Source organism: Amblyomma americanum, chromosome 5 (genome assembly GCF_052857255.1).
Source record: "Amblyomma americanum isolate KBUSLIRL-KWMA chromosome 5, ASM5285725v1, whole genome shotgun sequence".
In the NCBI taxonomy this organism is placed as follows: Eukaryota; Metazoa; Arthropoda; class Arachnida; order Ixodida; family Ixodidae; genus Amblyomma; species Amblyomma americanum.
In genome coordinates, this window is record NC_135501.1 from 84,181,850 (window position 1) to 84,253,938 (window position 72,089).

Sequence of the window (72,089 nt, forward strand, 5' to 3'; positions counted from 1 at the left end):
AACACCGTACCATCCGGCTTGCAACGGCGCGGTGGAGCGACTGAACCAAACCGTGGCCGGGTTCCTGTCGCATTTTGTTTCGCGCGACCAGCGGGACTGGGACTTGTGGCTCCCGTATGCAATGTTTGCCTACAATTCCGCAGCACACGAGAGCACGGGCGAATCGCCATTCTTTCTTCTCTACGGCCGAGACCCGGACCAGCCTAGTGAAGTGCCAGAGGGCCCCCGTCGTGTCCCATACGCTTCACTGGACGACTATAAGGTTGAGCTAGAATCGCGCTTGCAAGTGGCGAGGGACATCGCAAAGGAGTCCTTAAAGAAAGCGGCGAAGCGCAGGAAGGAGGTGCACGATCGCAGTGCTAGAGACGCGCCGTTTGATGTGGGGGACAGCGTGTACATTGAAAACTGCCAAAGGCAGATTGGGCTAGCTCGTAAGTTCCAGACGAAGTGGAGAGGACCGTGCGAGGTTGTCGAGAAGCTTTCTCCGGTAAACTTCAGAGTCCGAGACGTGAACCGGCGTTTGATAAGGATACACGCAAATCGCCTCAAGTCGGCACCGGTTCAGTATTCACGAAATGAGGAAAGGGAAAGCGCGGATTTTGATGGGGACAGAAGTGAAGCGGAGCACGCAGATAGTTCGCAAGAAACGCCCTCTCCTGCATTTGTTCGGCAGGCGCCCGAGGTGACGGCCGGAATGCCACCGGATTTACTTCATGCATTGCTAGAAGAAGAAGCGCGCGAGGTTGCCGCGCAGATAACGCCAGGAGAGGCTCCTGCCACGAGCCCTCGCGAGTCCCAAAGCAGACAAAGGGGCACAGACTTACTTAGTATGACTCATGAAGGCCGATATCCGCTGCGAAATCGGAAAGCTAAGTCGGACTAATGGCGTAAACAGAGCGGAGTTGTGAACTGGTTAGAATTGTGTAATGCCGCAGCTCATAACATTGCTATATGCGTATGTGTTAAGTTATCGGAGTTAATAGTTAAACCTTTCTGTCATTAAGTAACACCTTCACAGGAGAGCATGCGGAGCACATGCAGAACCTGCCCTACTTCCTTTCGTTATCTATATTTTTGTCTGTGCCGTGATCGTGCTAGAAGTGGGAGCTCCTTTGTAACTGTGGTAAATTTATTTCGTCCAGTTTGGACTAGAAAGGAGAGGCTTGGGTGCTGAGTTTCATGTTTATCTGTAAAAGAAGATCAGTGCTGCCCCTGGAGACGCCAGTATTGACAGCGGAGGCATATGGTGTTGTGCAGTGGTGTTGAGTGCAGCGAAAAGTGTTTTGTCGGACGCACTGTGCGAGGCGATTCAGAAAGACAAGGGGAGCTGCGTGGACTCAAATGTTCGGAGAACATTCTTCTGGAGGGTGAGCGAGTGTGACATTCCGTGTGTGCGACGAGGATCCACGTTCGACGGCGCGGCGTAGACGGAGACCCGTGACAGCGGCATCATCAATTACCCAGCCATGCTCTTTGAGTGACGACCAGAACAACCGGACCCGCCGCCGCCCCGGGGAAACAGGCTTTATCCTCCCCAATTTCCGGGCACATTCCAGGACAAGGGAGCTGTCAGCGGGCCAGAGCGCGCCGTACCACAGCCGACGCTATGCGCTACCGCGAAGACAACATTCTTTCCCTCCTTCCCCTTTCGACGTGGGCTATCGCCGGGAAGGCACCCACAGCTTCCCGCCGTGCCTCGTGAACAAAAGCGCATTCCCAGAAGGGCCGTGACGGACACCTGTCATGGCGGACAGGCAGTACTCGCCAAGAATGTGGAAAGACAGGCGCTAGTGAATTAGCTCCGAAGAGAGAGCCTGTGTATACTCTCACTTGAGAGAGAGTGGTGGCGTTTTTGTTGTTTATTTAGTTTGTATTGTTAACAGACTCTGGGTTCAAGGCTAAGCCCAACCCAAGGGGTGGTCCCCATCTCGCATGTTATTTTGGATTGGAGAATTGATGCTTTGGGCGGGCCACTGGAAATGACCGCCCTTAGTCCTTTGTTAATCAAGTGCTTAAAAGCACATGTAAACGGATGCAGTGGAGTCTGAGCTGAGGACGACATCGTTCGCCAAGAGGGCCTTCAGCGCCGAAGCCCGACGGCGTGCAGCTTCTGCCAGCAACCGCTCGAGCCCAACTCCGGAGCCACTCCATCGCCCCCATGAAGTCGTCGGCACGTAAGCTCGGACGCCCCAGCCTCTGATGTATAATCTTAATCATGTGTAATTATTGAATATACCTGTTTGTTTAAACTGAGCCATACGGTGTCTCTTTGCCTCTCCGTCCCGTGTGGACCTGCGCATTATGGGGGTCATCACAATTACATACTTGCGTGGATATCTGTGTTCCTTGAAACAGGCATTTTTTGTATTATAAATGGAGTGAATTCTGGCATATATAATCAATCCAGAGGTGTTCCACAAGAAGCAGTCTTGTCGCCTGTGCTCTTAAATATTCTAATGATCTCTATTCCCATCCATCAAAACATTCGCACGTACGTCTATGCGGACGACATTGCATTTTCACATCTGCATCTGACATTCACCCTCTATGTGCGCCTGCAATCGTACATGAATTTGCTTGGAAGTTGGTTGTGCGACTTACGTCTCGCCTTAAATGTAAACAAGTGCGCTGTACTTATTTTTCAAATGAAAGATCATTTTCACCTGTCTCTCAGTTACCAGCGACAAAATATTCCTCAAGTTAAGTCACTAAAACATCTTGGTGTCACTTATGATGACAGCCTCGCATGGCGCCCTCGCATTGACCATGCCGCAGCGAAAGGGGCTCGTGCTGTGGGCAAGTTGCGTAGATTAAGTAATCCCCGGTCTGGAATGAGGAGAGAAGCACTTTTGCTGATATTAATAGGAGTCGGTTAGTTCAGCAGCAGGAACGGTAGGCCGTACACAGAAGACACGCCAGGAAACGGGTCACTCATACACTAGAGGCAGCGTCCTCGTCTTCGTCGACTGCCCAGCGACACAACAACGTCGTCTTCACTTCGCGACTGCGTACCGTAACACTACCCCCCCCCCCCCCACCGCCTCCGCCGCGCGGGAGAAGACACAGACCAGCGGAGGCCTAGGGGGTGGGTGAGAGTGGTAGCGTTTAAGACGGGCCACGTGCACAAGCTGTGTGGAGGGGGCCACGGAAGGAGAGTGGGGGTACAGCGGCGTGATTTCATAGGTGACATCGCTCAGTTGCCTAGAGACGCGGTAAGGAGCGACGTAACGAGGCAGGAGCTTCTCACACAGTCCCACACGGCGTGCAGGCAGTCAGAGGAGTACCAGGGAGCCGGGAAGGTAATGGACGTTACGATGATGAAGGTCGTAACGAAATTTTGGGTGGTCTGAGAAGCGTGGAGACGAGCCCTAGCGATTTGGCGGGCGCCGTCCACACGGGCAATGGCGTCACAAGCACAACTGCTCGTAGAAGGGTCAGAAGGCAGTACGCTCTCAAAGGGTAGCAACGGGTCGCGGCCAAAAAGCAGGTGGAAGGGGGAGTAGTCGGTGGTATTATGGCGTGACGAATTGTAGGCGAACTTCACGAAGGGTCAACTGACGCCCCAGTCACGATGGTGGTGGGAGACATACATGGACAGCATTTCCGCCAGGGTGCGGACGCTCAGTAAGGCTGTTAGTTTGGGGATGGTAGGCCGTGGTAAACTTGTGACGGGTGGAGCACGAGCGGAGAAGGTCGTGGACCACTTTAGAAACAAAGCAGGGGCCTCGGTCTGTAAGCAGATGACGAGGAGCGCCATGAAGCAAGACGACGTCATGGAGGAGAAAGTCGGAGACATCGGAGGCACAGCTGGTCGGGATAGCGCGCGTGATAGCGCACCGGGTAGTGCAATCGGTCACAACGGCAATGCACTTGTTCCCGGAAGTTCCCGGAAGTCCTCCGGGTCCTCGCCTGGAAAACGTTGAAAGGAGGGTGGCTCGCATGGCTGCTGCAGCACGACGGACGGCAAAGAGATGGCATCAGGCATGCTGATAGGGGTCTGTGTGGACACTGATGGTCGCGCTGAATTGGAAGTCCGTGTTCTCACGGTCGGACGAGACTGCAGAGGCCCGAACTCTGGTTGCAGTCCTTGCAGCCGTCGGCTACCTTGGTGGGTGGGCGTAACTTCGACTCTCGAAGATTCAGGCGGGCTGGAGTCCCGGCTTCCTGGAGGGGTCCTGGGCATGGGGTGCGCTAACCAACAAACCTCCAGCAAGATGTCACGCGTGAATGCGGGAGATCACCGATCACAAGAGACAGCGGCGGGCTTCGACGAAGGTCTTGACCACAGCTCCAGATCGCTTCTTCTTCTTCTTTTTGAGGCGGCGCGTGCTTCAGGTAAGCGCTAAGCGAACATGCTAAATGCACCGTGTCAATATCCAACGAAAACTTATTTACAGGATAAATGCACGCTCGCAGCTTCATACAACTCGCTCGACCTTGCTCGCGCATCCGCACAGTCGAGCCACCGCACACACACTGCTCGCCGCTCGTCGCTCTCTCGTCCGCTGTCTTCGTTGTTCTCAGCTCCGTTGACAACCGGCCGCTTAAAAACACCGAAGCACAAACAAACACAGAGGAGCGCAGACGGGCAAGGGCTTACTTGTGGCAATGTCCCCAAGTGCCCACTTTGGGGCTGAAACGAACGCCGCGTGACTTCCTAGGGGAAGGGACACTCGCCACTCCAGTCGTAAAATCTGCTTTGTGTGTTTTTATGGGTTTTAGAGTCCCAAAACGACTCAGACTATGAGGGACGCAGTAGTAGAGAGCTCCGGATCATGTCGATTACCTGGTTCTCTTTACCGTGCACGGACATCGCACTGTACCTTCGCGCCTTCTGCATTTCGCCTCCATCGAAACGCGGCCGCATCGGCCGGGATCGAGCCCGCGTACTCGGACTCAGCAGTAGTGACCGCTACGAACTGTACCACCGCGCCGAGGCACCGATCGCAAAAAGTAAAGGAGGCACTCACAGAAACAAACATATACGCACGGAAAGGACGCCATGTAAAGGGCGCTCGATTACAACAGCGTTGATACGAGGTGGATATGTCGCGGGTCGCACCGAACATTAGAATAACGTCAGTATCGTTAAATGCCGCATTGGAATGTTATATTAATGGTGAACATTGTTGAATAACATTATGTGTTATGAAGAAAATATTAGTTCAACATGGAGAGTAAACATTATTTTGATGTGGTGACTTTTAATATGAATATATTGTTAAAATGACCATACAATGTTATATGTTGTGCCAAAACATTAGGTTAATGTTCCGAATGAACATTGTTTTAATATAGTTCTCTAACCTTTATTACAATGTTGGAATCATAAATATAAACAAAATTGCAAAATGCTTGTCCCATACTTTTTATCACAGTTCCTACAGTAAATATAATAATCGACTAGCTGTGCGTTGCAATTAAATCTCTTATATTGAGCCTGTCATACATTCTATGCACCGCTCCAATATTTTGTTAGGAAGTTTTCTTTATTACCCACCCGTCACTATTACTCACCAGCCACCCGTTGGTAAAGGGTGTATAGGCACGACACGATAGTAACCGTTCGGAGGCGAATATATGATCTGCATGCTGTGCTGTGTGTGGAGCTCAAGTGCCGCCCCCTAGTTCGTCTTTGAAAAATGTAAACTTGTGTACCGTCAACCCAAATGGACCCTCATGCTCGTGAGAGGTTTTTTTTTATCATTTTCGAGAATGTTGCATTTATTTTTTATTGCTTTTATATGGTGCTATAAAAAACATTAATATATAACATTGCGAGAACGGTAGAAAATTACATCAAGAACTTAAAATTAACTCTCGACTAAAGCAAAAAAAAAGTAACAGTGTTATGATGTTTCGGTCCTACATGGGATCAATATCAGTGGATATGGTACAAAGATGTGGCGGGCAGTGGAATACGATTTTTTAGTGCGCGGTAGCAATTGCCTCGTCTAGCTTGGAATATGTCCTTGCTTTCCAGGTTTTCCCCTATCATTATTCTCGTGCCCTGACTTTGTTGATGACCATTTATGAACTTCCAAGGTAGCACCAAAACCTTATAGCAATGTTACTTTTTGCTTGGTCGAACATTAAATCAATGATCCTAATGTATTTGTAAGCTCGATGCTTGTTTGGGCTACATTCATTTTTATTAGGGAATGACGCCTCTTCCACAGAAGATAGTTAGAGCGGTGCCACTCTGCCGGAGACGAGCCTGCCAAGGATCCACCCAAAGGGTTCCCCATTGTACAAATATGCACGTGCTGGGAAACACGTGGCCGCGTCGGTTCCACTTGTGGGAAGATGATCAGAATCATTTACTCGCTGCCGTCGCTGTGGCAAGGCACATCACGCCGGAGGGCCACTCAGCCAAATGCACATTCAGAATGGTTGCCGATTCGGTGACCGGCGGCCGAACGTATCCTGGTTATAGCGAGCGACGAAGGCGAAAACAAGATGCTCTGTGCACTGTCTGCATCCGTGTCGCTATCTCTCTAGAGATCACAGAAACAGACACCCATCTCAAGAGGTCTCGAAACACATGCTCGCCTGTGGCGCTGTATGTCTGCAACAGGTCGCCCTTCAGCAGAGCTAACGATGGCGTCGTTTGAAAACGGCGGAACGACGCGTGCCTGGACGCGGCACTTCGCAGGTGTGACCCAAAGCGTGGAAGCGGGGCTGCTTTTGCCCTTTTGTCTGAGCGCACCGCCGTCCCTGGCGTGCGGTGCTTTCCCCTACGTTTTCGCCATTGATGCAGCCAGCACTCACGGTTCGAGTGAGGAGGCGCCGATGATGACGGGGAAGATGGGCGGGGGGGGGGGGGGGGGGGGGGAGAGAGAAGGCTCCCGACAGAAGAGAACTCGGATGCCTTTTCAGGAAAGAGGATCTTGTGTTTGATCACGGTGGAGGAACATACTGCACCGTGTTGGTTTTACTTCGCTTTGTGTTATTGGCTGGGCGCTGAGTTTGAGGCTATACTGTGGCGGCCGCTTCGAAAACAGGATCTGCTCGTTGTCGGTCCCCTCGGCTCCCTGTTGAGTCGTTGACTCGCTAGTCATTAAGACCGTCCTGGCGTTTGCCAGCGCCCGTTCTCGAAGAGTGTCGGCTTTGTTTTATGGCCGTCATTTCCCCTCTTTTGCAGTTTCATATGCTTTTACCCGTTCTCTCCGAAGCCTAGCTGCGCCGTTCTTCTATATCTGTTTTCATTACAGTACAAAAAAATTGCTTGGCCCTCCATTTTTGGTGTTTCTCTCAAACACTTTTTTATATATCAGAAAAAAACATTGCCTCGTTCCCTTTTCTCCACTAAATCATACAGCAGACCCACTGCAGCCATTTTCATAGCAGTGTGTCTCTCTTGGTGTTTACACTGTATAATTCCGTCGGAAGCGCTTGACAATCCTTTTCATAACTAGAAAATAAAGCAAAGAATAGACTCCTACGAATTACACCCTTTCATCAAGAAAAAAGCTTATTTAACTGACTATTCTATTTTTATAGGTAGCCATACACAAAATTTAGTTGTGCTTGCTTTTATCTGGGACAAAAATAATTATGTGGCACTTTCTTAATTCGTAGAATGGATCGCATAATGACACTACTGGCCTCGGTTTTCAATACAATACAAGCGTACAAGCTTTTTGAGGAGCGAATATATACAGGCTTGGTTTCGGTGGCGGGGTGGTCGAAATTTCGTCATTTCGGCAAGGAGTGTCTACAAGCAAACGTGACGCCACGGGAAGGTGTCACTTTCCTTACTAAGTGTGGCAGTCTAGACTTTTTCCGAAATGTAGGCGGCAATTTATGTGAAAGCGGAAGTTCTAGCGATAACACTGCGTAGATCTCGAAGTTCAAGAAAGAAAACCTCAAGAGCTGCTGTCAGAATTGTTCCCTATCTTCACCCTGTCACTCTTTCACTGCCGTGCCATCACCAGCAAGATTACGTCACAGTGTTCAGAGTGCAAAGTCTGCTCGAAATCCTTAAAGGCGCTTCCACGGATATCAGGAATATGAGTGTGCTAAACAATTTTTTTAGCTCGAGCGTAAATATTTACTGTCCAAATTTCCATAGCAGTGTAGCCGCCACCTTTTGTCCCCCCCCCCCCGCCCCCCCCCCCGCCCCATCCGGACGCCCATACTTCTTAGTCTTTAAGAGGCTGGGTGCACTGCCGTTAGTATTTCTAGGTGTCATTTAAACTCCATGGCGCTAAATCCGGACCTCTTATATTTCAACTGAGAACCCTCCACTACCTTTAAGACAAAAACTTCTAGTTCAACATGCGTTAAATATAAAAAAAGACATAACACATGCGTAGTAAGAAATCGTACTAGAGGGCTACGGTGTAGTTAGAAAAAGTTTGCTGCATGTATATATGTGCGCTTTAAGCGGATACAGTCAATATGCACGATGCATTGTCTTGTCCTTTTTCTTCTTTCACGATTTCTTTAAGGCGTGAGAATGTGATATTCAACCAGAATAGGTGTGATTGGCACCGGTCTGCCACAAGGTCACGGCAAGAGACCGAAATCTAGTTCACTGTATATAGCAGGATACAAATTAAAAAAACAGTAGTTGCTAACACTGGGCCACACTGTACTCTATTACTCCGATCGCCCATCTTAATAGTAAAGAAATCAACTTTTTAACGTTTGACTACATTCAACAAGCCATGTATCGAAATTTTAGCACCTATACTTTTTTCTCGTGATTAGTTTATTTTTATTTAGGCAAAAAGTACAAGTACATTTAAGAGTGGTTTACTTTTTGTCGTGGAGGAAATCTGTGAGGCGGTCGTGAATGTGGGCGGAGCTTCACTGCAGACTTAATTTGTATCCGACTATAGCAAAGAAAACGAAGCTGCAATCTCTGTTAGGACACATGTTGCCATCTAGCGATAGGACAGAAAACTACCTCCGAAGTAGATTGGCCGCGCGGGAAGTGTCCTTATGGTTACATGATATGAAGGAACGTAAGAATGAATAAAAACGCATGCCGAGTTTTAGAAAGTCCCTCTTTTATCCCTTCCCTTACGGCGCGGTTCAGGTGTCCAACGATATATGAGACAGATACTGCGCCATTTCCTTTCCTCCCAAAACCAATTATTATTATTATTTTTTTTAGAAAGTTCAGCGCGAAGCACGTCTGCAGCTGTCGCACAACGCCCCATTGATAATAACCCAGCTTCATTGAAGTTGAATTACCATGGGAAGCGCGTGGGGCATTCACCGCAGTTGTGGTCTAGGGGCTTGGGCGTCCGCCTCAGCTGCGGAAGGTGGTTGGTTCGAAACCCACCGCCGGCAACCCACCGGTAAAAATGGGCACAAGCGTCCCCCGGCCCGGCGCCCGGCTTCCTCAGGGGTGTACGCTTGGAAGAAGCTCCACAAACCCCGCTGCGCCCTCCGGGGCAAAACCAGTTTCGAACGCAATCAGCCTGCAAAGGTGGTTCGTAATGCACTTGAGGGTTGACAGGCTCAACACAGTGTCGATAGTTCGCTGCGCTCTGCGAAAGTACAGCAGATGAGTATGTCTCCGAAGAGAGTTCGGCACTGCGCGAACAGAAAAGGAAACCCTAGGTGTGGCCGTGACAACGGCAGGGGCTGATGATGATGATGATAACGATGTCCTCAGGCTTAATAATGGCACATACCCACAGCGGGGGATTGCGGTCAGGAAGCCGCGGAGCTTCTTTTTTTTTCGAAGCGTTTTGTTCTATTATGCTCCTTTGGCAAGCATCGCACAGGCGCCGTTCATTGCAACCCAACCCATCTTGTTGAGCACTGAAAATTGCTTATACTGTATGCAGGTCCCTACAACACAGAGATAATATGAGCTTCAGGAGGGAAAGCAAATTTCTATGGCTTACTATGCGAAGTGGTATCGCCGCAACTGCACCAGGCTTTGGAGAGATAGATGAGATTTAAAACAAAGGAGTGAAAGCGCTTGATTGGATTTGAATGAATTTCAACGCCTTCGCGGGAAACAGGCGGGAAAGCGCGTTGCATGCAGCATGATCTACCTTAGGACGTGACTCTAGCCATGGACCTACAGCGGCGTCCGCCGTAGCGTTAATGATGACCAACTGGGTACGTAGGGCGTTTCTTTACACACTTCGATTTAAGAGCAAAACGAAAATGGTACGAAATTGAACTTTCAATGAAGCCGTGGGCGAAAGACCGCGCACTGCTTGAAATTTCGACCGCCAGTGTGATACACGGCACTTTTCTTATAGCACCATGACCGTAGTAGAGCGAAACTTACCCCAAATTTTCGTACGTGTAAAAACAATGTTGTGTTACGCGTAACAGCACGCCAGAAAGCTCAAAATTCACGCAACGCCCATCTTTATCGCGATGAGTTTTAAAAATCATCGCGCCTCAGCCGCTGGCTCGTTTCCAGCGAAACTGCGCGCATGACTTTGCTATTGAGGCAACTTTTGTCTCGTACTAAGTTCGGCAACGGTATACTTCCTTTTTTTAGGCGCGCAAGATGCAACTGAGACCATTAGGCGCCGGGGTTGAGGAACCAAAAGCCGCCAACGAAAGATTTTCGCAAAGTGGAGCGCGTGGCGGCATCTGTTGTCTGCAGCGGAAAGCGCTACCACGTGAAAGACGTCGATTCGAGCGCTGCAAGGTGCGCGGGTCCTTCGATGGCGCCACCGCTGCTCTTCAGCGGCAACCTGGCGCTGGCGGCCTTCAGTGCGTTGATACCGGCGCAGACGGTTTTCATCATGCGCGGCTGAATCAGGTAAGTGTCGTTGTTAGACTTAATACGGGGCAAATTTTACAGAAATACACAGGCTCTGTGTTCAGTTTCACTACAAATAAGTCAGCGGTCGAGCCAGCAGAAAATTGTGTCTTCATGATAAAGATGTACAATGCTATATACTGAGGGTTCCGCATTGATCTGTATGGGTTGAAAAAATTCTCCTGCGCAAACTACTGGTCTAATTGGGCTCAACCACCAACAACAAGGTATCTTGTGATATTCTGTTTTTTTTCGGTAAATAATTTAACGAAGAACTTGCCTGGATTTTTTTAATTCGGCGAAAAACCAGTTCGCTGCAGCAGAATTTTTGCCGCCGCGAGCGGAGCAGCCGATTGAGAGCCTGCGCCATCTGCGGAATTGCGAGACACATGGCTGGGGTAAATCTCGCCATGGTGTTAGGGTTCGATTCCCGCGGCCGCCTGTCTACCCAGCCAAACAATCCAATGGGAACGGGCGGTCCCGCCGGCCTAGCGCTCGGCTCTCCAGGGGTGCACAGCGTGGGAAGCACAGCCTGCGCCTCAAAATTCCCATGAAATGTGGGCAAAACAAAGACTCCATGCGGTGATAAACCGCACTCAAAATTCCCGCCTTGTGCCAGTTACAAAACCTACTGAACGCGACGTTCGGGAAACGTTCAACTTCACAAGCCTCAAGAAAGATGTGCCGTACCACTCTCCTCTCATTAAACCCCGTGTATGGATAGATGGAAACACCAAACCCCCCGGTTTGATTGGATGGATGGATGGATGGATGGATGGATGGATGGATGGATGGATGGATGGATGGATGGATGGATGGATGGATGGATGGATGGATGGATGGATGGATGGATGGATGGATGGATGGATGGATGGATGGATGGATGGATGGATGGATGGATGGATGGATGGATGGATGGATGGATGGATGGATGGATGGATGGATGGATGGATGGATGGATGGATGGATGGATGGATGGATGGATGGATGGATGGATGGATGGATGGATGGATGGATGGATGGATGGATGGATGGATGGATGGATGGATGGATGGATGGATGGATGGATGGATGGATGGATGGATGGATGGATGGATGGATGGATGGATGGATGGATGGATGGATGGATGGATGGATGGATGGATGGATGGATGGATGGATGGATGGATGGATGGATGGATGGATGGATGGATGGATGGATGGATGGATGGATGGATGGATGGATGGATGGATGGATGGATGGATGGATGGATGGATGGATGGATGGATGGATGGATGGATGGATGGATGGATGGATGGATGGATGGATGGATGGATGGATGGATGGATGGATGGATGGCTGGCTGGCTGGCTGGCTGGCTGGCTGGCTGGCTGGCTGGATGGATGGATGGATGGATGGATGGATGGATGGATGGATGGATGGATGGATGGATGGATGGATGGATGGATGGATGGATGGATGGATGGATGGATGGATGGCGATAGCGGCCGTTGGGGGCCGCGGAAACAGGATTGAAGATAAAGGCCAGGACTACGAAGTTATTTTGCCTACGTTGCCTACCGGTCGTGTTGTGTTCAACACCGTTTTGCACGACGACGTGCAAGTTAGGCCCTACAGGGTCGAGGATTTCCGCGACGCTCTAGCCAACGCCGGTGCGCTCCCCGACGTTGTGGCGGCGGGGGCGTATCAGGTCAATTATGTTTGGGCGGTCACGCTCAACAGTATCGAAGCAACGAAGCTGGCAGCGTTCAAGGAACTTGAAGTTAAAGGACGGCGCTGCATTAGCATCGGTGTTGCCGACCAACAGGTGAAAATACGGCTGCACTGGATGCTGCACGGTGTAGCCGACGACGACATTCGGACGGCACTTGCGGCATTTGGGAACGTAACGGAGATGACCCGGGAGCGCTGGCGTGTTTCAGGCGTCAAGGAGAAGGGGCCTACAACCAGGACCGTTCTCCTGAAACTGAATCCCGGCATGAAGGTTGACGACCCGCCACACCAGTTACGCGTCGCCGGGGAGCTCGTCCTTGTTGTGGTGCCTGGGCGGCCTATGCAGTGCCTACGGTGCCGTGGAACGGGTCACATTCGACGTCAATGCAAGGTACCCCGGTGCTCTAAATGCAGGCGTTACGGCCACGGCGATAGTGAGTGTGTTCCCACATACGCGGTGGCTACCGGTGAGGTATCGAGAGACGATAGGCCAGAGCTTCTGATGGATGTCATCGAGGCGGCAAAACGAGCCGAGGAATTTGGCAAGGCCGCAGGGACGACCGATATTTCGGGGCCTCCCAGCGGAGACACTAGTGAAGAGGGCAGCGAGGGGAAGCAAGGTGAAGAGCAAGAATTACTCGTGAGTCAGGCGAACACGTCGACAAACGGGGAGAGCGTCCCGGCAACGAAGGACACCGAGCCAATGAACAGCGAGAAACAGCAGGACCAGAGCTGCGCCCATTTAGTGAGTGGCACCGCCTCAGCCAAGCGCCCTCATGCCCTGACCGGCAACCAATGTGACAAGGCGGCTGCTTCCAGTGGTGAGGAGCCGCCAGCGAAAACTGCTCAGTCCCGACGGTCTTCCCTCAGACCTGCACAAAACTTTTTGGCGGACAAGTGTGCCGGCGATAAGGCCGCCCCGCGGCAATCTCAGGGTCCTGCACCGGATGGCTCCGGTGGCAACGACCGCGTCTAGCCATGTGCTAGACGGGAAGGGTAAGCACCATGCTCTTGGCCTCTTCACTCTGTGCGAAAATGGCTTCTGTAAACCCGTTGAAAGTAGCCACACTAAATGTTAGGGGCTTGGCAGGAAATAAAAAGCAAAGCCAAGTGTACCTGCTTTTAACGGAGCACGATATCGACCCACTGGCCGTGAGGAGACAAAAGTAGACTGGGAAGAAGAGACCGGGAGCATGATGCGACGTTTCACGCCTAGATTCTACGCTGTTGTAAGCCATGCGATTGGTACATCTGCTGGTAGCGTCCTTTTTGTAAAGAAGTTGCCGGGTCTTGTCGTGCACGATCATTTCTCGTGCCCTTCAGGTCGATGCGTTTTTTCAAAGTGTTGAACAGCGTCTTTGTTAAGTGAAACACCTTATCATAGGCGACTTCAACTGAGTCCTGAACGGCTGCGATAAGACCAGTGCAAGGATGTTCAGGAACGCAAGTACGAAGATATTGTCGCAAATCATAGACAAATTGAACCTTGAGGATGTGGCGTAGTGTGCTAGGCGCGAACGGTGTGAAGTACACACACTTTAAAGACAAGCCATGCTCGACTTGGCCGCATTTATGCATCGCTTGACGTGATTTCAATATGCAACAGTTGCTAAGTAGTGCCGGTGTCTTTTTCGGACAGTGCACTGTTTAGTAGAATGTGGGATAGGAATGAAAAAACGGGGCAGTGCTTTTAGTTGGGATCTGTGGATAATAAATAACAAGCAAATTAAGGACAATGACTTTAACCGCGCCGTAATTGAAGAAATCAGCAAAATAGAGCCAAGTAGTGCACTGAAAATATGGCAACAGCGGGAACTTTGCAAAGAACAGGTTAAAATTAAAGCAATCGAAAGTTCTAGTGACATTGCGTACGAAGAGAAGCTAAACGAACGCAATCTAAGGTGTATGCTTGCAAAACTGCTAGAAAATGAATGTGAAGCGCCTAGTAAATGGATCGATGACATCAGGATAAGAAAACAAAAAATTCAGCTAATAGAAGAGGACCGATATCGCGGGGCGTTGGTGCGGGTCAGAGCGGAAGATGTTGCTGCAGGGGAGAAGCGACGAAACGAGCCTTTGACATTGAAAAGGCCCATGCGCGGCGAAATCACATTGACAGCATAGAATCGGGTGGCATCTTATCAGACAAAAAAACATATACAGCGTGCGTTTTTGAGTACTATCAGGCGCTCTTCGCATTAACATGACTCAGACACGAACGCGTTTAAGGACAGGTTTCTGGGGGAAATGCCGCGACTTAATGACGTGCAGAAAGACGGGTTAGAGCTCGCAATAACTGAATCAGAGGTTGAAACGGCAATAGACAATTTAAATTCAGGAAAATCGCCAGGACCAGACGGGTTAAGTGCGGCGTTTTTCAAAGCACTTAAGAGCAGAATCGCGCCTGTGTTGACAACGGTCTTTAATGAAGCTTACAACGTAGATGAATTGCCTCCGTCTTTTGTTAAATCACGCACTGTCCTAATCCCAAAAACTGATGAAGCTGACAAGATACGACACGTATCAGGGTACAGGCCAATTGCACTCACAAACGTGGATTACAAAATTTACATGAAGGTGTTGGCGCAAAGGTTAGCGTGTAATCCAGCGAATTGTTGGCCCCCATCAATCTTGTGGGATAAAGGGCTGGTCTATTATTACTATCGTACACAAGGCAAGATGTGTGCTCGAGTTTTGTGACCTTAAGAAAAGTCGCGTTGCCATCTTGCAGCTTGACCTCTAAAAGACGTTCGACTGTGTAGCTCATAAAATTTTGCTGTGCATTCTGGATTACGTGGATGTTGGTTCTGTTATCCAGGAGGGAGTAGCCTTGGCGTATCGGAACATCACGACGAGATTGATTGTTAACCAGAGTCTGGGGGCCCCCATTTTCGTGCAGCGTTCGGTGCGTTAAGGTTGCCCCCTCAGACCTCTTCTGTTTGCCATTTACATTGAGACACTGTGTTTAAACATCACTGGAAACGAGATGATCACTGGTTTTCGGCAGCAAGCGGCAGAAGTCAAGCTGCTGGCATATGCGGATGATTTGGCGGTTTTTTTGCGTTATTCGAGAAAGTGTAACTGAGACCGTTGAATGCGTCGCAGAATTCTGCAAAACCTGAGGCAGCAGAGTGAACTGGTTTAAGTCAGTGGGGCTCTGGCACGGAGCATGGCACCCGATGGCTGACCACTTTGCAAATGTACGTACATACCCTGGGTGAAGACCCCACGAAGTACCTGGGACTAGCGCTAGAAAGCTATCGCGATAGCGAGACATATTGGAAAGCGCAGACCCAGGATGTGCGTGACAAGGCGGAAAGATGGAAAGGAACAGGCTTATCAATTTTCCCCAGAGCCACCGTGTGCAATCTTTATGAGCAGGGTGTGGTATGTAATATAAGCTTTGCATTGCGGAAGAATAAACGTACAGAAGCTACATCGAATTTTTGCTGTTTTTGTGTGGGCTGCGCAATGGGAAAGGTGCAGCCGGACGAACTTATTTAGAAGAGTTAAGGATGGTGGAGGGGGCCTGGGACAGCTTTTCTTGAGGTCGATTGTTAATAGATTAATATTTCTGCGTGATGTCAGTGATCCGTTTTTGCGCACCGCGTGCCAAGTAAGGCTCGGGCGGGCGCTGCCTGACTTTGTTGTTGCAACCGAAACCATGTTGGGCGGGAATTTTGGGTACATTAGACAAGTTGTCGCAAGTGTGCGGTTTCTCTCAACTAGGTTTTCCAACGAATATTTAGCTACAGTGAACAAGAGGAGCTGTATAAAGATTTATATGAAGTTTTTCTGCCGGAACCCATGTGCAGGGCCTTGTACAGTGGAGGCCCTGGAAGGAATGTGCTAAAGAGGGTGAAGAGAATGCACGTCGAGCCAGGGGTTAAAACTTTCTTTTTCAAGTTGCACACTAAAACGTTATCAGTCAAAATGTTTTTACAGGATAAGGGCTTATTTGTTCGGTGGGGTCCTAAATGTCTTATCTGCAAGCAACCAGAAACGATTGACCGCGTTTTTCTACATTGTTGGGAAGGGGTTTACGTTTGGGACGTACTCCAAAGGAAGATAAAGAAACAATTTCCTCTTCACGCCCATGGAATACGGTATCTGTCCATTGATAACGAAGATGAAGTACCATTTGATTTGATAATGCTAATTGGCCTCCACAGTATTTGGCGCTCGCGTATGGCAGGATATTACTGTTGTGATGACCCCCATAATGCGCAGGTCCACACGGGACGGAGAGGCAAAGAGACACCGTATGGCTCAGTTTAAACAAACAGGTATATTCAATAATTACACATGATTAAGGTTATACATCAGAGGCTGGGGCGTCCGAGCTTACGTGCCGACGACTTCATGGGGGCGATGGAGTGGCTCCGGAGTTGGGCTCGAGCGGTTGCTGGCAGAAGCTGCACGCCGACGGGCTTCGGCGCTGAAGGCCCTCTTGGCGAACGATGTCGTCCGGAGCGTGCTTGCAGTAGAATTTCAATAGTCGTTCGTTTCTTCGAGGATGGTTCACAAACCCTTCCTCTAGTGTCGTTCGGCTTGGAAGGTGAACAGGAGGCGAGCTTGTAGATGATGACAGCAGAGCATAATTTTACAACATACATATACAGAGAGTTAAACTGGAAAAAAGCAGAACTGAATTTACAAAAGAACAAACTTTGCACTACTTTACTCATCGACCGGGCAGGTTAGTGCTTAAGTAGCATCACATTACATGCTAAGCATGGAGCCCCAGCTCAGACTGGACTGCATCCGTTTACATGTGTTTTTATGCACTTGATTAACAAAGGACTAAGGGCGGTCATTTCCAGTGGCCCGCCCAAAGCATCAATTCTCCAATCCAAAATAACATGCGAGATGGGGACCACCCCTTTGGGTTGGGCTTAGCCTCGAACCCAGAGTCTGTTAACAATACAAACTAAATAAACAACAAAAACGCCACCACTCTCTCTCAAGTGAGAGTATACACAGGCTCTCTCTTCGGAGCTAATTCACTAGCGCCTGTTTTTCCACATTCTTGGCGAGTACTGCCTGTCCGCCATGACAGGTGTCCGTCGCGGCCCTTCTGGGAAGCTGTGGGTGCCTTCCCGGCGATAGCCCACGACAAAGGGGGGGGGAGGGAAAGAATGTCGTCTTCGCGGTAGCGCATAGCGTCAGCTGTGGTACGGCGCGCTCTGGCCCGCTGACAGCTCCCTTGTCCTGGAATGTAACCGGAAATTGGGGAGGATAAAGCCTGTTTCCCCGGGGCGGCGGCGGGTCCGGTTTTTCTGGTCGTCACTCAAAGAGCATGGCTGGGTAATTGATGATGCCGCTGTCACGGGTCTCCGTCTACGCCGCGCCGTCGAACGTGGATCCTCGTAGCACACACGGAATGTCACACTCGCTCACCCTCCAGAAGAATGTTCTCCGAACATTTGAGTCCACGCAGCTCCCCTTGTCTTTCTGAATCGCCTCGCACAGTGCGTCCGACAAAACACTTTTCGCTGCACTCAACACCACTGCACAACACCATATGCCTCCGCTGTCAATACTGGCGTCTCCAGGGGCAGCACTGATCTTCTTTTACAGATAAACATGAAACTCAGCACCCAAGCCTCTCCTTTCTAGTCCAAACTGGACGAAATAAATTTACCACAGTTACAAAGGAGCTCCCACTTCTAGCACGATCACGGCACAGACAAAAATATAGATAACGAAAGGAAGTAGGGCTGGTTCTGCATGCGCTCCGCATGCTCTCCTGTGCAGGTGTTACTTAATGACAGAAAGGTTTAACTACCAACTCCGATAACTTAACACATAAGCACATAGCAATGTTATGAGCTGCGGCATTACACAATTCTAACCAGTTCACAACTCCGCTCTGTTTACGCCATTAGTCCGACTTAGCTTTCCGATTTCGCAGCGGATATCGGCCTTCATGAGTCATACTAAGTAAGTCTGTGCCCCTTTGTCTGCTTTGGGACTCGCGAGGGCTCGTGGCAGGAGCCTCTCCTGGCGTTATCTGCGCGGCAACCTCGCGCGCTTCTTCTTCTAGCAATGCATGAAGTAAATCCGGTGGCATTCCGGCCGTCACCTCGGGCGCCTGCCGAACAAATGCTGGAGAGGGCGTTTCTTGCGTACTATCTGCGCGCTCCGCTTCACTTCTGTCCCCATCAAAATCCGCGCTTTCCCTTTCCTCATTTCGTGAATACTGAACCGGTGCCGACTTGAGGCGATTTGCGTGTATCCTTATCAAACGCCGGTTCACGTCTCGGACTCTGAAGTTTACCGGAGAAAGCTTCTCGACAACCTCGCACGGTCCTCTCCACTTCGTCTGGAACTTACGAGCTAGCCCAATCTGCCTTTGGCAGTTTTCAATGTACACGCTGTCCCCCACATCAAACGGCGCGTCTCTAGCACTGCGATCGTGCACCTCCTTCCTGCGCTTCGCCGCTTTCTTTAAGGACTCCTTTGCGATGTCCCTCGCCACTTGCAAGCGCGATTCTAGCTCAACCTTATAGTCGTCCAGTGAAGCGTATGGGACACGACGGGGGCCCTCTGGCACTTCACTAGGCTGGTCCGGGTCTCGGCCGTAGAGAAGAAAGAATGGCGATTCGCCCGTGCTCTCGTGTGCTGCGGAATTGTAGGCAAACATTGCATACGGGAGCCACAAGTCCCAGTCCCGCTGGTCGCGCGAAACAAAATGCGACAGGAACCCGGCCACGGTTTGGTTCAGTCGCTCCACCGCGCCGTTGCAAGCCGGATGGTACGGTGTTGTCTGCTTCTTAGCGATCTTAAGCAGCTCGCAAACTCTCCTCATTAGCTGCGACACGAAGTTCGTTCCCCGATCTGTCAAGAGTTGCCTCGGGGGTCCATGTCGGAGCACGATCTGTTCGACAAATGCTCTTGCAACCGTGTCTGCCTTCTGATCTGGGAGTGCTACCGCTTCCGCGTATTTTGAAAGGTGGTCGACAAATACTAAAATGTACTTGTTTCCGGAAGTGGTCGTGGGCAATGGGCCCATTATGTCCATACCTGTCCGCTCGAAGGGAGCCGAAACCTCAGGGAACGGCTGAATTGGAGCTGGTCTTCGTCCCTTGGGTGTTTTTCTTTCGAGACAGGAATGACACTTCGCACAGTAGTCTCTAACATCCTGTCGCATGCCACTCCAAAAGTACAAACGCTCCACACGCCTGCGTGTCTTCGCTACGCCAAAATGACCGGCGCATGGCGCATCGTGAAACGCGCGAAGAACCCTTTCTGTCCACGACCGAGGTATGACGACTCTCTCCCAAGCGGTTTTCTCTGGTCTCCCTTTCCTGGTTGGCCTCGTGCGCCGACACAGGGTGCCGTCTTTGTCAATGAAATAACCTAGCTGTTCGGGATGAGACGGTGCGCCCTCTAAGCTTTCGATTATTCGCTTCAGGTCAGGATCTTTGCACTGATCTGTGCGTAATTCGGCGGGGTCGACTACGGGGACAAACTCTTCTATAGCTGCCACGGCAGCTGTGCGGCTGAGTGCATCAGCATTCAGATGTGTCTTTCCTGACTTGTGCTCAACTTCAAAGCAGTATTCCTGCAGGTGTAGATTCCATCTAGCGAGTCGCGAGCTAGGGTCCCTGACACTCATCACCCATTTCAGAGGATGGAAGTCTGTGACTAGCTTGAATTTGCGGCCGTAAAGGTAGCATCTGAAGTGCTTTACTGCCCAGACAACGGCGAGGCACTCCCTTTCCGTAGCTCCGTACTTTTGCTCTGTGGGGCTCAACTGTCGGCTAGCAAAAGCAACGGGATGTTCTTTGCCCTCGATAACCTGAGATAGCACGGCACCAACTGCGAACTTTGACGCATCTGTGGCCATAACGAAGGGCAAACTAAAATCCGGGTGGCGTAACAGCGGTGCACTCATTAGCTTCCTTTTCAGGGCCCCAAAAGCATTCTCCGCGTTTTCGTCCCAACGAAAGGCGACATTTTTGGCTGTTAAGGCGGTGAGCGGCTTAGCGAGCTTGGCGAACTCCTCTATGTGCCTTCGGTAGTAACCGATCAGGCCGAGAAACTGCCGGACCTGGCGGACGCTAGTCGGGGATGGAAAATCCGAGACACACCTTAGTTTCTCAGGGTCCGGTCGCACGCCGTCAGCTGAAACAACGTGCCCGAGGTATTTCACCTCGTTTTTGAGGAATTGGCACTTAGAGGGCTTCAGCTTGAGACCCGCTGCTCTTAGTCGCACCAAAACCTGCTCAATATCGCGCAAATGGTTATCAAAACTGTCACTGTATATGATAATGTCATCCATATACACGAAGCACAGCCTCCCCAGAAGACCTGCCAGGATAACATCAGCGGTTCTCTGCCAGACAGCAGGGCTGTTGGCCAGACCCATCGGCATTCTTTTCCATTCATAGTGCCCTGAGGGCGTGTTGAATGCCGTTTTCTCGGCATCTGCCGGATCCATTGCTATCTGCCAGAATCCCGCCGCCATGTCCACTACCGTGAAGTACCTGGCAGAGCCCAGCTGAGAAAGCGTCTCCTGTATATTGGGGATGGGGTATGGATCGATGCGAGTTACGGCATTTAGTTTGCGGTAGTCCACTACCAATCGATACGAGCCATCTGGCTTTTCCACCAATAGTGCTGGTGCTCCCCAGGGTGACTTTGAGTGTTCGACAATGCCGCGATCAATCAGGTCCTGCACCTGCCGCTCCATCTCCTCACGTTGGGAGTAAGGAATCCTGTACGCACGCTGGTAAACGGGCGGTGAAGTGCCGGTTTCTATCCTGTGCTTTATAACGCCACAGCAGCCCAAATCCAGGTTGGACGCGGCGAATACCTCCGAGTAGTCGTTCAGCAAACCAGCCAGAGCCTCCCTCTCCCTGGATTTTACGTGAGAAAGATCGAACGACACCTTTGGAGCAGCCGAAGAACTAGCATGCTCTACAGTTGCGAGTACCGTATCGGTGGGCTCACGTTGCTCTATCGCAGAGGTGAAGAAAGCCAATGTTTTGTTCTTGGGAAGGCTCAGTGGCTGCTGGCTACAGTTAACCACCCGTAGGGGCACTCTGTGGGCTTCATTAACTGTCACGAGGCACGCGGCTGCCTTCAGGCCATTGCTGAGAGAGTCGACCGGCTCAAGCACTCCCACGGTGCCGCTCTCTACATCTGAAGGCACAAACGCGTACAAAATGTGCTCCGACCAAGGAAGGACGACCGCCTCCTCGACCAGCCGGACGGCAACCCGCGAATATACCTTCTCCAATGATCCCACTGTTTGACGGGTGTCAATATCGGTAATGCGAATCTCAGCCCCTCTCCTGTTCAAAAACGGAACTTTTGAGCCGCCCGCATTAACCTCTTCCTCAGAGAATGAGACTACTACCTTCCCTTTTCTCAAAAAATCCTGCCCTAATATACCTGACACTCCGTTTGGCAGAGACACCGTGTCCGGGCATACGTAGCAGGGGTGCTCCAATGCAATTCCGCCGAGAGAGAAGTGTAACCGGTAGAGTCCACTTATGCCAAGAGGATCCCCCGTTATGCCTACAAATTTGGTTGTCATACCACCAGACGCTTCCAACACCTCGCGGTCCCCCTTCCTTCGAAGCGTGTTAAAACTGCTCTCCTTAAGCAATGTCACCTTTGACCCCGTATCTATCAACAATTCCATACAACAACCATTTAACTTGCAACGCACAACAGGGCATGCCTCGTCGGCCACACAAACTACCACCACCTCATCATCTACTGCTCCCTCCCCACGCTCCTCAGGCTGGGGAGGACTAACTAGTTTTTTGACTCGGTATCTGGAGCCCCGCTGTAGGCTTGCTTAGGGCGTGTCTCGCCTGCTTCTCTTTGTGGCTCCCCACGGCGCACGTTTTGGCAGAACCTGGCGATGTGTCCGCGACCCTGGCAAGCGAAGCATACGATTTCTTCAAAATCTCGCATACCGCGCCTGTAGCTTTGTGGCGGTCTCCGGTTTCCAGCGAATGGGCGCTGTTGAGCGCGCGCTTCAACCTGGCATTCTACCTGCTGAGATAGGAGCTGTTCTAAGCGATCTAACCGCTCTGTCAAGAGAGCAACCTCAGGGTTGAGCACCGCTCTCTCTATGACGCGTACTCTCGCTGCGGCTGTCGTTAACGCCTCATTTTGTTCCTCATCCAATGCGGCCTCCACGGCTTGGTCGAAATTGCTCGGCTTGCGCGAGAGCACGAACCGGCGCACGGGGTCTTGCAGACCAGCCACGAACAAAGCGGTCATTTCCTCTTTAAGTATATCCTCCGCGTATTTCTTCCTTAGCTGGTCTCCTTCCTCCTCCCTGCTTAACGTATCGCGCGCTAAGCGCTGAAGCCGCGACGCAAACGTTCGCACGTCCTCCCCTACCATCTGTCCGGCGTCACGGAACCTCTGTACTCGCACGTGACGTGGTTCAGTGTCAAAATGCTCAAACGCGAGCTTCTTAAATTCCGCAAATGATTTTGTGGATTTTACTTTTTCGTCTCGCCATGCAAAATCATGAGCAGCTCCTGCCATCTTACACCTCGCCATTCCCAGCATTTGAGCATCGGACCATCCCCCCATTTTCCCAATCTCTTCTAGCATGGAAAAGAAATCGCAGATTGGAACCCCTGTCTTATCTCCCGTAAACGTCGGAATGACGCTTCCTAATGCCAGCATGCTTGCTCCGAGCGACGGCTGTGGAGTGGGAGCTCCCTCAGATATAGTCTTTTTTTTTTTCAAGCCCTCCGTTGCCTCAAGCCTCTCAAATGGGGGTAAAAATCCCACAATCAGTCCCGTGATTCCCTTTTGATTACAATTTTGAAGTCATGAATGTCGCAGCATTCAGAGGACATTTGCTTTTGAGACCCCACTTCTGACACCAGTGTGATGACCCCCATAATGCGCAGGTCCACACGGGACGGAGAGGCAAAGAGACACCGTATGGCTCAGTTTAAACAAACAGGTATATTCAAAAATTACACATGATTAAGGTTATACATCAGAGGCTGGGGCGTCCGAGCTTACGTGCCGACGACTTCATGGGGGCGATGGAGTGGCTCCGGAGTTGGGCTCGAGCGGTTGCTGGCAGAAGCTGCACGCCGACGGGCTTCGGCGCTGATGGCCCTCTTGGCGAACGATGTCGTCCGGAACGTGCTTGCAGTAGAATTTCAATAGTCGTTCGTTTCTTCGAGGATGGTTCACAAACCCTTCCTCTAGTGTCGTTCGGCTTGGAAGGTGAACAGGAGGCGAGCTTGTAGATGATGACAGCAGAGCATAATTTTACAACATACATATACAGAGAGTTAAAGTGGAAAAAAGCAGAACTGAATTTACAAAAGAACAAACTTTGCACTACTTTACTCATCGACCGGGCAGGTTAGTGCCTAAGTAGCATCACATTACATGCTAAGCATGGAGCCCCAGCTCAGACTGGACTGCATCCGTTTACATGTGCTTTTAAGCACTTGATTAACAAAGGACTAAGGGCGGTCATTTCCAGTGGCACGCCCAAAGCATCAATTCTCCAATCCAAAATAACATGCGAGATGGGGACCACCCCTTTGGGTTGGGCTTAGCCTCGAACCCAGAGTCTGGTAACAATACAAACTAAATAAACAACAAAAACGCCACCACTCTCTCTCAAGTGAGAGTATACACAGGCTCTCTCTTCGGAGCTAATTCACTAGCGCCTGTCTTTCCACATTCTTGGCGAGTACTGCCGGTCCGCCATGACAGGTGTCCGTCGCGGCCCTTCTGGGAAGCTGTGGGTGCCTTCCCGGCGACAGCCCACGACAAAGGGGGGGAGGGAAAGAATGTCGTCTTCGCGGTAGCGCATAGCGTCGGCTGTGGTACGGCGCGCTCTGGCCCGCTGACAGCTCCCTTGTCCTGGAATGTAACCGGAAATTGGGGAGGATAAAGCCTGTTTCCCCGGGGCGGCGGCGGGTCCGGTTTTTCTGGTTGTCACTCAAAGAGCATGGCTGGGTAATTGATGATGCCGCTGTCACGGGTCTCCGTCTACGCCGCGCCGTCGAACGTGGATCCTCGTAGCACACACGGAATGTCACACTGTGATCCCGACGCACGGCCAGCACGAATTTTCATGAAACTGTGCATCGGTTTGTTGAGAGGGCCATAGTTGATGGTGGTGTTCCCGAGTGGTTGTCAAGGGTGGATGTCCCTAAAATAATTGTAATGTGACGAAGCCAGCCCTTGGCAGGCTGACTGTATCAATAGCATGTATTCATTGTGTCCTGTAATTTTGTTCTAGTCGTTCGTGTGCAATGGCAAAGCCAGGCAATAAAGAAAAAAAGTCCTCGGCTTGTTGGTCTAGGGGACATTCCACTTCCGGCCGCCGAAGCGAACGGACGTGCTATCATGTGCTCCAACGGAGCGGTATCAGCGGCCGTTGCTGGCCGCGGAAACAGTTTTGCTGCTTCAAAAGAAGATTACCAGGTCATCTTGCAACGCTGCCAACAGGAAAAATTGTTTTGAATACCATCTTTATGCACGCTAATCCGAAAAACAGGCCTTACCGTGTCGAAGATTTCAGGGATTGCGCTGGTTCGTCTGGGTTTGCTCCCCGAAGTGCTGGCTTTGGGGGCGTACCAGATGAACCATGTGTGGGCTGTCACCATGAAGAGCGCTGAAGCGACGAAGAAGCTTTTGACTGCCAGCGATGTTAAAGTGAAAATCAGGCAGTGCATACTCGTGGATCCGAACAACCAAGACCTTCGGCTAAAGGTTTACTGGGTGATGTACGGCGACCCTGAGGAGGATGTGCATGAGGCCCTGTGCCCGTACGGGAAGGTGACGAACGTGACGAAGGAAAGGTGGCGGGCTCAAGGCGTGGTGGACAAAGGAACCACAACGCGTACTGTCACGTTGAAACTGAAGGCCGGAGTCAAGACTGACGACATTCCAATCCAGCTGAGGATCTCAGGTGAGCTCGCACTTATTGTTGTGCCGGGAAGGCCGCCGCATTGCTTGCGGTGCAAGTCGACCGGGCACATTCGACGGGATTGCAAGGTGCCACGCTGTAGCCTGTGCCGTCGCTTCGGACATAACGAGGGGTAGTGTGTGAAAACGTACGCAAGTGAGGAACTGAGAAATGTTGCAGCCGGAAAAAAAATATGTTGGTGCTGGCAGCAATGTGGTCCAATGGTTGATTTGCTTAACTAAAAGCATGGCTATTTTGACGAATGCACTTGACCCAAAGTAGTGTGCCACTTACTGTTTCGCCCACATAAGTGCATTTTTCTGCGAAGAGTAGGAACTTTAAAAAAGCTCATCTAGAGCAGATTCAAACTCATCGAACTTTCTTCGTGAAGGGGCAGAGGTTCTGCAATATAGTCATCTGAAACAGTAAGTTATGTCATTGATTTACAGCATTATCTATATTTGAGCGTACCTTAGGCTGCTGTAAGGTGAAAAACTTTTGGTCGCATCACTCCTTACTCTCTCATCGCCTTCCTCGTCACATGTTTCAATGGACATCACGGTACAATGTAACTGGTGGAATTTCAAAACAGTATAGCTGTACACCTCGTGATTGTGTAATGACGGCAGGCTGCACAACTGAAAACAATTTGAAACAAAAAATGCAGTGGCCTAGCCGTTCCATATTTACGTTAGGCTGAACTGTAAGTAGTTTGGAAATCTGTGCAAAAGATATATCATGAATTAGTTGAAAACAAGCAAGGAAAAATGTTTATCACCTGTTGTTATCTACAGCTGATGTGAAGCACACACGTTATACAGAAACACAGCACATAGCTAATAATTGCTGAACTGATAAACTAGAACAGTGTACAGAGTTATCGTTAGATCTTACCTTAAAAATTGACTCATGCCATGACCCTTTTCTTCATATATAATAATAATAATAATAATCTTTATTTGCCATCGTACATTTGGATGGGAGGACGGCGGGAAAAAAGCTGCTCGCAGGCAGCTTGACCAGCCCACAGCCCCTGTTTTTTTTTCTTTTTTGGCAGAAGAAGCACAACAATACATCAAATCTGTACACAATTTGGCACAGTAAATTAACATTCGCTACAGTAATCGCGTCTTGATCAAAAAAAAAAATTCCAGTCACAGTACAAACAACAGAATAACATGAAATCACAGAAAATGAAAGTATCCGAAATCATGAACTATACATAAGGCGGAGATTTCTGTAAGGACATGAAAGTAAATCAAACCCATCTAATTTGTAGGTGTTCAAAAGAGAGGGTAACGTGTAAGATAGGCGCTGTTTCCCGGTGTTCAGACGAGGAGTAGGAACTAACCACCGTTCTGCATATCTAGTGGGGTATCGTGGCAAATTGGTTTGCAAGTTTGCAAGACCCTGTAAGCTATTCAGATTGTGTCTTAATTCTGTTTTGATCGTCACGCTGAGTCGGTATTTATATAATTTGTATATACTAATTACCTTGGCATTGTGAAAAAGGTGTGCAGTGTGGGATCGGTGTGATGTATTATAAACATGACGTATGTATTTTTTCTGTAAAAGATGTATGCGCTGTAAAATAGACGGTGCTGCGGTTCCCCATACGAGTTGACAATAGTTAAGGTGCGAGTAAAAAAGTGAGTTATATAAAAGCAATTTGGTTCTCGTTGATAGCTGATATTTTAAACTGCCTACCAAGCCGGTGATTTGAGCTAACTTTGTTATGATATAGTTTATGTGATCATTCCAAGACATATGGGAGGAGAAAATTACTCCAAGACATGAAACTCTCCACAATTTCTACGTTACGGAAGTTTAGTACTATGGCATGATGTGGCGGGATGATTTTGTTTATTGGCCGAAAAAAGATTGCTTTGGTTTTCTGTTCATTTATACACATGGAATTATTTGTTGCCCATTTTCCCAACGCTATCATTGTGTCGTTACATGCGGATATTATTTCTGAGATATTTTTTCCGGAGAAAAAGATGCTCGCATCATCCGCGTACATAATAAATGTTACTTCAGGGTTTATGTTTATAATATCATTAAGGTATAGATTAAACAGCAGTGGTCCTAGTATACTACCTTGTGGTACACCAGCGTGGATAAATTTAATTGCAGAACGGGCATTATTTAGCTGAACCACTTGCTTTCTCTGAGATAAATACGACCTTATTAGTTGTAAGGCAGTTCCGCGGATGCCATATCGCTCTAGTTTTAGCAACAGAATATTGTAATCCACCAAATCGAAGGCCTTTGAAAAATCGACAAATACACCAAGTGCCAGAAAGTTTTGTTCAAACTGTTCAAGAATAAATTCTTTTTGTGCAAGAAGTGCCAGTTCGGTTGATTTGTTTTTAGTAAAGCCATACTGATGTGAAGTAAGAAGATTGTATTTGTCAATGAATTTGGATAAGCGTATGTGCAAAAGTTTTTCAAAGACCTTCGAAAACAGGTAATATGGACACCGGTCTATAGTTGCTCAGATCATTTCGGTCACCTTTTTTATATATTAGTTACTTTCCCTATCTGCATTTTGGCCGGAAAGACTGCTGTTGTTAAACATGTATCAAATATGTTGGCAAGACCTGGAGCAATGATGTCGGCTACGTGTTTCACAGGCCGCACCTGAAGGTCATCGATATCTCGGGATGTACAATTTTTTAGGTTCTGGATTACAGATATTATTTCCTGGTCAGTTGCAGGTTGCATAAATATAGAGTCACTGTTCGGAGTACTCATGTACTCTAAAGCGTCGGACGAGCCGCTGCTCGTGGCAGTTCTACAAAAGAAAGTATTAAATGCATCGGCTAAATCGTTTCCAGATAACTCTTGACCATTGACTTGTAGTTCCGAGGGTGCGGCATGAATCTTGCGACGGTGTAGAAGCGTGTTTAGCCGAGACCAAAGTAAATCATGTCTGTCACGATCAACGTTCAGATAAGAAAGGAGGTATTCCTTTCTTGCGAACCTCAGTTCTTTGGTCAATTTATTTCTGTGTTGTTTAAAAGTGACCAAGTCAACTTGGGCTCGTGTACTTAGAAACCGTTGATACAGTTGGTCCCTAATTTTCATTTCATGTTTTAATTCTTGTGTTATCCATGGCTTCCGTATTTTACGACTTCTTCGACGAGACTTCAACGGGAAATGAGCTGAATACAAGTTCTTAAATTGATCAAGAAATAAATTGTACGCTTCATTTGCATCACGTAATTGGCATTCATTTGTCCAGTCAAATTTTTGCACCTCCTCGCGGAACCCCTCAAGCGTAGCGTCTGTTATTATCTGGTGGTATATTTCCTCATTTTTTTTCCTCTCTAGTCGACTACCGTTGAGACAGAGGAAAACAGGCAGGTGGTCGCTGATGTCATACGATATTACACCAGCTTTTGCAGCGTGTACTTGCGCGTTTGTAATAAAAAGATCCAAAACAGAACTTGATTCAGTAGTGACTCTAGTCGGTTCAGTGATTACATTTACGAAACCATATGAAGTGCTAACTGTACTAAAATCTCTTGCATGTTGGGTATTAGAGCCCATATCAATATTGAAGTCTCCACCAGCAATTAGAACAAAATTATTTTCAATGGCAAAAGCTAGAAAAGAGTCATAGAATTCTAAGAACTTAGAAAAGCTGCCGTTCGGTGGGCGGTACCAGACAGAAAGTAATGTTTTGTCCGTATACAGTGTAAGCACTTCAAAGTCTACAGTCATCACACTATAACGATCAACAAGCTGGCATTCAAAACTGTCCTGAACCAGTATAGAAACACCGCCCCCTCGGGCATCAATTCTATTCAGGTAAAATGTGTTGTAATGTTGCAGCCTGAAAACATCTTGATCATTTGTGCACCAGGTTTCGGTCAGCATGATTGTCGAAAATAAGAAATTAAACTCAGCAAACATCTCTTCTAAGGAAAACACCTTGTTCTTAACCGACCTGGCATTCAGATGTATGCATTTTACAGAGGTAGGTAATAACCGTGACACAACCGTGTTTAGCTCATGTGGCAAGTAAAATTGCATGGTCATTTCAGCCGATCAAAGTCCTCGGTACTCTTGACATGTATGGCTCCGGCACCATCAGTTTTTCGCACCAGAATCTTGCCATTCACTTGCGAGACATAGCGATAGTCCTTTTCTTTGGCCGCAGCCTTTATCGATCGAAGTAGTTCCCTATCCCTATCGTGTCGAGTCATGTTTTCTTGAATGTACACACGTGGTGTACTGTCCTTCAGCTTACTTTTATTTGCCAACCACGCGTCCCTCGTCGTCTGTCTTGCAAATCGAGCTATTATACCGGGAACACTATCTGGTTTAGAAGGCAGCCGGTGGACGGAAACAACATCACATGGCGTGATGTGTGGGACCTCAAGTTTATCTGCAACGGTATTTAATGAAGCAATTAGATCCTCATTCGGTACCGCTGCAATTCCATGCACTTCCAGGTTTTGACGTCGACTTCTGAACTCGAGCTCACGCAGTTCTTGCTGGAGTTGCGCTTGTACGACTCCATTACTATCATCCACCTGTTCTAGCTCTGCGACTCTCGATTTCAGTGCCTTTATCTCGGTGTCTTGCTGGTCTATTTTCTTTTCAAATTCATCAAACTTATCAGACATAAAAGTGATGGCTTGTTCCATTTTCTGAACCGTTTCTTTCAGGGCAGGTAGGCATTCAAGACTTTGTTTGATGGACATAAGAATAACCCTCATATCAGTGTCAGAAGCACCTTCTTCACCAGAACCAGAACGCTGCTCAGCGCGGCACGCCTGACAAGGCCAAGCTTTTCTAGCAGCATCATTTTTGCCTTTGTAGGATTTTTCTGTTAATCCGGCGCATTTACCGAAGTGGTATGTGTTCACATTCAGCGCACTTCACATTCGCTTCTTTAGCGGCAATGTCCTTTTCACACGAAGGGCTTTTGTCAGACATTGCACTAGCAGCGTCTTGGTTTCACATTACAGGTTCGCAAAGCACATATGGAACTAGTATGAACAATTGCATCTGGGGCAGCAGCAGCAGCGGAAACCGTGTAAATCAAGAATAATTAAGGGAAATGAATTAGAGCATTTACCTGCAAATACGTAGCGGTACGGTTACGATGTGTACACGGCGCTGCCGCTGCTGCCAAATGACTTCCTGGACAAGCGACGGGGTTTATCTACTGTTCGTTCTGCTGTGGCGCCTGCGCAGTCACAGTCCACCGCTGGGTCGGGCGAAGAAGGACGATGAATCTTGGAGGCGCTTGATAGCAGCACGGCTGTAGTTCGGCAGTTGCAGACGTTCGCCACGAGCAGGAACGGGAATCCGAGCGGGAGGGCAGCCGTGCGGCTGAGCAGCAACTGCAAATACGTAGCGGTACGGTTACGATGTGTACACGGCGCTGCCGCTGCTGCCAAATGGCTTCCTGGAGAAGCGACGAGGTTTATCTGCTGTTCGTTATGCTGTGGCGCCTGCGCAGTCACAGTCCACCGCTGGGTCGGGCGAAGAAGGACGATGAATCTTGGAGGCACTTGATAGCAGCACGGCTGTAGTTCGGCAGTTGCAGACGTTCGCCACGAGCAGGAACGGGAATCCGAGCGGGAGGGCAGCCGTGCGGCTGAGCAGCAACTGCAAATACGTAGCGGTACGGTTACGATGTGTACACGGCGCTGCCGCTGCTGCCAAAATATGTTTCTCTGTTCAGATTTAGACATAGGTTGTTGTCATTCAGTTGATAGCAAAATGAATCCACCACGCTGCATGGCCAGAGTACGCGGGAACACTGATGGGCAGCTATGTAGGGAACTTGGCAGCACTGCCCGACTTGCATGGCTTGACAATGTGAGCTCGCAACACCTCATCCTTAATGCAAGCCCTACCAAGCGGGATAATACATAGCAAGTGAGAGCATTTATGATTTTATCCATTTTCAGCTCTGGCTACAGTTTCGCGCTAAGCCGGCGAAAATTTGAGCGCTGTCGCGCGGTATATCCGCATGCTACGGTAACTACGACCTTACGGCTAATTGGGCTTGGCAAGCATGTGCCATCGTCAGCACGCTTAACATGAACGCTCGAGCGTGTGTCTTCCAGTGACATTAACGCCGTTGGGCGTCGGCCGCTGGGTCTGAGACAAAAAGGTTAGAGATCACTGCGGCGACCTCATTGGGAGATGGGAAAGCATTGATGCCTCTTCCCCACTCGCCGCCTTTCTTCGCTTTACTATGGGGACATCTAAGCGCTTTTATGTCGTTCGTTTCTGTTCTTCAGCATTTTTTCTTATACTTATCATTTTCATTTTTACTTTTACATGAATGAACACTTTTTTAACCTAGTTTACTCTCTTTATGTTTTGTACTCTTTCGACATCCGACATCCGAGACTGTTTTGACGTCCTCCAATAGCATCGACACCTGTGGATTTTTTCCCTTATAATTACTCCACGTAACGAAAGCTTCTTTGTTTGATTAATTATAGTTCATTAATCAGATTTTATTCTATTTCAAACCTTCATCCGGCTTGGTTGCGCATTTTCCTAAAGTTTCCATGTCCGAACTGTTCTGACGTCCACCCAATATCGAATTCCGGGTCTATTTCGACATCTCGTCGACTTTTTCGCCTCTAATAAATAACTAATTACTTCACATGAACCAAATTTTCTGCGCATCGTCACTTTATTATCCTCTATCTTATATAATTATTCTTTTACTCCTAATTCTCTCTCGAATGACGCAAGGGCTTCCGACACTTTGTGCGTAAACTTTTTCGGGACACGAAACCGCGAACATAGCCAAATAATGCTTTCGCATTAATACTAGGGCGGAAGCAGGACACTAGCTTGCTCCAACTGCAGCAAACACATCGTGCGGCGTGGTCTTGGACTCAGTTCCCAGCGCTCAGGGGCTGTAATACCAGCGCAGGACGCGCAGCTATAGCGTTCGTATTAAGCGTGCTTGGAACTGGTACGGTAACGAGAGATACGGCAAAGCGTGACGGCGTTGGCCGTAACATACCAAGGCGCTAAAATTATGGTTTATGGTTTAAGGGTGTTTAACGTCCCAAAGCGACTCAAGCTATGAGAGACGCCGTAATGAAGTGCTGCGGAGATTTCGACCACTTGGTGTTCTTTAACGTGCACTGACATCGCACAGTACACGGGCCTATAGAATTTCGCCTTTATCGAAATTCGACCACCGCGGCCGGGCTAAAGTTATCAAAGAGTAGCTGTGCACACCCGATAACACTTGTCTAAGTACTCGAGTGTTGCTGTGCGGATGAAATAAATCGTTTCTAGAGCAGGTACTCACTTTCACGGTTAATATTTGCGCTCAAGCGCAGCCAAACACATATGACAACCGTGCTTGCGTAAGAGCCTTACGTCCGGAAAAGCAGCTGCGATAAGCGTTCAGTATATTTGCTCCGAAGCACACCGCTCGAGCGCTGACAAGTGTGATCGGATATGTTCACAACGCTCCGAAACCTCCGCGGTACGATCGCTTTCTGTCTTTTACGCGCCAAAGAAACGAACACCCGCTAGCAGTTCTTTCCCTTTTTAATTACTTTGAAACTAAACACGTGCGTACGTCCTTGCGTCTCCTCTTTTCAAATACACCGCTGATAATTTCTAGATTGCGTTTTCTCGTCAACATGGAGGGCACAGCGTAGAGGCTTCAGGCGCTGTCATTTGAGGGACATGCCCAGGCTCCGCAGCAGAACGAGACTTGTTTAATGTTCGTTATCGACGAAATGGTCGAAAAAAAGAAACCCATGATCCTGCGTCCGCACCGAACGGTAGCCGGAAGAAGAATGCCAAGGAGCCGACGACGACGCCTTGTGTTCGCCATTCAGTGTCATGGGATGCATTTGGTGGTTAAAGAAAAAAAAGACGGGCTCGTCCGGGATTTTAAACCAGGACCGCTCGCACCCTGATTGAGAATCATGCCCGTAGACCAACAAGCCCACTTTTATTGTCTTTATTGTCCGTTTACACTAGACCAGCAAGCCGACGGTGAGGCCTTCCGCTGGCCATTTTGTGCCACGAGATGCAGTTGGCGGCTAAAAAAAACGGGCTCGTCCGGGATTTGAACACGGGACCTCTCGCATCCTTTCTTTTTTTATTGCCTGACTTCGACAGAATACAACAAAAAAGATACACGGGTAGACACCCAAAGTACAAAAAGTAGCCTACAGCCCCCAGAGTGGTAGTAGGCCTTGTCAGTTTACAATTCTCTGAGTTCCGTCAAAGGTTCGATCTTTGAAAGCCACTAAGGAGGAGATGCTTGTGTTTTCAGCACCTCGATGAACTTGTGCATTGTCTCACGGAAATACAATCGCGCAGGCCGCGAATCCGGGTAACAATGAAAGCCTGCCATTCGGGAGCGCCATTTGCTACGGAGGCCCGCGAGCATTACTAAATCAAACGGCATGCAATCTTCTTTTGCTGTTGGCAGGAATCGGATTCCATACGGATCCAATGGTAATTCTTTTTTAATGGTCCATTGAAGGACGTCCCAAAAATATACCCTTCCCAACAGTGCAAGAAAACGTGGTCGATTGTTTCTGGTTGTTTTCATATAAGGCAGTGGGATCCCCAAGGTAGGTAAAACCGCTTTTTTTCTTGGAAAGATTTTACAGACCGAGTCCCGGTGTAAAGCTTCAAGAAGGAATTTTTTGTTCCCGGTGCTACCTGCATTTTTTTCACCCGCTTAAGGACATATTTGCGTGGGCCTCCGGAGCATATTGCCCTGTACATTGGTTCCGGCAATAAAACGTGACATACATCCTTGTACAATGTTTTCCGTTGAGCACCACTTCAATAATTTTTTTGAAAATCTCGCCGTCAAAAACCTGACTCTAAACACAACCTTTTTAAGAAAACCAAAATTACCTCCAGACATAGTCTCCGTTCCAACAATGAAATCTGGCGCAGCACGCCCGAGCCTGACTTGGCATACGGTACGTAGAAAGGGATCTTTAAAGTCTCGGAGAAACAAAAATCTGTTTACTATCTGCCGTATGAACAAGTGCTCCAGACCAAGTCCCCCTACCTTGACGCTCCTGAACAAATTTAGCCGGCTGCACCTCTCCCATTTTGAGGCCCATATAGAGACAGCAAAAATACGGTGCAGCTTTTGCACATTTAACCGTGAGCAGTGGAGTACTTGCATCACGTACTATAGCTTGCTTATCAAAAACAAATTGAAAACAGTTGCTCTTCCAAATACAGACAAATGAGCACTTTTCCATTTTTCGGCTTTCTCACGCGTTTCTTCAACTGTGTTTTCCAAAAATGCTCAGTGTCTCTCTAAAATTCAAGTGGAACACCTAATTATTTCACGGGTGTTGTCACCCAGGAAACGCTGGCGAAAAACGCCGGAGTTGACAGCCATTCTCCATGCCAGAATCCCAGGCACTTGCCCCAATTCACCAAAATTCCGGTGACCTCACTGAAACCCTTTACTGCTTCGATTGTCCTGCTTGTGCTATCTTGGTTAACGCAGAAAACAGCAACGTCATCTGCGTATGCTAAGAGTGTCACTTCTGATGCCTGTACACGAAAACCATGAATAGCCTCATTTCCTGTAATGTTTATGCAGAGGGTTTCTTTATAACTACAAAACAGCATGGAGCTGTGGGGACAGCCCTGGCGTACCGATCTCTGCAAACTAATAGGGCCCCCAAGGCCTTGATTATTATTAACCTCGTAGTGCAGTTACGGTAAGCCATGGCCACACCCTCTCTGATAACAGAACCAACGTTAATGTAATGTAGAATGCAAAGCAGCAATTCGTGCGCCCCCGGCCGCGGTGGCTCAGTGGTTAGGGCGCTCGACTACTGATCCGGAGTTCCCGGGTTCGAACGCGACCGCGGCGGCTGCGTTTTTATGGAGGAAAAACGCTAAGGCGCCCGTGTGCTGTGCGATGTCAGTGCACGTTAAAGATACCCAGGTGTTCGAAATTATTCCGGAACACTCCACTACGGCAAGTATCTGTTCGTTTCTTCTTTCACTCCCTCCTTTATCCCTACCCTTACGGCGCGCTTCAGGTGTCCAAAGATATAGGAGACAGATACTGCTCCATTTCCTTTCCCCCCAAAGAAACCAATTATTATTATTCGTGCGCCACACAGTCAAACGCCTTCTCAAGGTCAATCTGAAGAACTGCGACCCGAGCATATATTGCGTCACAACACTCAAGCACACACCTAGCCTTGTGAATATCCTCAACAATGGAGCGCCCCTTGATCCCACACGTTTGGTGAGGTCCGACATTTCAGGCATTACGGTCTGTAGCCTGCCTGCAAGAACCTTCATAAAAATTTTGTAGTCTACATTTGTGAGGGCTATGGGCCTGTACGATGTTACCTGTCCGAGGTTTTCTGTTTGATCGGTTTTTGGTATGAGCACAGTAAGCGAGGCTGCATATGATATAGGCAGAGCATGCAACACATACGCTTCATTAAACACCACTGAGAGGAGCGGTGCTAGTTCCTTATTAAAAGTTTTATAAAAAGCCGCGCTCAGGCCGTCAGGCCCCGGCGACTTTCCTTAATTTAATTTATCAATAGCCTTTCCAATTCTGTTGGCTACTTGCCAGCTCTAATCTTATTCTGTCTGCGTCATCAATACGTGGCATGGCCCCTAAAATTATCTCCTTAAATCTTCCCATGTCAACATGCCTCGAAGCGAAAAGCGCTTGATAGTAATAAAAAAAAGCCTTTGCTATGCTGTCATCGCCAGATGCAGTGGCACCGCCCCATTGAATTTCCGCGACATAGTTTCGCCGAGCGTGCGCCCTTTCCATTCCTTAAGCCCGTTTTGTGGGTGTTTCGCTCGCGGCGAATTGCTCAGCTCTCGCGCGCACAAGTGCACCGCGATATCGCTCTTCCTCTATCGTTTCTATCTTTTGTTTGGTTTTTCTGACGTCTTCACTGGAAACACCCGGTGCCTTGCATTCCTGAGCGAATAACTTGTCCAGTAAGGACTTCAAATGTGCCTCGCTTAACCTTTCTTGAAAACGTATGCAGCTGGCCCTTTCTATTGGATACACTTTTATCAGCTGTTTGAAACTTTCCCATTCTTCTCTAGCTGCTCGATTGCCATTAACGGTTATTTTATAAAAAACTTGTTGAAAAGTTCGTCTTTCAGAAGCTTATTGTTGAATTTCCAGAGGGCCCACTGGAAAGAGTTTTTACGTTTTACCGCGCCTATACTGCATTTCACCAAGCAGTGGTCCCAGAAAGTTGCAGGAAACACATCGTAGCTGTGACACTTTGGCGACAGGTCGACCGATACATATATTCTATCAAGGCGGGCATGGCTACTTCGTTGGAAGTGCGTGAACATCATGCCGCGCTTATATACCACACATTCAGTCACCTCCTCCAATGCAAACTTATCGATCAAGTGACGGAGAAGTTCGGTGCTTTCATCGCGGTGGGACCGCGTGCTAGTTTTGTCAGCCGCGCTCAACACACAATTAAAATCTCCCAACAAATATCAGCTGTTTTTCTGTGCATTCAGAAACGCTGAATGCTCTAAAAAAAGCTACCCTATCCTCGCCCACGTTAGGTGCGTAAACTCAAATTAGTCGCCATTCAGAGGAGGCGAAAGCAAAATCCACTACTACACAACGACCCGAAGGGCACGATGTGTACGTCTGCACTTCGAGGCTAGGCAGCTTTTTTATAAACACAATGCATCCGGCAGATGTGCCGACGCCATGGCGCAAGACCGCATAGAATCTTGACGTAAAACGTTGCACGATGCGCTCGGTGTCTTCTTCCCCTTCCACTTTCGTTTCCTGAATAGCAAGCAGATCGATATTATGATCTGTTAAAATGTGGTGCACTTGGCTCTCCTTCCTCTTAGCGGCAAAACCTCAGACATTGAGCGTTGCAAACGTCAAGGCGGTTGCAGAAGCCATATTTAAAACGTGTGAAGACGCCGAGAGCACCGTGCTCACCTTTCACGTCTAGCACGAAACTAGACGCCGTTGCCACCACCGGAGCCGTCAGGAGCGGATGCCTGGTTTTGCTGCGGAGGCAGTGGAGGCGAATTCTCGGCGACCCGCTTACCTGCCGCAAGGTTGGGCGTTGGTCTGAGTGTTGATCGCCTATACTGGGCTGTTTTTGCTGGCGGCTCCTCAACGTCGCCCGCTGCGGGCTTGTCCCCTTCGTTGTGGGTCAGGTCGTGAGGTCGCTTGGCTGGGGCGGCGACGGTCGTCACACGGGCGCTGCTCTGGTCCATCTGTTCCTCGCTGGTCGGTGGCTGGTCGAAATTTTTAGCCGGATGACTGGTCCCGTCACTGGACGACCCTTCATTCTTCCCAGCAGGAATTACCGTCCCCCGCTCCTTCCCACCGCCGCTGGCAGTGTTTCCGTCGCCGCTCGGGTGCCCCGAAGACGCCGTCGTCACCGCCGGTTTCGTAGTCACGTCGGTTCCCGTTGCCGCCTCTTCTGTCTCGGCGACGTCCATAATGTGCTCCGTCGTGTCGACTCCCATTGCCAGCCCGGTTGCCACTGCGTATGTGCTGACGCAGTCGCTCTCGGCGTGGCCGTAACGCCTGCATTTCGAACACCGGGGCACTTTACATTCTCGCCGAACGTGGCCCATGCCATGACAGCGCAAGCACTACATCGGTCGCCCAGGCGCCACAACAACGGCCAACACCCCGGCGACACGTATCTGGTGAGGCAGGTCGTCGACCTTCAAACCAGGTTTCAGTTTTAGGAGCACAGTTCGAGTTGTAGATCCCTTGTCGTGGACGCCTTGGACGCGCCACTGTTCCCGGGTACCTTCGGTTACCTTCCCGAACGCAACAAAAGCCGTCCGGATGTCTTCTTCGGCCACGCCTTCCAGCATCCAGTGGAGCCGTAGCTTGACTTGTTGGTCTTCCGGATCGATGATAAGACATCGCCGTCCTTTCACTTTCAGTTCCCTGAAGGCGAGAAGCCTCTTGGCTCCTTCAGCGGTCTTGAAAGTCACCGCCCAAACGTGGTTGATTTGGTACGCCCCCAAAGACACCACGTCGGGGAGCGTACCAGCCTGTGCCAGCGCATCACAGAAATCCTCGACCCGAAAGTGCCTAACACGAACATCACCGTGGAGAAAAAGTGTGTTTAAAACCACACGCCCGGTAGGCAGCTGTGGCAAGATAACCTGATAGTCCGTATCGTCGTTTCCCTCGATCCTGTTTCCGCGGCCAGCAAGGGCCGCTGTCGCCGCTCCGCCGGAGCTCATGATCCTGCGTCCGTCACGCTCGGTGGCCGGAAGTAGAATCGGACCTCTCGCACCCTACTCGAGAAGCATACCCCTACACCAACGAGCCGAGAGCGAGGCCTTGTGTTCGCCATTCAGTGTCATGGGATGCATTTGGTGGCTAAAAAAAATACGGGCTCGTCTGAGATTTGAACCCCGGACCTCTCGCAGCCTACGCCAGAATCATACCCCTACGCCAACGAGTCGAGAGCGAAGACTAGTGTTCGCCATTCAGTGTCACGGGATGCATTTGGTGGCTAAAGAAAAAAAAAGGGACGGGCTCGTCCCGGGTTTCAAACCGTGACCACTCGCACCCTGCGCGAGAATCATGCCCGTAGACCAACAAGCCCACTTTTTTGTCTTTATTGCCTGTTTACACTAGACCAGCAAGCCGACGGTGACTCCTTCCGCTGGCCATTAAGTGCAACGAGATGCATTTGGTGGTTAAAAAAAATACGGGCTCGTCCGGGATTTGAACCCAAACCCTAGACAAACGAATCATAACCCTAACCAACGAGCCTTTTTTAAAATTATTGCCGACTAGGCAGGAAAAACAAATACAACATATTAAAAGGTGCTATCTAAACAAAGACAGTACTCGTAAGTTAAAACCGTTTCAGGGCAACAAGATCATTCAACAGAGTGTACCATTCTGTTTTATCAATTTTTTCCTTATACACATCTCTTAGGTAAGCAATACTCTCAACAGAGTACTCTCTAGCGGGTCGCACATTTTGATCTGCTTGATGGACACCCATTCGTGTCTTCCATACACCATGCAGTACCAACAGCATGAACAAAACATACGGGCACCGTCTTCGTTATCAACTGGCAAAAAACGGATGCCATACGGCGTTATTGGAAGGTCTCTCTTTAGCGTCCTTTGCAGGATGTCCCAAAGAAAGACTGCATCCCAACAGTCCAAGAATATATGGTCTACAGTTTCTGGCTTGCGGCATATTGAACAGTTTGTGCCCCATGGGACATATATCCCCTTCTCTTCCAACCATGGCTTCACGGGCAGTGTGCCACTATCTAAGTGGAAAAAGAAAGTTTTCACCGATGGCCGCACGGCCGTCTTCTTCACTCTTTTAAGAACATCACCACCCTAACCATCACCATTCAGTATGCGATAAATTGGCCCTGGTAGCATCAAATCTGACAGGTCCGCATAGAGCCGCCTACATTTTACGCCACTAAGGTACTGCATCGAGAATAGCACTTTCAATATTTGAAAGGCTCCAACCACTTCACGCAAATACCCCCGCACACCTCGACGATGAAACCCTTGCGTAAAAACCAGGAATTCGGGTAAAAAGTTCTGCCGCCGCACTTGCATCACTGTCCTCAAAAAGGGATCCTTTTGGTCCCGCAGGAAAATGAATCTCGAGACAACTTGCCTTAAAAACAAATGTACAAGACCCAAACCACCATTCAGCACTGAGCGAAACAAGATTGTCCGGCTCGTGGGCTCCCATGTTGATCCCCACACATTCACAGCTAACACTCTGTGCAGCTTCGGAACACACATTCTTGTCATGAACATCGCCTGCAGCACGTACCATACTTTCGCGAGAAGGAAAAGGTTACACACTGTGGCGCGAGCAAAAATGGAAAAATCCCTGCACCCCATTTAGTTGTTTTCGAACGCACATGCTCAGTTTCTTCTCGCCAATACTGTGTCGTGTCCTTGTAGTGCTGAATTGGTACGCCTAGATACTTTGTAGGCACGTCTGACCACTGAACATTTTGAAATAAGGAAGGAGAGTCTTCCCACTCCGCCTGCCAGAAACCCAGGCATTTCTTCCAGTTTATAACACTGCCGGTACATCTGCAGTACGCTGTGGCATCGTTCAGGGCCTCCTTGACACTTTCTTTGTCCCTGCAAATAATAGCAATATCATCAGCATACGAAAGCACCCCCACTTCTGTTGACATTAACTGGAAGCTTCTAACCCTTTCATTGTACAGTACTTTCAAGCAAAACGGCTCCAGATAGATGGAAAATAGCAAGGTGGATAAGGGGAACCCTCGCCTGACAGAGGAATGGATTTCGATACTATCGGTGAGTTCTTTGTTGACTACAATATTGGCGACACACTGTCACAAAGTTCATGCCTGCCCTGTCCAGTTTTGACCTTTCTTCCCCAGAAACATGTCGCGGAGCGGCGTCGACGACTTTTTCCCCCACCCCCGCGGGGGAACGGCATTCTCACCATAGATCTGGAGGGGTCACTCAAAACTAATCCCTCCCCTCCTAGCATTGTTGCCATACAGGTGGCAAGCGCTTGCACGTGATGGGAACAGCAGATGCGGATTGAATGCCCCGGCACTGTTCGCGGCCCCAATGACTCCTCGTGGGATTAAGGCATTGTGCCTAAATGTTTCGACATTCCTTCATGTGTTCTTTTTTTTCTTTTTGGGGGCTGCATTCCTCTGTGCGTGGCTCTTGAAGAGTCTTTTTTTCCTGTGTTGTTTTTTTTTTCTTTGCCATGCGAAGGGGGCGACGGGAACGCCGCGCGCTGGCAGTTGGTCTGGAGATATCGGTGCGTGCGGTCGTGAGTGAGGTCAGCCAGGGAAGTGGTCGGCAAGGAGCCTAGGCGGAGATCTGACGCGTAGAGCGCGGCGACGGTGGTCCCGAAGACGCGAGGCCCAAGTTCGCCCGTATCCGCAATCCCCCATCAGCCCCGCGACGAGCAACCGCAGCCCGCCGCTCCCTGCGACCGGACCTTGCCACTCCGCAGCTAAGCCATCGTTTCTCACCACTGCCTTCAACTCTCTTATCTTTGTATTTTTGCTTTTTGTGTTTCTCGTTGTAATCCTTTGTACTGTATTTCCGTCTCGAAACATTTTTGTATAGCAATCGCCCTGATGTTTTTTCTTTGTCTTAATTGTGTTAACGTGTTCAATTGGTGCTTGTGTTGTTTGCGTCACGTCAGTGTACGGCGCTACCTTGTCGGGCATATTGTAATACTTGGTTGTTGTTTGCCTAATTAAATTAATTCGCTACGGAACTTGCCTACACCTCATGCCTCCGGTCAACGACTAATCAGGCGTGGCCCCTATCGCCGGTCAGCAGTAGAATCAAAACCTTTCGCACGCGGGGTGGAGAAGTTTGTCGCTCTTCCCCCTCCGAACTTGCGGAGAGTGCAGTAGTGGGCAGGTTGGCCCGATTAATTGTAACTTCGCCGCCAACCAACACCACAGCCGCCCACGATATCTTGACAAACTGGCGTCCGCTACAGGACTTGCTGACCACGATTGGCCGTGACCGCGAGGCATAGCGTTCAAGTAATATCTCACGTGCTGTCAGAACTGAGAACAAAGAACCGTTGGTGCAATGGCAGAGTTAGCAAAAATAATTGCGCTCGGGAAGCAGCTAGGCTTCGAAGGGGTCGCCCTCCAGGAATTCCTCAGAGATGAGCGCGCGAAACAGCGCGAGCAAATGAAGGAAGTAGAGCAGCGGCTGCTCGAGGAGGAAGAAAGGGACAAGGCGCGCTCCGCTCGTCGAATGCTCGAACTGAACGCTGAACTACAAATTCTCCACGCGAGAGGCGAGGGTGGCGGGAGCGCTGGTTCTGATTCCGCTTCGGTTCAACGCGAACCTACAGCGCGTTTCACGGTCGTCAGGCCACATAAGCTAATGGCGCCGTTGAACGATAAAACGGGCGACTAGGACGCCTACCTGACACTGTTCGAACGAGTCGCAGAGGCGCAGAAGTGGCCGCGAGACCAGTGGGCTATGCCCTTAGCACGTGTCTTGCGGGAGAGGCGTTGAGCGTTTTTGGCCGCATGTCGGGAGCGGATGCGGTAGACTATGACAAGGTCAAGCGAGCTCTTCTGCTTCGTTTCCGCTTGACGCAGGAGAGATTTCGACAGAAGTTCCGGACAGAAGCCCCCCACGAGCACGAAACCCCGTTCCAGTTCTTCTCCCGATTAAATAATTACTGGGAGCGGTGGGTACAGCTCTCTCCGTGCGAGCAGACCTGCGAGGGTATCAAGAGCCTCCTTTTGAGGGAGCAGTTTCTAGAGACCTGCACGCCGTCGATGGCTGCCTTCCTGAAGGAGAAAACGGCGGGCGATCAGAATGAGCTGCTACAAAGGGCAGATAACTATGTCACTGCTAGGGTGTCCACATACTTTGGCCGGCGTGAACTGAAACGTGTGGACCGGCCCGTAGACAAGTCCTCCGACGCTGGCCGCAAGGGCCGCCAGTGAAAACCGCTACCCGCGGCAGTATCATCCACACCACGCTGCTACATTTGCGCGCGACCGGGGCACGTCGCGGCGCATTGCAAGGAGAGCCGGAGAAATCCTGGGCAGGGCTACCGGGCACGCCCTGGAGCAAAGCATGTGTCGGCCTGCATTCAAAACGGCTATCTAGAGCTGAAAGATGGCCACTTCCTGCTAGTGGTGAACCTCGGCAGGGCCCAAGAGTCCGGGGTCCCTCCCGTCGTTGAAGGCCTCATTGCTGGGCAGAGGATAAAGTTGTTGAGAGACACGGGGTGTAACATTGTTATTGTCAACCGAGACCTTGTAACAAAGTCCCAACTTACTGGCCAACACCGAGCCGTTTACCTGGTGGACCGCTCGGTCAAAACGCTACCTGAGGCGCGAATTCAAGTTGACACACCTTACTATAGGGGAGAGGTGCTGGACGCATGTATGGAATCGCCACTGTTCGACATAATTCTCGGGTATATCGATGGCGCCAGGCATCCGTCCGAGCCCGACGCGACTTGGAGGAGAATAGCCCTTAGTATCGAAAGGGCCGAAGCGGGTACAGGGACAGCCAAATACCACGGACGAGCCCGCACCCGCGGCGGCCGTGACCGCCCGTCAACAGTCCAGGCAGCAATCGTCGGAGACGTTCCGCAAGTTACGAGTACCCGCCGCGATGACAGAAGTCACCTCGACGCAGATTAGCCGAGACCAACAAGCGGACGAGACCCCCCGGCGTTGTTTTCAGATGCAGAGGGAAGAGGGAAAGGTCCGGTGCAAGGAAGGGGGCTCGAACACATTTCTGCTAAGAGATGACATGCTCTATCGCCGGTTCCTAGCAGAGTCAGGCTCGCGTACTTTACAGCTGGTTGTCTCCTTTCAGCACCGAAACAAGGTTCTCCGCCTCGCGAACTGCGGACTGATGGCAGGTCGTCTGGGGCACAAAAAGACTTGTGACCGCATTCTGGCTGATTTCTTCTGGCCCGGCGTGCATGGTGACGCTAGTCGGTTTGTGGCGTCGTGCGACAGCTGCCAGAAGACAGCCCCACGGGGATCAGTCAAAAAGGTGCCCCTTAAGAAAATGCCTCTGGTTGACACGCCGTTTCGCCGTGTGGCTATCGATATTATTGGGCCCCTCAAGCCCACAACTCGGAAGGGGATTCGCTGCATCATGACGCTAGTCGACTATGCGACCCGGTTCTCAGAGGCCGTCGCCCTGCCCAGCATCGAGACCGAGCGGGTGGCCGAGGCTATCTTACAAATTTTCGCCTGAGTGGGTGTGTAGGATTCGGCGCGCGGTCGCATCTTTTTGTACATGTGTTGCGAATATTCCGCGAGAGGGCAGGGACCTAGGCTGCGCGTCCGGTTTTGCTTTATTTTGTTTTGCTTTGGTGCACGCCGTTAGAAGGGGACTCATGCCTTTTTGGTTAGTCTCCCCATTCGTCCTTGCGGTTTCCCTCGCCGCTCCGGGCGGCGGGGCTATCTGCCGGCCTCGACCTTGGACCCCTGTCCCCTTGGCGAAGGATTGCGAGACCATCTAGGCAGGAACTCGGGGGAACATCAGGAACATCAGTTCTGGGCATTCCTATTCGTCAAAACTGACGAGCCGCAGTTAGCAGTTTATTTTTACGTGTGGAAAGGGGCGCGGGCATCTTTGGGGTGTACCCGCGAAGGGAGCCGCGCCCGTGTGCTTTGGTCTCTAGCGACTCCTAGCTGGGAGGCGCTCGGTCTGGCCGAGTGCGGAGGGAATGACCGTGGAGAGCTGGTGCGAGGCGCGCCAGTTTGACTGTTGGGACGCGGTGTCCCTCGCCTCTGTGCAGGCGGTCGGCTAGGCCGGCCGCGAATAGCTGTGGCCGTACGCTGACTTTTGTTTGTACCTATCTGTAAATAGCCTGTATAAAAGTTCGTTTCTCACTAAATCGCCTCGCCTTCAAGTCGTATCATCGAGAGGCCTTCAAGCGGTGCATCCAGTTTCTGGAAATCACCGGACCAACACCACCGGCAAACCTATACTGGGTGTTCCGGAGGAGATGTTGAGCGACCGAGGGTCGAATTTCACCTCGGAACTCATGGCAGAAGTGGGCCGTCTGCTGTCTCTTCGCCTGCAGACCACCTCGCCTTACCACCCGATGGCCAATGGCCTCGTGGAAAGGCTCCACGGGACGCTCAAAAAGATGCTCCGCCGCATGTGCACAGAACAGCCCAAGGAGTGGGATCGGTTTATCGAACCGCTTTTGTTCTCCTACAGGGAGGTCCCCCAGGCAAGCACTGGGTTCTCCCCGTTTTGAGCTTTTGTACGGGCGGAACGTGCGAGGCCCCCCTCACTATACTGAAGGAATTGTGGACGGGGGACAAACTGGAAGAGGAGACCAAGACGTCCTACCAGTATGTGATTGACCTGCGAGAGAGGCTCGAAACGACCTGTCAGATGGCACATGAGGCTCTAGAAGAGGCAGGTGAGCGATACAAGCGGTATTACGACCGCGGGTCTAAATCGAGGGCATTACAGGTTGGAGACCATGTGCTCTTACTGCTCCCCACCGAGCACAATAAGCTCACGATGAAATTGAAGGGCCCCTATGTGGTTAAAGAAAAAAAGGGAGAAGTCGACTACGTGGTAGATGTTGAGGGCAACCCAAAAACATTCCATGTCAATATGCTGAAGAAATACTTGAGCCGGGTCCCTGAAACCGACTCTCACGTGCCGGTGGTTGCGGCGGTAGCCTCCAATATAGACGATGGGGCGCTGGTGTGGCCTCTCGGGGAACAAGCCGACCACCGCGGTGTCGCGGCGTCCGAGAAACTGACCCCACCACAGGCACAGGAGTTGCGGTCCCTCATTTCTTGACAAAAGGAGCTGTTTTCCGATCGGCCCGGATACACCACGTGCAACTTGACCACTACCACCAACAAGCCCATCCAGGTCAAGCATTACCCGCTTCCCTTCGCAGTGCGTCAGGATGTTGAGAGAGAGGTTGCTGCGATGCTGCGGATGAGCGTGATCGAGAAGTCACGCTCACCGTATAATGCCCGAACAGTCCTGATAAAGAAGCCCGACGGTTCGAACCGCCTTTGCGTAGATTTCAGGAGATTAAATGAGGTACTGGTCGCCGACGCCGAACCGATCCCCTGCGCCGACTGCCTCATCGCGGAGGTGGGAGGCAAAAATTTCTCTAAGATGGAGCTCGCGAAGGGCTATTGGCAGCTCCCCCTGGACGATCACTCAAGGAAAAAGACGGCGTTTTCGGCTCCCAGTGGCCTTTACCAATTTAGTAACATGCCTTTCGGCATCAAGACCGCCCCAGCCGTCTTTGCTAAACTGATGAGGAAGCTCCTAGACGGGATAGACAACGTCTATCATTACTACGACGACCTGCTCGTAGCGACTGAGTCATGGGAGGACCATGTCAAGGCACTGGAGCAGGTTCTCACGCGAATCCGGGAAGCCGGGATGACCATACACCCGAAGAAATGTGAACTCGGCGTCGATCAACTGTGTTTTCTCGGTCACACGATTGGAAAGGGGACCCTTGGCCCGATGGAATCAACACTGGACAGGATTCGCCAAGCCCAACGACCGATAACCAAACGCCAAGTACGAGCCTTTTTGGGCCTAGCGGGATACTATCGTGAATTCATCCCGAGTTACGCAACTGTTCTGACCAAAAGACTCGCACCAAACAGCGTTAGGTGGGGGGTAACGAAGAACAAGCGTTTAACAGCCTGAAACAACTGCTCTCAGAGGCCCCCATCCTACAGGTTGCGGATTTCAGCAAGCCATTTGTACTCCGTACCGACGCCTCAGATCAACGGGTTGGGGCAGTACTGTTGCAGGAAAAAGACGGACTTCTGCATCCCGTCGCGTACGCGAGTCGCAAGCTACTTCCCAGAGAGAAGGCGTACGCAGCAGTTGAGAAGGAGTGCTTGGCCATTGTAGGGGCTGTCAAGCGCTTCAAAATCTACCTCTACGGCAAACGATTCACCGTCCAGACAGATCATCAGCCACTGAAATATCTGAACGAGGCTCAGTTTATGAATTCACGGCTGCTTCGCTGGGCGCTGTTCCTACAGGAGTACGACTTCGGGGTCGAGAGCATTAAGGGAAAAGATAACGTCAGCGCAGACTACCTCTGCCGGGTGTGAATAGCCATGGGGTGAACTAAACGCATTGCGACGGCCCAGTTTCCCCATTAGCTAGAAATTTCTTTTTATTGTTATTTTGTGCATTGTTGGTAGCTTTTTGAAATGTTATGCAGCGCAAGATGGTTGCGTGTGGTCGTGTTTCAGTGTTGGACTGTTACGACCGAATGTGCAGTGTCGAACTGTTTTGACTAACTGGGACGTGACTGCGTGAGTTGTGGCAGTGCGTGAGGCGTGTGTCGGTGCGCTATCCTGTGAGCCTTCGTGGAAAACAGGTGATACGACGAGGTGGTGCGCGCTGGTGACAGTGATGTGCGCGTCTTTCATCTGAGGTGGCTTGTCCGCCAGGAGCGTGTGTGCATGCACGAAATTTGTTTTGATTGTGAATGTTATTGAGAATATCATTCTTTTCGTGGGGGTTGTGTCACAAAGTTCATGCCTGCCCTGTCCAGCTTTGACCTTTGTTTCCCAGAAACATGTCGCGGAGCGGCGTCGACGACTTTTTCCCCCTCCCCCGCAGGGAAACGGCATTCTCACCATAGCGCTGGAGGGGTCACCAAAAACTACTCCCCCCCCCCCCCCCCCCCTCCTAGCATTGTTGCCATACAGGTGGTAAGCGCTCGCACTTGTTGGGAACAGCAGAAGCGGATTGAATGCCCCGGCACTGTTCGCGGCCCCCAATGACTCCTCGTGGGAAAGGCATTGTGCCGAATTGTTTCGACATTCCTTCATGTGATCTTTTTTTTTTTCTTTTTGGGAGCTGCATTCCTCTGTGCGTGGCTCCTGAAGAGTTTTTTTTTTCCTGTGCTGATTTTTTTTTCATTCTTTCCCATGCGAAGGGAGCGACGGGAACGCCGAGCGCTGGCAGTTGGTCTGGAGATTTCGGCGCGTGCGGTCGTCAGCGAGGTCAGCCAGGGAAGTGGTCGGCAAGGAGCCTAGGCGGAGATCTGACGCGTAGAGCGCGGCGACGGTGGTCCCGAAGACGCGAGGCCCAAGTTCGCCCGTATCCGCAATCCCATATCAGCCCCGCGACGAGCAACCGCAGCCCGACGCTCCCTGCGACCGGACTTTGCCACTCCGCAGCTAAGCCATCGTTTCTCACCACTCACTTCAACTCTTTTATCTTTGTATTTTTGCTTTCTGTGTTTCTCGTTGTAATCCTTTGTACTGTATTTCCGTCTCGAAACATTTTTGTATAGCAATCGCCCTGATGTTTCTTTCTTTGTGTTAATTGTTGTGTTAACGTGTTCAATTGGTGCTTGTGATATTTGCGTCACGTCAGTGTACGGCGCTACCTTGTCGGGCATATTGTAATACTTGGTTGTTGTTTGCCTAATTAAATTAATTCGCTACGGAACTTGCCTACACCTCACGCCTCCGGTCAACGACTAATCAGGCGTGGCCCCTATCGCCGGTCAGCAGTCGAATCACAATCTTTCGCACACGGAGTAGAGAAGTTTGTCGCTCCTCCTCCTCCGAACTTACGGAGAGTGCAGTGATGGGCAGGTTGGCCCGATTAATTGTAACTTCGGCGCCAACCAACACCACAGCCGCCCACAATATCTTGACACACACCCCTTGAATGCCATTCTCACACCATCCGAGATCACTGAGCCCAAGTTTACATATTCCAATATGCTGAAAAGTGTGTCGTGATGGACGCGATCGAAAGCTTTTTCAAGATCAACCTGTAACACAGCTGCGCGCATTGAGAAAACGTCACAACACTCTAAAATGCTCCTCATAATGTGAATGTTAGTGGTTATTGACCTTCCTTTGATGGCACAAGTCTGGTGTGGTCCCACAACATGTTTTGTGACAGTTTGCAGTCACATTGCTAGCACCTTGATATATATTTTATATTCCACATTCGTTAAGGTTATAGGTCTGAAAGACGAAACCAATTGCTGCTTCTCGCGATCATTACTCTTAGGAATTTGTACTATATGCGCTCGCCGGAAAGACGGTGGCAGCTCTTTCTTTTCGTACGCCTCCATTAAAACAGCGTGTAATGCCTCTGCCACTTCTTCTCGAAACCGCTTATAGAAACCCGCGCTCAAACCGTGTGGACCGAACGTCTTGCCCGGACTAAGATCATCTATGGCTTTTTTAATTTCTTGGATTGTAACTGGAACTTCTAGAAATGATTTCCTTTCTTCGTTGAGTTTTGGCATGAGCGACAAAAACGTGCTTTCAAAACCCTCTGCAAGTTTGTTTCTGCCCCCAAATAATTCGCTGTAGTGTTCGACAAAGGCTCTTTTAATCATTTCCTTGTCTCGGGTTACTGCATTTTCGAGCCTTATCTCTTGGTTATCATTTTTCGCTGCGTAGCTCTTTTCATCCGTAAGTGCCCGCTTCGTTGGCATTTCACTAACCCAAAGCTTTTCTGCCCGTGCCCGTATAACTACTCTTCCATTGTACTTATCATTGTCTAGCACTTCCAGCTGCCTACGAACTTCTCTGATTTCTGTACTGCGCAGTCCCGGCAACGCACATTCTTGAGTAAGTAACAAATCCAGCTGGCATTGTAATTACATCTCAGCCTGTTTTCTTTTGTGTTGTTTCGCAGTACTGTATTCGATTGCGTTCATCTTAACGTTTTCTTTGAAACACTCCCACGCGCAAACAAGCCCCACTTGTCAGTACTTCTCGTATACTATCTTATGTCTTACTAACGAAGGTCTCGTCTTCGAGAAGTTTGTTATTCATCTTCCAAAGATGCCAGTTAAAGCGCGAATTCCTTTGCTTGGTACCTAATGTAAACGTAACGAGGCTATGGTCACTGAATGATACATGTTTCACCATGTAATGGGTACACAGTGGCACGAGGGCGACGAATATGTGAGCTCTATCAAGTCTAGCGTGAGAATCGCGCTGGAAATGAGTGTACTGCGGCAGACTAGAATTCTATAGCAGCAAGCCTACATCTTCGAACGTTTCCTCTGTGATCAACGTGTTCAAGTAAAGAGCGCTGCGGTCGCGCAAAGGGTGCCTCCTTGCCCTATCTTCAGGCATACAAATACAATTATAGTCACCGAGTAAAACAAAATTTCGCTCTGCACTGAAATGGGGCAAAAGTTCCTCAAAGAAAACTCTGCGCTCTTGTTGCTTGTTCGGGGCATATATACAGATCACTCACCATTTCATCTGAGCAAAGAAAAAATCGCGAACAATAAGACGACCACTTCCGTCTACTTTTACACACTCTACAACAATACCAATTGAGCTTCGCATTAAAAGCAAAACATACCCAGAAGTGCCAACGGCATGACTCACACAGATGTCATAGCGGGATTGAAAACGTAACAACGTGCGGTCAGTTTGCTCTTCAGATTCTACTTTTGTCTCTTGTCGATGTCATTTTCTAGTGAAGGCGATTTAATTGATACTGCAGCCGCTTTGCGGCTAGCCCTCTCACGTTAAGCATTGCTATACGTAATGATGCATCTTTTTCCCCTCCATCTTTTCTTTTTAAAGCAAATTGTACCGCCTATTGTTTACATTGTGAACAAGGAGGCTACGTGCAGCAGCGTCGCTGAACCCACAACAGTCCATGGTTGCGCTGACTAGGAAACTTGAAAGGCGACGCTGCCTGTTGTCCGTCGATGCTGCCGCTGCCCGCGAAGGCACCCAGGTGCACGCGGCCGACATAACTACGGAGGCAGCTTGGCCGCCTGCCGCGGGTCGGGCGGAACTGTAGACCGCGGCTTGAAAGACGGACGCCTCACTCCAGGAGCTTTCGCCGGGGGTTCTTCAGCGCCTTCTTCAGAAGTATGCGGTGCATCGGAATTCTTTTTTTCGTGGTCGCTTTCCAGCCTGCCTGCTGCTTGCAGCCAAGGAGACCACTATTTCCTCCTGCTGACTTTCAGCGTTCTCCGAAGCTTCGTTAGGACGGGCGGCGGCGTCTTCCAACACAGCAGCCTTCTCATCAGGCAAACCGTTTTGCGGGACACTGGATGCAGGCTCAAGCCTCCCGCTCCCCTCTGCGACACTGGTTGAATGGGGCACCAGTGTCTCCAAAACGTTGCCTCCCTTTCCCGTCGCTGCTTCTTCGGCGTCAAGCTCATCCATTATCAGCTCGGACGCTGCTTCGTTAGAAGAGCGCCCGGTGTTGTGCCCGGACAACCAGCCCGGTTTCCACATTTACAAGTTGCCCAAATTCTCCTGCGAACGCCCTTGGACAGGCCCCTTGGACTAGCCCGGTGCTGCGCCGCAAGGCAACAGCGCCCTAACACTCCCTGGACAAGCTATGATGCTGCGGCGCTAGGCAGCGGCGCCTTATGGAGAAGCATCGGCGAGCAGCATGTCCAAACGTGTTGCAGCATTGCTAGACAGCCAGACGCCGGTTCCCTTTCCCCCTGGGTGTCACCGCGCGCGGCAAACTTGAAGCGGGTGGCCAGCGCGGTCGCTGGTTGGACCTCTCGGACGGCTGTCAAGTGCTGGACCTTTATTGGTCCGTTTGTGTGGCGACCGTTTCTCGGGGCTATATAAGCCCCAACGCTGCCGCCTGGAGAAAACTCCGGACTCCGATCTTCCGAGCTCGTGCTGAGTGTGCCGCTCCCGAGTGGAGTGTGATGTGTGAACAGTCGCGTTTGCTGCTAGCTCTCGGCCCCTGTGCCGATCTCGTCCTGTATAATGCTCTGTACATAATGTATAAAATCTCTTTCGTTGTTCTCATCGACGCCTAACAAACTAGCGCTAACTAGCGCTAAATGTTAAAAAAACAAAGTTCATTGCTTTCACCTCCCGTCGTAAATCTACCCCCGTAGAATGTAGTCTGCATCTCGATGGATTACCAATTGAACGGGTTCAAAGCTACAAATATTTAGGAGTAACTCTTGATGAGAATCTACACTGGGCACCTCATATAGAAAACTTATGCAAAAAGTTAACCTCTGGGTGCTATGCACTAATTAAAGCACAAAAACATTTTGACAAGAACACACTACGAATGATATATTTCAGCGTTTTCCATAACCATTTAATATAGTGCATTGAATCCTGGGGTTTCACCTTCGCATCTTACTTAGCAAAAGTTAGCACTCTCGAGAAAAGGGCTGTCAGAATAATATCATATTCACCGAGAGCAATACCATCCAAACCTCTTTTCGATGAATTAAACATAATGCCCTTCACCAATGTACGTGAGTACAAAACGGCCATTTTAGTCCGCCAGATAATTAGCACGAACTCTCCACATCCTTCTTCCATATTCATCTCTCCCAAACGTGACACTAGGCAGGCACAGCACAATAATTTTAATTTACCCATAGCTCACAACATATACGGGCGGCGCTCAATTTCTTTTATCGGGGCTAAAATATGGAATACCGTGCCGTGTTACATGAAATACACGTCCAATTTTGTTTCTAAACTAAAACGCCACTACCTTAACAAGCAATCTGATGCACCAAGCTAAACACGTGTTGTTGCTCATAGCAATGCTCCATATAGTGATTGTTTAACTCAGACAATGTTTGTAATGGATCCATCACTAGCCATAGCGGCTAAGGATCCAGATGACTACACAGCATTTTGTGTATCAATTTCTGCGTGAATAAACGTTCTGATTCTGACTCGGAGTCTTCGCTACCGACTGAGAGCTGGCGACGCTCTGTCACAAAACGGGTGGCGAGCGCTACGGGATCACTTCAAAGTCACAACACTGGATGGCAGCTACGGGATTGACCGCCATCAGCTACCTCGGCGCGGTGAGTGCCTGAAGTTTACCTCAAACACCATACTTTCTCTGACACAGGTTATTGTAGCTTAGAGAAGGACTTGGTGTAGCATTGCGTTAACCTTGTGTGTTTCAAGCCTAGTAAGAGTGTTTTGAAAACCAAGGGATGCTGAGGGGGTAAACAGGGCAGTGTGTGTAATACTTGCGCGTGTCTTACTAGTAACGTTGTAGTAGCGTACGGCAAGTATATTCAAAAAGGGTAAACAGCAAGAGGACAGTGTGAACGATGGAGAAGTACAAGGTCAAAGAACTTCTCCAAATTTGTGAGGAGTTGGGCTCAGCAAAAAGAAAGAATGCGATCTTTGAGGTCATGAGGACGTAACGGCTGAGGAAGCCGAAGAGGCCTGGGCGGATATCAACGAACGGTGGAAGCAGCAGGAAAAACGTCGCGAGGAGGAAGAAAAACGTCGCGAGGAGGAAAAGAAAGAAAAACGTCGCGAGGAGGAAAAGGAAGAAAAACTTCGCGAGGTGGATAAGGAAGAGAAACGTTGCGAGGAGGAAAAGGAGTCCGAAAAACGCCTTGCTCGCGAAGCAGCGGCAACACAGCAGCATGCTCGCACAATGAGACTGTTGGACTTGAAGCTTGAAGCGCTGCGGATGAGTTTCGAGAGGGATGAAACGTTATCTGTTCTGCTTGAGACTAACCGTCACAACTCGAGCGACAGGCTGCGGCCGTTCGTGATCGCCGAGGATATGGCGAAGTATTTGGTGGATTTTGAGAGCATCTGCGAGAAAAAGCGCATTGAACGGAATGGCTGGGCACAGGTGCTGGTCGCCCTTCTTTCCAGCGAAACGTCTGCAATGGTCAAAGATCTGTTAGACGGGAACGTAGACAGCTACGGTGAGCTCAAAGGGTTTTTATTGAGAAAGTATCGGCTGTCACCGCTGGATCTCCAGAAAAAGTGCGATTATGAAGGTCGCAAGTCGTACTTCGATTTTGCCTACCAGTTTAAAGCCGACGTTTTAGAATGGCTGGATAATGCGGGAGGTCCGGACGACAGTGGTGAAGAAGCAGAGTGCGCAGCTGTAGAGCAGCCCTGCAAGTGCGGCACAGAGGAAGGAAGTCCGCACTTGGTAGATGCTGCTGCTGTATCAGTCGGAGATGCGCCGCATTCGCAAACGGAGGAAACCTTTTTACCTTTGGATAAAGTAACCACAGCATCGGGCGGCGGTGAAATTACAGAATGGCTCGATAATGCGGAAGGTCCCGACGACCGTGGCGAAGAGGTAGAGGGCGTAGCTGTAGAGCACTCCTGCCAGTATGGCACTGAGGATGGTAGTACGTACTTGGCAGATGTAGATGCTGCTCTATCAGTGGGAGACGCGCTGCATTCGCCAACGGAGGAAACCTCTTTACCTTCGGATAAGGTAGCCACAGCATCAAATGACGGTGCAGTTACAGCGGTCTCGCTCACTGAGACGGGAGAAGAGTTAAATGAAACTCGATCTCATAGAGTGCCAAAACCCGAGGAAAAGGTTTGCGGCCCCGCCAACCGTTGCAAAGGTACCAGCGATGGTTTGGTTGGGCACGCTGGCAATAACAAAATGTTTCAGCGGGCAATTTCAAGCCCCCAGATCCATGCCACTCTGAAAGGGAATGTCGTGGTTCAGGCAGGTTGCGAAAAATCTCATCAGAACGCAGCTGGTGAGACACCCGAGAACGGTTCTTTGAAGGTAGGTGAGGGAAGAGTTGCAGCGGCCCGCGACAGATCGCCAGAAAGTAAGGAACCGAGCCCACGCATAATCGCAGAGGTGTCCGAAATTTCCGAAGAGCTGCTACCTGGCACTGACAGCAGGGCTCAGGGGGATTTGCAAGGCAAAGAAAATCGCGAACGAAAGAAGCCTTTGATAACTAATGGGTTAAGTTTTTATGTTGCGGCGAGGGCCGACAGCTTCGCACTTGACGGCACCGCGATAACTGAATGCGCGGGCGCGCGGAAGAAAGCCGCTAGGGCTGCATCGAAAAGGCGGCGGCGCTCAAAGAAAACTAATTTGAGCAGTCACGCTAAGAAGAAAAGGGTGCGGATCGAGACGCTTGTACGCTTGCGGGCCAGCCAGCCACGTAACTGCCTGAAACTGACACCGCGGCTCTCAAGAATTTTGAGGCGTCGCATGAAAGCCAATTTGACTAGGCGTCCCTTTGCAGTGGGGAGGCCACTTCCGTCACTGTTGGAGCACCGTAGTACTCCTAGGACAGGGGCGCGATTACGGATCAGTCTCAATCGAAATTGTCTCAAAAAGTATATCATTTGCCTCTCTCCTATTGGTCGGCCGTGGGCGGCGGCCATTTTGATTTTTTTCGTCACTGACTGACGTCGTAAATGGCACAGAAGTGGTGACGTTGGCCATCTAATTATGCGGGCAGATTGAGACGATTTTTTGAGACTGGAAAAAGTAGTATCAACACGTTTGAGACAGAAAATGGCGGCTGTTTACATCGTCGTATACGCGGGTGACCGCGCGAGCAACGGTGTCGGAGGGTGCATGAAGACGACTTTGACGCGCGGGAGAGTTATTTCGAGGAGACTGCGCAGTGTCTGTGCGACGAACTCGCCGTTGAACTGGGAGGTGCGCGGGTGAGTGCGCTGTCAGTGGAGCGGCAGGTGCTGTGCGCGCTGCGCTTCTTCGCCTCCGGTGGGTTTCAAGGCGCCGTTGGAAATGAAGAAAACGTCGGCGCAGCCCAACCGACTGTGAACAAGCCTTTTCGGCGGGCAGCGGAGACCAATGTCAACGTTGGGTAACAGAAGGGGGGTGTTTGCTTTCCGAGGAGACCCGAGGAGAAGGCGGCGGCGAAGGAGGGCGTCCTTTGCCTAAACGTTCGCCGCGGCAGCATCTCCGGCGTCGTCGGGTGTGTCGATTGGGCACTCATCACTATCAAGGAGTCTGGGGGCAGTGCTGCGAACGAGCCGCAAGCGGTTCTACGCTGCGGACGTAATAGTGAGTATACCTCGGCCACTGTTTTTCACCGCATGAGTTCAAGTGCTACAAGTGCATGAGCTACAAGTGCGGGCCTCGGCAGCGAGAGTGAGTACGGGCTGTGCTTGTTTTTTCTCAGATCTGTGGCGCGAACATGTGCATCCTGGCCGTGGACTCGCGCTGACCCGGATCCTTCCGCGACGCGTTTGTCTGGCGGCATTCCGAGGCGGAGGAAGGCCTGCTGGACGACGATGATTTTTTTTCTGGGTAAGCAGTAAAATAGCCGTGTCACCCGTCGGGCGAACTTAGTCACATCTATTGAGCTCCAGCACTATGCATTTGGCCGGATCTGCTAAAGCTACAAGAATCAGTCTGGACAGTTACACAAATGCAGACACTTTACAGTATGATACAGTGTATTGCCACCCTTTCCTTTTGTTAAATATAATTGCAGCAGAAACACAGGACACATATTACATTGTTGAAATGCATAGCCTTTCCTGTTGAAGAAACCAAAGCAAAATGCACCTGACAGCGCTTGTGTTTTGTAGGCAATCATAGCGCATCATTTATATGAATATGGTGGTAAAAGACTGACCTTACACTAGTGCTCACTTATACATCTAAATCCTGCATGTATGCATGCTCTTGAATGTCATATTCAGCAAAGCCTGGATGTGGGCTACTTGGCGTGAGTTTTATACTGTATAGCAGAGTGTCCTGTAATGCTGTTGAGATCACTGAGAAAGGACATGCTTAGCTGCATCATTTTTTGTTATGCAGGAGACTATGTCTACCCACTGGAGCCATGGCTGCCTGCACCAGTTGCATGACATTACAGACCTGACTCAGCAGAAGGCCTGTACAACACGCCACATGCTTTCATACAATTTGTGGCTGAGCGCTGTATTGGTGTGCCGAAGAGCTGCTTCCGTTGCTTTCAAGGACACCGGATGCACCAGTGCCAGTGGAAGTGGACAGTGCGCATCATCACCGCACGTGCTGCACTTCACAGCCTCTGTTTGGATGTGCCCATATCAGCAGAGGGTGCAGGCGACACTACCTCTGACCCAGATAACAGTGGGCCACCTCTAAATGGTGGCTGCCTCGTACAGACAGGATCCCTCCTCACCTGCCTCCTGAGAAGAGCACGCGGTGCTGTACTTTTGGCCTCTCTAGGACGACCCGTCTCCAGAGGAAGACGTACCGAGGGATGGTGCAGTGGCAGTTGCGATGGAAAATCTAGCGTCCAGAGACGACTCACCATGCTGGCATAGTCATATCAGGCACTCTTCCCCTGTTGCCACTGTCATTTCCTTGTGTCATTGCACAACACACATCTGCAAGTGTGTGAGCAATTGTGTGATGTGGTTGTGCCCTTGGCCAACCTGTGTGCAGCGAGAAGCCAGCAGTGACAAACAAGTGCCCCCCACCGGCTGCCACTTCATTTTCAGTGTGTTTGCTAGTATATCTTCCAGTCCCTCAGCAGCGTGTTGCACAGTCTCTTCCTGAAGACGGAAAAGTTGTTGAAGCAGCTCGCCCAATTTCTGAAAAGCATCATTTTGAACTCTCTTTTGTCAATTCTTATGTCAGCCCACCTGCCCCTTCTCTGCTGTCTCCTTCCAGCTTGGTGGAGTGCCTGTGGTCATTACCTGTGTGACGAACATGCATGAACCAAACGTGTAGTGCTGGAATAAGGCATGAAATATTTGTGATGCTTTTTGGAATCAAAAAGCTGTTTTTTATTGCACCATACATTCAGTAAGCGCGTTTATTTTTTTAGGCACAGCATTTGACACGAGTGTTTCTATTACAGAAAAGGCAGTGTACATACAAGCATACTTTACCTTGATGTACAATTACCGTATGCCATTTCTGAGTGCAGTTAAGAAAAAATATCTGAAAAATTGAGTTCAAAGTGCATGTTTTCTTTCATACAGAGGCTACCTGTACAATAAATATGGCATAGTACAGTGTACATGATGCATTTTCCGGACTACAAAACATTTTGGCACATATAGGTAGTGTAAATACCAAAGCTAAGCTTTTAGCGTAATGGTGTGTGACTAGGGGTTTCGCTCTGTGCTAAAAGCTGTACTTACTGCAAGGAAACCGCTGTACAACAATGCATAATAAAGATTGTAAGGTGCAGTGGCTACAATGACTGCTGAATGACTAGAACATCTTCACTGATAGACAAAGATGTGTAAACATCACAGACACATCATCAAGGAAATGGTGTGTGATTAGAGGTTAGTTTACAATACTAAGAATATACATGCAGCTCCATTGTGGGAAATTTTGAGCACTCGGTTATTGCCCCATAACTGACACCTAGCTTGGTTTGCGTAACACAGGGCTATGAAGTCTTGTCCATGATGACACGAGACGGTGACAATGCCGAATGGCCGGACAAGCTCCTTGTGCTATCATATAATATGTGTGATAAGTGCAACTGCTGTCAAGCTACTTTTCGCCTAGGTATTTAATGTCCTAGTCATTTTCAACTGGCTGTTCCCTTTCAAACTCGAGTGGCCTGTATACAGGGTGTCTCAGATATGATGGACCATAATTTAAAAAAAAAAACAAGTGGTCTTCCGACCTGAAAGGAAGTGCATGTTAGAAGCTATGCAAAGTATTTAAAGCCCTTCAAACATTGCCCTCACCAAACCCAGTTATACCAACATCACTCCGCCTGCTGAGCAAAATACAATATTACACATCACTGCCCTGTCCTACCTACCTCACTGCCCTGGATCATATGCAATTCAAGCGCTGTGTACCAGCAAACATGAACAAACTTGCTCAACTTTCTGCCCAGTTGCAATTAGCCTCTATACAAGCAAACTACTTCTTTCCAGGTTGACCCTGGATCTACTACATGATCAGTAAATAACGTTAATGGAACAAGCTCGTTCTCTCCTCGGTGACAATAGCAAAGTTATCAAGTCAAGTGCTTCCTTTCTCTCTAAACAAAGTGGAGCATAAACATCACAATTTCTGCATCTTGCACAGGAAAAAAAAGAAACTACGGCAAGAACATAAACCGAACGGAGCTACAAAAATACAAACGGAACATCAAGTGCTTAGCCCGATGTGGGCGGCAACACTTGGTTACGAGGCAGAAGAGTGCTGCCACAGAGGCAGGCCGTGTCGGCTCTCATTTCCCGCACCGAGATTGCAAGCTATCAGCAGCTGCACCTGTCTGTCGGCAGTTGCTTCTATGTGATGATTCATGGTTTTCTGGTATTTTCTAAAGAAAATAAACAGAACCACACGTCACTCGGCGATCGATAGGCGCCGACCGAGAACACAGACTAAAGTTGTCTTCGTCGATTTTCGAGCCGAGCGCTGCTTGTAAGTTGATCTCGGCAGGCCCGTAGCATTCACTGCCTTCAATCAGATTTTTCTGCGCACTTAAGACATCCGCAAAGTACCTTGATTTTAGACGACACGCGAAAAAACAGGAACTAGCCATGGAATCAGCTGTTTTCTTGCAGGCCGCCATGTTCACGTTATGCCACTGCCAGCGCGCCCTCATGGCAAGAGAAGTTAACCTGCAGCAAATTTAATTGCAAAACTGAGAATGCTTCTAATTTTTCCTCGTGTTGTTGAGATTGCAACAAAGTTTACTACCAAAATAAAACATTACTTGTTTTCTTCATTGCGTTTTTGTTCATTTTCAGACACATGTTCACGCTGTACCGCTGACAGCACACCTTCGCGGCAAAACAAGTGACTGAACAGCAAACTTAATTGCAAAAATGAAAACACTGCTTCTTTTGCTTGGTGCTGTTGGGTTTTAAATACAGTTTCTTAGCAAAATAAAACAATACTTGTTTTTATTCACTGCGTCTTTACTGCAAAACATTAGTCTACGGTCCCTTGTCGTGCGAGTAGTGGTTTCGGGGCGGAGCCCACCGCCTCCTTGCTCCGCATTGGCCGATTCGGCGGTCGGCATTTCTCGGTGTCGTCATTTTGACGTCACTGTCTCAATATTGAGACAGTTTTTTGAGACTGATCCGTAATCGCGCCCCAGGTGACGAGCAGAGTGCGCTGCAGAGAAGGGCGCGCGGCAGCCAGACAAAAGGGCGCCACAGAACGCGCGCGAGTGGGAGGGGGACACGCAAACCCCCCTTTGGGACACCTGCAGGGAACAATGAGAGGAGGAAGCGCCCTTCTCGACTTAAGCTTGCCAAGCGCTTCCCTGGCTTTGGGCACATGTCCTGGAGAGGCGGAACTAATCAGCCTCACAACTTTTGCGAGGGGTCGGCTGGTAGAGCGGCCTTCCGATCGCGTCCGCGTCGGGGGCGGCTAAAGAATTCAGGATTGCAGGAATGAGTGCTCCCTGTATGTACTGTTTGCTTTTTAGTTTTTCTCAGCCGTAGAAAGATGAAAGCAGACCAGGTTTTGAGCCTTTTTGCCTGAGCGCATTTTGTACTTTTCGCGTTTTCATGCCCTAATGATATAGCCTAAAAACGTCTGCTTATTATGTGACCTAAGTGGTGCACAGCTCAGAGCGGTTATCTCACCCGCGCGATTATCTTGTTATATTTTGTTCTGTTCATCGCATCGCTTATCTTGAGGTTCGATGCGAGTTGTGTTCCAGCATGTACTTGCGCATACGTTTAGCTGAGCTGCTCATTTTGAGGGCATGCGCTGACGCGCGGAAGTACCTAAGGAACTCATGGGCCATTGTGGCGTAGTCACTCGCATGGAAGCCTCGTGTATACTTTGGGTTATTTATGTGAGCTTTGTAACGTGTTCTTCAAGTGAGCTTACTTGCTGTATTTGTTAGGTGCTACTATGCACAGACATGAAACATGGGCGAAGCCTCTGTTGGGCCAATGTAACTTAGGTGGCTGGCGTAAGCTCCTAGAGATGCTACCCTTTCCACTGTATTAAGCATCCCAGTATGTTCCTGCCTCGGCACTTTCGTGGTTCTAGTTTGGCGCATTACAACCGCTGTCGTAGTATATGCTGCTACGCAGAACAGAAAGGAGGAACGCATGGTCAGCTGTGCTAATTACGAACAGGAAGTAGCTTGGGGCAAAATTGAATGACCTCATTTGCTTCCTCAGTAGTGTGTTTTCGGTCCAAGTGATTTCAAGGGGATCATGCTATTTTCATTAGTATTGCTGATTATAATAGTTCCTGATATTTTGGTGTGTTGTTAATTTGAAAAATGGTTGTTTGAACCTTGTGTACCCGATCGTGCACCTGCCTCTTGTTGCAGCGGGAGCAAAAAAAAGGGACAGCAATTTAGTTAGGTTGATTTGGATTATGGCCTTGTCTTGTGTTGGACGGGAGACATAGGGCACTTGCTTGTGTTGGGTGTTGCATTTTGCCGGTCGGTTTTGCAAGCTGCAGAATGACCAACCACGACCTGTGGCGAGAAGCAAGGGCATCAGAACGACCCGAGGGAAGCTGGTGGAGGTGCCTTGGCGACAACGCTGTGAGCAGCGATCCTGGCCCGGCGAGTGGGACCTGGGCACGTGAAGCTGCCTGGCGTCCGGACATTGGACGCGAACTTCGAAGAGCCTGACGAACGTGCGCGCCTGGCATCCGAGTCAGGTGGAAGCAGCTCGTCTTCCCGGCGCCTTATCTGAGGGCGGGGAGGCTGTTGTGCCCGGACAACCAGCCCGGTTTCCACATTTACAAGGTGCACAAATTCTCCTGCGAACGCCCTTGGACAGGCCCTTTGGACTAGCCCGGTGCTACGCCACAAGGCAACAGCGCCCTAACACTCCCTGGACAAGCTATGATGCTGCGGCGCCTTATGGAGAAGCATCGGCGAGCAGCATGTCCAAACGTGTTGCAGCATTGCTAGACAGCCAGGCGCCGGTTCCCTTTCCCCCTGGGAGTCACCGCACGCGGCAAACTTGAAGCGAGTGGCCAGCGCGGTCGCTGGTTGGACCTCTCGGACGGCTGTCAAGTGCTGGACTTTTATTGGTCCGTTTGTGTGACGACCGTTTTTCGGGGCTGTATAAGCCCCGACGCTGCCGCCTGGAGAAGACTCCGGACTCCGATCTTCCGAGCTCGTGCTGAGTGTGCCGCTCCCGAGTGGAGTGTGATGTGTGACGCGTTGGAGCCTCGCCGGACGTCACCGTGCGAGAACAGTCGCGTTTGCTGCTAGCTCTCGGCCCCTGTGCCGATCTCGTCCTGTTTAATGCTCTGTACATAATGTATAAAATCCCTTTCGTTGTTCTCATCGACGCCTGACTCGGAGTCTTCGCTACCGACTGAGAGCTGGCGACACTCTGTCAGAAAACGGGTGGCGAGCGCTACGGGACCACCTCAAAGTCCCAACACCGGTCACGCTGGCATACGTTCGCGCACACTCACTCTCCTCTTTCCCGAACCGACGGCACGCACCACACCGCGGAATTTTGCAATCACGCCGAACATGGCCCTTGCCACGGCAGCGCAAGCAGAGGGGGGCCCTGCCCGGTACCACAACCAGGGCCAATTCACCAGCGATGCTCACCTGATGCGGCAAATCGTCAAGCTTGACTCCAGCTTTCAGCGAAAGAGACACCAGGCGCGTTGTCGACCCTTCATCGGTGACGCCTTGTATCCGCCAACGCTCAGCCTTGACCTCAGTTACTTTTCCGTACGGCGCAAAGGCCGCTCGCACGTCTTCATCTGGCACTCCGGGAAGCAACCAGTGAATCTGCATTCGAACATCTTGGTTTGCTGGGTCAATTATCAAACACCGACGTTCCTTCACTTGCATTTCACCAGCGGCGAGCATCTTCTTGACAGCTGAGCACTGTCGAAAGTCGCCGCCCAGACGTGACTGATCCGATAGGCCCCCAAGGCGGTTACGTCAGGGAGCAACTTGAGGTGAGCCAACGCGTCACAGAAATCTTCGACGCGGTGCGGTCGTGCACGGACGTCAGCGTGAAGAAAAAAACTATACGTATGTATTATAAACTATACGGCCTATAGGCAGACTTGGTAGGATGACCTCGTACTCTTTGTAAGTTTCAAAAAACCTGTTTCCGCGGCCAGACATGGCCGCTGTAGCGGTTCCGACGGAGCCCGTCATCACACGTCCGTACGCTGCGGCGGCCGGAAGTGGAATCACCCCTAGACCAACGAGAAGAGAGCGAGGCCTTGCGTTCACCATTCAGTGTCATGGGATGCATTTGGTGGCTAAAGAGAAAAGAGGCGGGCTCGTTCGGGATTTCAAACCGTGACCACTCGCACCCTGCGCGAGGATCCTGCCCGTAGACCAACAAGCCCACTTTTTTTCTCTTTATTGTCTGTTTTGACTGTTTACACTAGACCAACAAGCCGACGGTGAGGCCTTCCGCTGGCCATTCAGTGCCACGAGATGCATTTGGGGGCTAAAAAAGTACGGGCTCGTCCAGGATTTGAACCCGGGACCTCTCGCACCCTAAGCGAGAATAATACCCCTAGACTTTTTTTTACTTTATTGCCCGTCTTTGGCCCATACCATTTGAACAAAAACCACCCAACAAAAAAGACACACAACGCTATGTACATACGGCACTGTCGTGGTCAGTCAGCACGAGTCTGGCTTCGTCATACTAAAAGCCTCGAAGCATACAGAGCGGCTCTAGCCTCGAGAGCCACTCGGGAGGCTCCACAGCGGCTTTCTGGATGGCCAGAAAGCAGTCCATTCTTTTCCGAAAATAAATTCGGGCAGGTCGTGCGTCTTTGTCGCAATAATAGCCTGCCATTCTTGAGCGCCATATACAGTGGAGGGCCAAGAGCATTATGAGATCAAATGATACCCCATCCTAATTGTCACTGCTTAAATAACGAATTCGCTGCGCGTCAAGTGGTAGCTCTTTCTTTATTGTCCTCTGTAACACATTCCAAAAATAAACCCCTCCCAGCAATGCAATAAAAAACATGGTCTATTGTTTAGGGCTATTTACAATTTAAGCAGTTCGATCCCCACGGTAAAAAGAACTCCTTTCCCTCCAAAAACTCTTTAACTGGTAGTGTCCCGGTGTGTAACTTAAAAAAAAGAGGGTCTTTACTCCTGCTGGCACCTGCATATTCTTCACCCTTTTCAAATCATCAGCTGCCGGACCTCCAGTGTACAAGGCCCTGTACATAGGTTGCGGGAAAACAATATCACAAAGATCATAGTACAACTTTTTTCTTTTAGTTTTATACAAATAATCGCTGGACAAAAGCGCTGAAAGAAACCTAACACTTGCTACAATCTCTTTGTGGTAACCAAAAATTACACCCGAGACCTCTTCTGTGGAAACAAGCTCGGGCAGCAATCGCCGCTGCCTCACCTGGCACACGGTGCGCAAGAACGGGTCTGAGATGTCGTGAGAAGTTGCCTTAAAAAGAGGTGCCCTAGCCCCAGGCCCCCGTCTTTTACCCGCCAGAACAGGTTCGTTCGGCTGCAACGTTCCCATTCGGAAGACCCTATAAAGACGGCAAAAATTAGGTGCAGCTGTTGAATGTTCACCCGAGAGCAATGCAAAACCTACATGACATACCAGAGCTTGCTAATAAAAAAAAAGGTTGCAGAGTGTAGATCTGGCGAAAATAGAGAGATTAATGTATTTCCATTCTTCAGCTCTGTCACGTGCTTCTTTCGTTTGCTCTTTCCAATACTCCTGGCTTTCGCGATAAGCATCGAGCGGAGCGCCCAAATACTTGGCCGGCGTCGTCGCCCACGGTACGTTGGCGAAATGGTCCGGCTGGGATGGCCACCATCCATGCCAGAGTCCAAGGCATTTGGACCAATTAACCCCGCTACCGGTGACTTCGCTGAACTCGCGTACACACCCGACAGCTTCGCTTATGCTCCCCTGATCAACCGTGAATACAGCAACGTCGTCAGCATACGCCAGCAGCTTGTAACCGAAAGCCATTAATGCTATTGTTTTCTATTATTTTCCTACACAGCGTTTCGATGTAAATACAAAATAAGAGAGGGAGCCCTGACGCACCGAACGCTGCACGGTAATGGGGCCCTGACGGGCAGCCCTCTCTTCTGCATGTTTTCAAACAAACAAGGAGGCGCTGCAGTCGCTAGCGGGCTCGCGGTAGGCAAAAGGCCAGGGAGTGGCGTCGCGGAGAAGTGTTGAACACGGGTTTTCAAGGCTTGTAGGCGCGTTTCCACTTTCTGCGAATCACAGCAGTGGTCGATGCTTCCAACTTAGTAATTTCTCGAAGTGCACGGGCTCGCGTAGGCCACGTGCGGTGTATTCAGATAAATAGTTTGCCACTTTGTATTGTATATATGGTTAGTAGTAAACATGTAAAAAGCGTTTCTGCCGTTGATTTATGCGCTAGGCATTGAATAAAATAAGTTTTGACACTCTGCACCAGCAGGAATTATTTTACTTCGGGACAGTTGTGAGGAGAAGTGCTGCCGTTGTTTGGGCGGAGCAGACGTGCGCTCACCGTCTGGTGACATACGTACGCGTCGCGCTGTGCGAAAAGTGGGGACAGCGTTGTGTCCCCAATATCCTCTGCCTAAGCGCTGTTTTTAGCCGCATGATCACGCACCAGCCTGGCTGAAGTCTCCCCGTGTTAAACTGGGCGATTTGGTGAAAATTTTTGATTTCTGGATTTGTTTTCTTTCCTAGCCCTGGAGTCTTGTTTCGTGACGAAAAATTATAGCAAAATATTCAGTACAAATTTATAATTTACGCTTTTTAGATGTGTGACCATCGAAAATTGTGCGGTAATATCTTCGATTTCAGTGCCGCATTTCTTTGACCAAAGCGATAGCGAAGAGGCCACAAACGAGGAAATAAACTAAAACGTTCGTTTTCTGACCTCTCACATTTTCTACGACTGGCATCACTCATACCTCCGTAATTCCTTAACGCATGAAAATGATTCCATTTGTCGCAAACCATTCCTGAGACGTTGAGGAGCATAATAAATCTATCGACATTTTTTCCTACACGTGCAGTAGTACTATGTTAGTTATTTTGTAAGAAAAGTTTTCATGTAACTATGCATGCATAAGGACTGAACATCTGAATAAAGAACTAATCGCGTCATCATACAGAACAGGGCTTTCTCTACATGGTGGCATGAAAAATTGCGCATTTTCTTCTAAGTTATTTAAGACTTGGGGTGACTCGACGGGGGTGTTAATTATAATTACCCAGAACTGCAACATGTACAGCTAAAAATAAAAGGCATTACTGAAACTAGGGTAGCAATTTCATATTTGCACCAAGTTTAGTCACATATCGCATGCATAAATAACGAAAACTCTTTTCATAGCCGCGTCCCCTCTCAATCTGGCCACGTGTCTGTTAGTAGCAAGCTTGCGGCTCCTTCTTTCCAAACAAGCTTCGCGATCATGTTGTGCCTCATAAAACATGACACATGCATGATGCAATGGCATGTGGCATTTAGAACACTTAAGGTACGCTATTCTAAGCACGTCACCGCGACCGCGCAAGATTGACACAACTTACTAGACTTTTAATCGAATCAAATAATTCCGTCGGTCATATAAGAAACAGTTACAAGTAAATATTAAATGGTATAAAACGCGCCATTAAAACATGCTGTGCTTTAACAAAATAACCCATTCCTTGGGGGCGAGTGAGCCTGCCGGCGCCCCGTGCACACCGGCTCAAGGTGATAAATACGTGTGCAGCTACATATGTGCTTTTTTCCTTGTGCAATTATTATCCTACTATCCTGATGTTCAGGTTAATGAACGCAGTAACTTGCATGCTATTAAGTGCATTGAATGGCAGTGCCGATCGACTCCCAGACTTTGCCCTTTAATAACGTTGCCCATTGCCTCTTAGCCAGCTACATAATGCGGTATTTATGCGTGACAAACCTGTCGCTAACTTAAATTTCCTTTTATGCTACTACGCGGATCCAACAGTGACGCAGCTGGTCAATATATGCTGCTTCTGCAGTGCACAGGCATGGTGCAGCCGCTGGCAGCTGCGGCAAGCACGGTGAGGCTGAACCTGTTTTGCCTACCATGCGAAAGTCGCTGCTGACATCAGCGCCACAGCATCTTCGTGACGTCGCAGGGTGAAGGAGGTCTATAAGACCGAGTGGCTGGCACCAGTCGGCCACCAGGGCACGGCGTGTGGGGAAACTATTTCACTGTAAACTACACGAAGTTGCAATCTCTCTTAAGACAGGTGCTGCCATCTAGCGACGGGACAGAAAACTACCTCCGCGGGTAGCTTTGGCGCGCGGAATCTGTCTTGAACCTATGAATGAGTAAATGAAAAAGTATGCGGCGTTTCGAGATCAAGTTCAACGCGAAACGCGTCTGCAGCTGTCGCACGGCGCCTCATTGACAATAACCCAGTATCATTGCAGTTAAATAACCAAAGGAAGCGCCTGGGGCATTCACCGCAGTTGTGGCCGAGTGGTTTGAGCGTCCGCCTCAGCTGCGGAAGGTGGCTGGTTCGAAACCCACCGCCGGCAACCCACCGGCAAAAAATGGGTACAAGCGTCCCCCGGCCCGGCGTCCGGCTTCCGCAGGGGTGTACGCTTGGAAGAAGCTCCGCAAACCCCGCTGCAGCCCTCAGGGGCAAAACCAGTTCCAAACACAAGCAGCCTGCAAAGGTGGTTCGTGAGTAAGTTGAGAGGTCACAACGAGTGTTGCAAGTTAGGTGAAGTTTAAATTAGTCCGTTCTGCGAAAGTTCAGCAGATTAAGAGAGTTCGGCACTGCGCCAACAGAAAGAGACCCTAGGTGTGGCCGTGAAAATGGCGGGGGTCGTTGATGATGATGATGTCCTCAGGCTCAATGGCACATACCCGCGGCGGGGGTTTAGGGTTAGATCGCCCGCGGAGCTTCTTTTTTATTTTGTAAGTGATAGCTGCACTACGCCATGTAGAGCTAAGGTCATCGGGCCGAGCCGGAGCTGTTAATGCGCATGCGCCGAGCAACAGGTGCACCGCACGTGACGTTAGAGTTGCGCCGACTTCGCTGCAAGCGCCGCGCATGCGCAGTAGCTACAGGTGCGCTGAGCATGCGCAGTTAGGCAACAGATGCGCGTCATTGCTCGGCCACTGTATAAACAGAGGGTGCGAAGCACTCGTTCTTGAGATGAACGATGAGTGATGAAGCGGAAAGCCCGCGTGGATACAGGCTTTACAGCGCCGCATCATGGGGGCTGCCATGTGTGATCACGCCGCCATTACACGCCTCCTCACTGCTCGGCGCGCGTCTCTTGAAACGGCTGCTGTGCCTGATGGCTCGGTTCCGACAGGCAGTGTTTCGGGTGATACGGTTGTAAAGGAGTGGGCAGACTACACTTTGGTTTGGCTAGAGCTTCGAAGCACATGTGACATCCCTAATTTGATCACTTGAGGGGTGAAAACGTGATCGGGCTTCATGTCGCGGAGAGCCGCTCAGCTCTACCTCTTCGAGTCAATAGATGGGTCACCTGAATGCTTGTTTTTGCATCCGCTGAATGCTTTGCTGAATGTTTTTTATCGTTATTGTCTAAAACGGCACTGTTTAATGATCCTGCGGCAGCGCAGATTGTTGTCGTGTTGTGTACATGCAAGCAGACACCGCTCTAAAGCGCTCAAATGCCAATCGTACGCATTTCATTGCAACCTGTTAGCGGTGCTTAGAAAATCCTAAAATATTTTCTGCTGGTTTGCTAAATGCGGAAAGGCGGCAAAAATATATAGACACAAATTTTAACTATTATCGTAGCAGTACCATGCATAAAGCAGTCTTCACGAGCTGGCGTGCAATCTTGCGAAGTTTTCCTCGATATTATTGTTAGTACGCCCGCACGGAAACGCGTTAGTACTACACAAAGTTCACAATCATAGCAGCCTCAGATATAAAATTGTGCTACGCTCTACGCTCAATATGTGGACATGAAAATGCTTGAGGTCACGTTGGTGGTAAGTAATCAGCTTCACTCTGAGCGATGGCCTGCGGAGCCACTTTTAGTGACTGTCCCGCATGAACCGCGAGGAAGTGACAATCACCTAGCACACCAGCCGTAACGCAAATGCTTTATTCCGAATACAGTCCACGAAAACCGCGCTACTTGGAGCGAAGCTCAACAGTAGCACCAAGACGTCATGTAAAACACCGAGTGACGGTAAGCGTTGTCCGCTCGCGCGGCTGCGCACTCCATAATCTGCAGTAGCGGTATATAGGAGCGTAAATCGTCCTTCTTTTCCGTACATAATTCGCCCTCGGGCGCTCCTGTGTCCACTGGTCGCACACCTTAACTTGTGGTCTCGCTACACACGCGGACACAACTGCACACCATCTGGAAGCACAAAGTGACGGTTTCGGTGGCGGAACAGCTTGTTCATGCGGCTATGTTGTGCACTTACCCTCGTAGATTTTCCAAGATCGTAACCTTTCTTTCTTTTTTATATTGGCCATCTAGCGCTGGAAAACGTGTTTGTTGTGTTCGCACGTTCGGAAAGGGTGCATGCCGAACTGGCGCGACAAGGGCAGTACATCCTCGTACAGTTTTGTTCCGTGATGATCGCAAACGATCGCATCTCGCACCTTTAACTCCCTGTCGCAATTCTTGCAATCCACAACACAGCATGTATTTCTCCTGCCCTTTCACATCTTCGCAGAAATAACACATTCGGCACCCACCCGTGATATTTCCACAGCTGCGTCGAGGCCTACACGCTGGCAACTCACGAGGCGCGTAATGGCGCCGTGTTCCTAACGCGCCTATGGCGCCATCTGGTCTCAAACAGAAGAACCGCGTGCTGTAAACGGTCTATACTGCGTGCGACATCAACGGCGACTGAGGGAGGCAACGTCGACGGATCCCGAAGTTGTGCGGTATAAGGCGAGTCGACAACGAGCCTAAGAAGCCAGGAGTGCCAAACGACGATGTGAAGAAGTGGAGAAACGACAGCGACAAGCCGAGAGCAAATCCACGTCTTCTTCGAGTCAACTATCGCGTACACACTAGGTTTAACAGGTACTAATCCAACAGCAATTTTTTTAGGCGTTTTGTTCAATTAAGCATCATTAGGCACGCTTCGCACAGGCGCCATTCATTACAACCCATCTTTTTTAGCGCTGATAATTGATTATACCTGCCGTTCGCTGCAACACAGAGATAATATGGGATAAGTTGAGTTTCCTGTGTCGATTGCGCCAGTTGAGATCCTGTCTCGACTGCGCCAGTTGCGATCCAACTTCCTGTGGCGATGAGAGGAAACTACTTGATGATGAAATCGGGGTTTCTTGATGACCCGGTGGTTCTACTCGCAAACATTCACATTACTCAAGGAAAGGAGAAGGTTAACTATTTATTTACAACATAGGTAAAAAAACGAGAAGAAACAAAGCAAGGAGAAAACTATTTACATGACTAAATCGTGGATCAGACGAATTCAGCCTCCGCTCAACCCAGAGCGCTTGGTTTTAAACCCTCTGTCTCCGCCCTTAGCGGGGACAGCAACCAATAAGATAACCAACGACCCATCTCGCCAATCAGTGGTTAGGGAAAGGAAAATAAGGTCCGCCCACTGATCAGAGATTGGGGAAAAAGGTCTGATTAAAACATTTGGGAAGGAGGTTTCAAATAACTACACAAACAACACAAATGCGACTTCCGTTCCCACGCCACCCACGGCACCACAGACGCTAGAAATATGTGCCGACGAGGCGATGACTCAGGTTGTTGACAGCAACAAAGAGAAGACAGTCGTTAAGGGAAGTAGACAGTCGTTACAGGAATAGTGGGTTTCCGGTCACTCGGCTAATACCTCGTGCGCCCCCGAAGCCTCAACCCCTTAACAACCACATGTCGTCAGCTGTACTTGGTTCGCGTTTTTCCCGGCGGGTCATCCCCGTGACGGCGCGGCGTAAACGAGGACCCCCGCCGCACGAAGGGGAGGCAGGGACTGGACGGGCCCCTTTGTTAGGGACTTTCGGCCCCGCTGGAGCGGCAAGCCTTTGCGAACACAAGATCAACGAGTTCGCGGAATGGTCAGCGAACTCCACACCTCCCAACCAAGAATGTCACGCGGACACTTGCTGTCAGTGTGACATAAAAGTTCAGTCACAATTTGCCGGAACACAAAATTAAATTACACACACGCGCCCATGTATGCTCGGCTGTTCCATCAGTCCACAAACACGTACACACATACACATGCGCGCACATTGCGGTTAATTCAATCCGCACACACAAGGTTAGGACACCAATCTGCACATTCCAGAATCCACCATGTCAGATCGGTGCGCCAAATTGGCAGAATGATTTCTAGCCACCTACATCTCGAAAAAGAAGATGTTTCCTTCTAGCTTTGTCCACAAGATTGGACCAAAATTCCAATTTATCCGGCACGGCGCCGGTTGTGAAGGCTACCGCCGTTATCGGGTCTACATCGTCGTTTTCATCAAAAGCAACAAAGCTCACCAGCTCCCTGCGTTCTAACAAGATTGCTGCTGCCATCGTGTCTGCGTTCTCTGCCTCTTTGAATTTCACAGTTGGGATAGGCCTGTCACCGGCTACTTCACATGCAGTTTTACATCGCTCTTCAGTTAGCGCTAGCTGCCTGTACGGCTGGCAGCCGGCATTCTCTTCAAAGAAAACCATGCCCTTAAGCAATCTTTTCTCCCATTTACCTTGACCAGCTTGGTTCCGCACTTCTGGTAATGAGGTATCATGCTTCATGTTTAGACTTACAGGGATGAATGCAGCTTCCGGATCTCCGAGTTCCCTACCTGCTGTGAAATTCTTTGCAGCTGTCGCTGTTAACTCCCAATCTGCTGCAGATACATTTGCAGCTTCCGAATCTGCTTGACGCTCTACTGAAGCCTCAGGTTTGTCAATAACGGATTCGCGCGGAATTTTGAAATGCTCTTTGACATCAGCTTTCTCATTTTCTTCCTGCTGCTCCACCTTTTCTGGCTGCTCTAGCAGCGCGGGCGTCTCAAGTGTTATCAACTTCCCTACACCTGCAGCTACATCTGCTGTCACTGCGTACAGTGTCAGCTCCAGCTTGCTAACCAACTCATTTTTGGCAGCTAGCTTACCATCACCTGCAAGGAGTGTGCCCGCTATCAGATCCTGATCTACACCTTCCTCGCGCGTTCCCGCTGCCTCAGAGTTAGCTCCGACCTGCTCTTGCACAATGTTCAACTCTTGTTCACGAGAAGTCCACTCCTGCGCCTCCTGGGTCAGCTCTATATCTGCTCGCTCTGACAGCGCGTTCTTCACAGGTGTTTCTAACGCCTCTATGCCTTCAGCGATCTGTTCTGGCACGGCACACAACGTTAGATCAGCTTGTGCTCTTTGGAGAGCCGCACACTGCCATTTTGTAATTTCGGTCCCTGAATCCACACAGGCTTCAGAATTTTGACCTTCGGATTCCACGTTGCGGCATGCCAGATCGTCAACCCTATCTGGTTGACTGACCTTATCAACAGCCATCTCCGACTGGGAGCTTGGTTTATCAGGCGCCGGTATCTCCACA

The 72,089-nt window shown here is 49.8% G+C and overlaps 1 pseudogene; it reads right to left on the reverse strand.

Annotated features, from left to right (window-relative positions):
- Positions 1–39,245: 39,245 nt before the first annotated feature.
- Positions 39,246–40,578, reverse strand: LOC144134853 (uncharacterized; annotated as a pseudogene).
- Between the last annotated feature and the right edge of the window lie 31,511 nt (positions 40,579–72,089).